Below are 60,948 nucleotides of genomic sequence, written 5' to 3'. Positions count from 1 at the left end.
CCATATTTAAAACAAGCAAGCTTCCCCAAACTGGAAGAGGGGAGATTTAGATTAGATATTAGGAAGAAATTCTTTGCTGTGAGGGTGGTGAGACCCTGACCCGGGTTGCCCAGAGAAGCTGTGGCTGCCCCATCCCTGGAGGTGTTCAAGACAAGGTTGGATGGGGCTTTGAGCAACCTGGTCTGGTGGGAGATGTCCCTGCCCATGGCAGGGGTGTTGGAACTGGATGGTCTTTAAGGTTCCTTCCAACCCAAATCATTCTATTATTCTATGATTCTGTGACAAGTCTGCTGGGTTTTGCATTTTCTGGTCTAGGTGATGGCTGATAGACAGCATGTTCCTGTTATGAACCCCATGGGCAATGGGGTCTGTATGCACGTGGAGAATCCCTGCTCCTCTTCTGTTCCTTGTTTCTCCGGCCAGCCCTTCCCAGTGCCTGTAAGAACCTGGCACAGCCTGGAAACGAAGAGTAGATATGGGGGGGAGGGGGGGACTTGCCTGAGAAACACAGGCCACGCTTGCCTTTATGTCAAACCGAGTGGCTTTTGCACCAAAAGCCATGGAAAAAAGACTACCCCCATTGCAACTGTTTTCTCTTGGAAGCGAAATAAAGAGACAGAGCCACCCAGCTCTGCTGGGAAGGTGCGGGCTGCTGTGGTCACTGCTGGCCAGTGGGAGAGAGAGCATCCCACCGGCGGCAGCCTTGCTGAGTGTCAGCAGGAGTCACAGACAGGTGGTTGCTGTTCTGCTAAATGTCAGGTTTATTGCTTTCAGATAAAGGGAGAAACAATTTCTCACCTGTACACGACAGGTAACAACCAGATGCCAAAAGGGGCAATAGATAATCATCTGGGTGGTCCCAATTTCTTCTTGTCACAGTGTTTCCTAGAAAGCCACAGCAAAAGCAAAAAGCAACACGTTCAGAAATCCACGAGTGAATCTACAGGTATGTTTTCCCAGAAGAGCAACAGTCAGAGAAAGGCACAACATCTGCTTCCCAACGGCAGCTCATTCCTTGTCAGTGGAGCCTGCAGCTCTCCATGAGCTGCATTTTGCTCCTTTGGAAATCTTCAGCTCTTTGTGGTAGCGGGTGACAAAGTTTTGCAACAGAGAATGATGGGTTCAAAGCAGTAGCTAGCCAGGTATTCACCAGAAATGCAGTTTCCAAGTCGGCACAAGCCCCCTTCATGTTTACAGCGGTCTGGTCCGTAAGCATCTCCTGTACAAAGAAGCAGCAAGTTGGTGGGTAAAGTGCATGGGGTGAGTAAAATCATAGAATCACAGAATGTTGCAGGTTGGAAGGGACCTTAAAGATCATCTAATTCCAACCCACCTGCCCAGGTATACCTCCCACTAGACCAGATTGCTCAAAGCTCCATCCAGCCTGGCCTTGAACACCTCCAGGAACGGGGCAGCCACAGCTTCTCTGGGCAACCTGGGTCAGGGTCTCACCACCCTCACAGCAAAGAATTTCTTTCTAATATCTAATCTAAATCTACCCTCTTCTAGTTTGAAGCCTTTCCCCCTCGTCCTATCACTTCATGCCCCTATAAAAAGTCCCTCTCCATCTTTTTTGTAGGCTCCCTTTAGGGACTGGAAGGCCACTATTTTTACCTGGAGCTTTCTCTTCTCCAGGCTGAACCCCCCCAACTCTCTCAGCCTGTCCTCACAGCAGAGGGGCTCCAGCCCTCCCAGCATCTCCGTGGCCTCCTCTGGCCCCGCTCCAACAGCTCCATGTCTCTCTTGTGCTGAGGCCCCAGAGCTGGAGGCAGCACTGGGGGGGGTCTCCCCAGAGCGGAGCAGAGGGGCAGAATCCCCCCCCTCTCCCTGCTGGCCACGCTGCTGGGGATGCAGCCCAAAATCCCTCCTGGCATCATGTGCCTGGCTAGCAGAGCTTGTGTGGAGCCTGGGCATGCACAGCTGCGAAGAGCACACACGGGATCCCTGCCCCAAAGGACAACTTCAGACATCCGTTAAAAAAATGAAGTTTCAGAGCCAGCCTCACTCAAGGAACATTTAATCATGCTGTTGTTTGTTCAGGATGTTGGCAAAGAGCGTGCACGGGAGGTCAGAGCGGTTGTTCTCGCCCAACCAAGGAGGCAGCTGCAGCCTGAGAAAAGGCAGAAACATTTTCCCAGCGCACAGGACATGTCCTCCAGGGCTTCTCCAACCAGTCTGCTCCTAGAAAGCCAGTGAGGTGCCCCATTTTCATAGCTTCTTCCTCGCTCATTTTTTGTATTACCCCAAGGGATTAAATCATGCATTTTGACAAAGTACCTCACCCACTATCTTATCTGGAAACCTGAGGGCACCTTTCCCCCTCAGTACCTGTAGTATTTAGATTTGATTACACAATGAAGAAAAATTATTCCTCTTCCCAGATACTTCTGTTTACCACCCTTGGCCTTCCTGGTCTTACCGTGACAGGTGAGGGAGACGAAGATTAAAATGAACCAAAGGATCCCCATTGCTTTGGTCCTGCTGGAAAGTCACAGGGCTCAGCGTGAGAATTTGCAGAAGCCTCTGCGTGCTGATGGCATTCTGGATGGCATCCGGGAAGCAGGAGGGAGTAGGCAGGAGTTAATTATATTCTAGTCTCAGGAGTAACATTTGCTGCTGAGAAACCCTCTGTGTCGTTCCGACCCAGCGCTGCGGCTCCAAACAATGTTGACTTGCTTCACGTTCACTGGTTATCGGCTCCCCCGATGCCTCTCCCTGGCAGTTGGCATTTTGGACTGGTAAATTGCCAGTTACAGGCTGGTCGGTGAAAAAAGAGGCTCAGGGGAACGCTCTGCCCTTCACCTGCAGCCACCAAAGTCCCCCAGGGAGCTGATGGGTGGGAAGGTGGCAACCTGAAAGGAAAGGCTCCTGAGGAGCTGCAAGGAGGAGAACGGTGCAGGCTAGGAGTGATTCATTTTTTCATCTGAGCTCCTGTGAATATTTTCTCCGGCTGAAACCTGGGTGTGATTTTTTTCTCCTGCCAAAAAGGCAATTCCAGCTTTGGCTTGCGAGGAATTTGGGAGGCTTCATTCCTGAGCATGATGAGCACGCAGCACTGGTGGAGGACGTAGCGGGTTAAGCTCAGCAACGCACCACTTGGTGGTAATTATGTGGTAGATATGCAGCTCTTGCAGTAAAATCAGCCTGAGATATTCCACTTATTCTCTCCTGGCTGCTGCTCCTGCCTGGTCCTGCTGTTTGCTGTCCGTTCGGCTGTGTTAATAAAACTGTGCGAATACATCCTGAACTGGATAGTCAAAAGATCAAGGGTGAAAATTCCCTTCTCCCTAAAAAAAATTTAGATCAGGTGCACTTGATAGAGTCAAAGTTGGCTCTCCTGGATCAGCAGGCAGGAAAAGCTTGATTTATGTCCCTTGAGATGGTTAGGTATTGGGGATTTCTGCAGACGAGACACTCTGGAAGCCTGGCACAGTACCCTGGGTCATCTCAAGGGACACCAATGTCCAACTGTGGGCAACTGAGTCTGGCCGTAAACCCAAGAAGGGAGAAAGACAGATTTTTTCTTTCTTTAGGCTCAGATGGGTTAAAATATCTTGTTCAAAGGCTGACCAGTCCTGATCTAGGGCAGTCAAGTGCTGGCCAACCCCTCATTTTCCTTCTCCACTTATTATTTTCATTACTCCATTACTCCATGGTCACCTGCTGGACAAGAAATAGGTCAAACCACCCTCTTGGAGTGGGAGCTAGTCCCTTAGGAGTAGGATTGTTCCTTTGGGTCTACAGCAAGGAGCCGGTCAGGGACCTTTACACAACTGTTTGCACATCGTAGTGTTTGGACTTGCCCCTCTGGGCTACGTGGTGGGCAAACCTGCAAGGCGGGTCTGGCAAAAGGGTTTGAAGCTGTGGACCATTCCGTGCTAGGGAGATACTGATCTCAGAGGAACAGCAGAGTCAGCAGACTGCCTGCTGCAGTCTGGTAATAATTTCTAGATGAACCTGCTCAGGTTTTGCAAAGGACAGAATTTTTCCACCTCCTCTCCCCGGGCCATTTTTGGTGATGTGTTGCTTTTTCAGTGCTTTTCCACTCCAACAGAGGGGTGTGGGTTTGATTTTTACTGATAGCCCCCTCCCAAGCACCATTGCTCCCCTCTCCTCATCCTCTTTGTGCCTTATAACTGATGATAAAACTTGGCTGGTCCCACGTGTCACTGTGTGTTTTATCCTCCTCTCCCTTTCGTGAGGGTGAGATGTACCTTCTCTTGAGCATGTAGTAGGACTTCTTGCTGCTCCTTGATATCTCTGAGACTGGAAGGTCCGTTGTAGGTCAGGACCCTTCACATGCTGCCCCACATCCTGGTCCACTCAGTAAGGATGAAGGGACACCCCCAGAGCTGAAAGAGCTTTCTTGTCTGTGGCCCATGAGTGTAATGATGTTGCCAGTGGATCTGTTCCTCTCTGTAGCCCAGTAGAGCAGCCTATGAAGACTAGGATGATAGTTAACACACTGATTTAGAGAATGACCTTTCTGAAGTATGTGGTGGGGACATGAACAAGCCATTTGCATTAGTTCAGTCCAGAGGAAAGGCTATCTCAGTTGTTGAGAAACAGGATGATGGAAGTTTTCTGCTTCAAGGGGCTTCTTGTCCTGTGTGGGAAGGGTTTGAAATCCTCCCATCCAAGGAAGGCGCACAGCTTCTTCTCCAAGGGTCATTTTTAGGTGGCTGGGAGATGAATGCCACCCCTTCTCATTTTCCTCTACAAAGAAGTCCAGCTACTCAGCCTTCAACTGGCGAAATCAGAAAGCCATCAGTCATGACTGGAAGCTGCTGAGCACATGGAGAGGATGCTCAGAAGCAAACCCTTTTTTGTCTACATTTTGAATGAAACTTCCGCAGTTAATAAATTCAAACTTACCACAAAGGGAAGCACGAACTGCATAAAATAGTTTTAAATAGATGGTTTTAGATCCATTTGCCCAGTCACACATAAAGGCTTCCCATAGATGGTACCTGTGCTCAAGTGGGTGCAGTTCATTGGTAGAAATAAGGAGGTGGGGAAGAGCAGTTGACTGGCATCCTGCTTTGGAGAATGGGAGCTGAATAGTGTAGACATGTCCTGACCATGATAGTTGGACAGCCCTTGTTTCCATCACCTTAGTAGAAGGAAAAGACATTGTCTTTCCTTCTATTAGGAAGGAAAGGTAGGAAGGAAGAAAGGAAGACAGAAAAGGGAGGGAGCTGTACTTTGGATTACAAGGGGATGTGGGTTCCAAGGATGTCACAGCAAAGTTCCTGTGGATTTCTGTGTATGAGCATAATGGAGAGACATTCTGCCCCTCTCCATTCATATACAATTATTAGACCTGTTTATTAAGTATTTATTGCCCTTGTTGTATAAAGAAACATGTCTTATATATCCTTCACATGTTGATAAAAGCAGACAACTTCACTATAACACAAGGAAGAGAACTTGTTTGTTTTCTTGTCCATATTTTTCTGTGGTTATCTGCAATTCTGTGAGGTCTTTATTACACTTCTGTGCAGCACTTCCACTTCCTGTGAGGGCAAAGTCCCACTTGTTGTTGCAGACATTTGATTTTTGGAGGTACACAGTGACCCCCCTCGTCTTGACAAGTATAGAAGTTTGATGTTGTGTCTGCAATGGAAAGGATTTTAAATCAAAACAGAAAACATTACACCACCATCTGAACAAACTCATACATGGAAAGTGTCATGAGGTTCTGGTTACTGTGTCTCCAAAAGCAAAAACACAAAGGACTATAGGACACTTCTGTAAGAAGACGAATTAGTGACACACCGACTTGGAAAAGAAACAATTGAAGGAGGGATATTGTAAAGGTATAAAGAAAGTGGATGCAGAATGTCTACATTTCATTTGCAGAACAGAAGGAGGTGGTTCTGAATAAAATTGAAGGAACAGTGCTTTTTTTTATTTAAAAAAAAAAAAATAAAATTCCAAACCTAAGGGGGGACAATCCAGTAAGGACCTTTAAGCACAAAGATGCCTAAATCTAAAAGTCCTGAGCTGCAAATTCATGAAAGCCAGGAGAATATATAATGAAAGTGTAATTATATGGTTGTGGTGTTCATTAATAGTCATTTTACACACACAGAGTAGCTGTATAGAAACATCCACTTCTGGCCACAGACAGATACAGGACGTTGGATCAGATGAACCTTAGGTCTGATTAACACGGTTGACTATGAAGCATGTATTGACTTAATGATACACGCTGACTATTGAGGAGCTCCAAAAATAAGGAAGTCCAGAACAGATTAGATCAATTTACAGGGAAGAAGTCATGTGGCACCTATTAAACACACCAATTAAACATGTATCTGTATTCTGTGGATACGGTCAGTAGTCCCCCAACAGATATATCAAGGAAGGAGAACTCTGTGTGGGCCACATTTTTATTTTATTTATTTTCATGGGCATCTGTTCTGTTGGAGATAGGACATTGGACTACGTGGTATTTGGCCAGCCCAAAATGGCAATTCTATTCCTCTGCTCCATGCGGACATCAGTGAAGGAACAGTGAGGTCCATCTTTGCAGGTGGGAGGAGACAGCTTGGACCATTTGGAGACAAAGGGAATGAGAATGTGTTTTGCTTCCTCTCCAAACATTGCCTGCCTGGGCAGGGTTTCCACACGTACCTATGCAGCAGGTTTTCTGACGCCGAGAACAAGTTCCAAATGCAACAAATGGCTCTGGGCAGGATTTTGAACGGAAGCAGTAACCATGGTATCCAACACAACGTAAGGTGTCTTTGGGCAAGCTGAGACCTACAGGGAGAATGGGATTCCCAGCTGTGCTGCAGGATCAGTCCATTTCTCATGGTCTTCCTCCTGCTGAAACCCCATAAACCCCAGTTAGGGGGCTTTACAAATACCCCCCAAACCCCAGGCAGGTTTTCCAAAAGTTTTGAGAAGCCTCATGGAACCTCACAGGCCTCCAAGGAAGGTCTTTGTATAACTAGAGAAAAAGTGCAGATCCTGATGGCAAGTTTATGGACATATCCTGGGCATACATGTTGTGCTTGTTAGGGCCAGACCAGCCTTTGGATGCTTCTAAATTATGGTACTGAAATGCTGCAGGCTGGTCATGCAAGGGACAGCATGGTGCTTGTAGACCCTGAAGTGTACCTGTGACTTAAAGATTAAAAGATGGGATCTGGCCCAGTTAACAGGGACAAGAGGTTTGCCCAGTTCCTTCCTGATCTGAAAGACTTACTCCAAGGTGGGACGTTTCATTAAGCATGAAGAAAAGCTGGGCTAAAAGCACAATCAGTAAATGAACCTGCAGCAGAAGGGCTGACGAAGAGGAACCAGCATATTCAGAGAACTTAAGCAAACTTCTCTGGTGTAATTCAATTTGAGTAATAGAAAGGAACATCTCTGCTGCTCTTCTACTGTACACAAAGGAGACTATTTATGATCCTGAGGTAAGGGGAGGCAGATGATTTCCATGGTACCGTCCTCCAGTAGTGCCACAAAGTGGCATAAAGAGACTTCAAAGAGTCATAAGGAGCCAGCACCTGGTGGTGACTTCTGTGGGAAGTTTCTGGTTTGACCCCAGTGTGGGTCTTGCCCCTTACCTGGAACAGCCTGGAGAAGGAAGAGAAGAAGAGCCATGAGGCAGGAGAAGAGCTTCATGGTGGAAGGTCTCAGTCGCAGTGTGGAGACAGGGCCACAACTCCAGAACCTTTGAGCAGGGGAGGACGGAGCGCTCTGGCATTTATAGGGCTGTGGGAACAGACATGGTTGTCCGGGGGGACCTTGGCAGTGGTGAGTGTGGTGGAATGAGTACAGCTTGACCGCTGCACACGGCTAAACCTGAACAATGACAGAGGGTCACAAAAGCAAGCTGAGAGGCAACTATATCTCCCTACCTGGCCACTGGGAAGGCTGCTTCTCAATACCAACCCACTCAGAGATCTTTATTACTTCTTAACTTCAAAGATGAAGGTGGTTGGTAATGGACCACCTGGAGAAAATTAGCGGGAAAAAAATTAGCGGGAGAAAAAGTGCCTGGGAACACCAGAAGACTGTTGATGGAGATAAGTATAGCAGAAGGTCCAAGGTGCTGTTGCAATGTTTGCAGTGTCTGTTTGTCAATGCAAATGGATGATTTTTTTGCATCATTTCCCTCTCTGAACCAACTAAACAACCAATTTTCTTTCTGAAAATATTAGCTGGTTGATATTATGCATTCCATTGAGTTGCCCAAATACATAGGTCTAATTCCTGTGAGCTGCCCTAGGGTATCCGAAGAATCTCATGGGACTGCCCAGTAAGACACGACCTCTGGGACAATGTGCATGTGACTAGAGGGGTAAATAGATGGCCGTGTGTATGGCCTAACTTATTTAAAATGGCACTGGGCACTCATGCGTGGCCAACCCATTGATGGTCAACGGTGATGGTCAGCACTAGACTCAGCTACTGAGATGTAAGCATCTACACTGGATGTGGCTGCATGGGAATGACATGTTTAATTAGTGGCTGTAGGACTCAAATCACCTTTTCAGCTACACTGAAACCTTAGGAGCCAACATACGTGCAGAAACCTACACTGTAGATACTTGTACTTACCTGGTGAAGTCCAGAGCTAAGGGTATCCTGGATGTTCCTGCATTTGTATCAGCAGGCAAATGAAAATCTCAGAATAGCTCCATATAGTCCATAGACCCATAAAACTTATTAAATCAAGTGACACGTTTATGACATGACAGCAAAGGACTCTTGATGAATCCTTGAAAACCTTGGCTATAGGATGTGATGTAGGTAGTGCAAGGGGAAGGAGAGGTCCTAAATCAAGGTAGGGTAGAAACATCTCTGGAAGTGCCTTTCCATGCCAATGGTGTGTATGTGTGAAAATTGTCTATTCTCATTTCCAGGGGAATAAAGATGTCTCTTACAGGAGAGACGGGGCAGCTTTGCAGCATCAGCTGTCTCTCTGTGGTGGTGGAAGAGGGGCAAGGAAAGCCCCTTCTTTCCCAGGAGGAGAGGTCTGTGCAGTGGATCAGCCTTGTCAAAATCCATCCACCTGCAGTGGAGGTCCACCTTACCATCCTATTGCTGTAGAGTCCCTGGTAATTGCCACTGAGGACCCTGCTAATAACCCTTCTGTCAGACCAGGGACTCTGGAAAACCACCTTCCCCTCTCAGCAGCAGATGATGAGGGACATATACAGGTACAGAGAGCTGTGTACATGATGGGCTGGCAGAGGCATCACAGAGATGTGACATCTTATAATGATGTACATGGATATTGAAGGAAACTGCATGCAGATCTTTGGATTTATGGGAGCAAGGGAAAAGGGGGTTCACCTCCTTACTGAGGTGAATCTCCCAATCTGCCTCGCACCCTGATCTCCAGGCTGCAGTTGAAAGTACAGATCTTGTCATTGACTAAGAACTAGGACTCCAGGATGTTGCACTTGATCATTTTGCTTTCAAACACCTTGGAAAATATCCAGATGGCTAGTTAACCCATTCAGGTCAAACCAGCACAGACCACAGGTCATTTCCCATCCCCACTCTTAAGTCACACAGAAAATCTGAAGAACGAAGGAGAACTTAGACCTCAGAGATAAAGTAGCAGGTTATTAAGGAAAGCTACGCAGATTAATTAAGGTTCTTCTCACATGGTTTCAGTTTGAATGGGTTGTTGTCTTACAGAAAACATATGTGTCAGTCTGAATGCATCAACCTGGACTTCTGCATAGAGCTCAGCTGGTCTCACAATGCATTTCAGTAAAAACACATGGAAATTCCCAGAAAGTCTCCCCAGGGCCAAGTCAGTATGTCCCACCTCAGTTCCTCAAATGCTAGGGCCCTACCCCAAGAACAAGGTGTTACAGCAGTCTGGAATTAACTAGGGTGGTTTGTGCTTGGGTTGTCAGGACTTCATTTCCACGGAACATACTGTATTATTGTATTATTATGCTATTTTTCTACTTAAAAAGTAAGATCATGCCATCTTAGAAGTGATCAGCACTGTGGGTTCCTGCACCTATTGCCTGAGGCCACTGTTCAACCCCCGAGTGCTCATGCTGTTCTCCTCAACAGGATCAAACGCTTTAGGGATGCCCATGAACTAGAAAGGAATATTTGTCCACTCTCTGCTCCAGGGAGTCCTGAGGAAATGATTTTTCACTCTTCTGGCTTTTCAAGGACAGTGTGACAAACAAAACAGACTTCCCCCCCCTCAAAGCACCTTTCACAGAACAAAACACATTTGTTTGCAATGTCTATGGATGAGATGCCTGTTACTCCTTAGTGCTTTCTCTTGGGAACCAGGACATCGCAGGATATAGAGCAGAGTCATACTTACAAGGAAAGGCTGAGGAACTCGGGTCTTTTTAGTCTGGAGAAAAGAAGACTGAGGGGGGATCTGATCAATGCTTATAAATACTTAAAGAGGGGGTGTCAAGAGGATGTGGCCAGTCTTTTTTCAGTGGTGTCCAGGGATAGGACAAGAGGAAATGGGCACAAACTTGAATGTGAGAAGTTCCACCCAAACATGAGGAGGAACTTCTTTCCTGTGAGGGTGGCAGAGCCCTGGAACAGGCTGCCCAGAGAGGTGGTGGAGTCTCCTTCTCTGGAGACATTCAAAACCCACCTGGACATGTTCCTGTGCAACCTGCTCTGGGTGGACCTGCTTTGGCAGGGGGGGTTGGACTAGGTGATCTCCAGAGGTCCCTTCCAAACCCATATCATTCTGTGATTCTGTGATGAGGTGCAGATTATCAGAGTTCGTAGATGTCACCAGCAGCACCCTCAGTTTTACAGGTGTACAAAGAGCAGAGGACAACTGGGATTCAAGATACAGTTTTCATATGGATCTGTCTCTTCAGTGTTTGAGTTGTGTTACAAAGAGTCATGCTGAAATGGGACCTGACAGCACAGGTTCTCCTTCAGAGCAGAAGAAACCAGTGCCGCTTACTGGAGCCTGTTTTTGTACATGATATTTATTGATGTTGTTCTGACCCAGTGGCCTCGATATCAACAATATAAACCTTCCCCTCAGTCCAAGCGCATTGTTCCCTGCCGTGCTGGTTTCTTTGTTAGTTTTTTACTTCAAATTCTCAGGCGCCATTGTGTCTCCTGGACAGCCCTGTGGCAGGAGAGCTGTTTATGTCCATTTTCAGGCACTCCGGGGAAACGGATGAAACAAAGACCTTGACAAGAAAATGTCAGCTGGCAGAGGTTCCCACTGAAGCCAAAGAGAATGTCTCAGCTCTCAGACAGGATCTGACATTGTACCTTGTCAGACTGGAGCAGAAATACAGCTTGCTAATTCTGCAAAGTTATTTTTTAAATTGCAAAAAGTAGACCTGTTCTGTTTAATGACGGATTGGAAATGTTTGCTTTTTTTTTTTTTTTTTGTCATGGGACAAATGCAGTGAAGGACAAGTGCAACACCTCAAGTGTGGTAATAACCTGGTAGAGGAGGAGTGCTTGTCCAATAGTCACACATTCAAAATCCTTCTCTATCCTTTCCAGCCATTGCACAGACAATGTTCTCACTGTCAGGCTATAAGAATTTACATGAACATGATTCCCTTTAAATTATCATAGAATCATAGAATGGTTTAGGATGGAAGGGACCTTCAAGATCATCGAGTTCCAACCCCCTGCCCTGGGCAGGGACACCTCCCACTAGATCAGGTGGCTCGAAGCCCCATCCAACCTGGCCTTGAACACTTCCAGGGATGGGGCATCCAAAACTTCTCTATTTTATCTCAGAAAAAATTATTTGGAATTGGAATGAAATTCACTTTGGTAAACGGTTTGCCTCCAGAGTCCCTGTTGCTTGGAGCAGGTCAGATCACCTCTTCTGACTCGGAGATGATCCTGTGATTGTTCAGGGAAAGTGATGCACAGAGGTGTTCACTCACAATTTTGGCCAAGGGTTGCACTATATACATTGAAGTAAAAACCATTTTTCCAGTTCTTCTTGCTCCCAGAAGCACTATAAACACTGGAACCCTTTTACCACCTAACAAAGAAGTGCTGCCTCATTCTGCCTTGATGCCTCCACATTTTATTTGCTCCTGTTTTCCCTCCTCCTCCTCTCTCAGGTTATTCCAGATAAGATACACATTTTATATGGATCACAGAAGAAATACTTACACATGGGGAAAGTTCTGCCTCCTGCCTAATGACCATCTGACCTACAGCTGGTGCTGGAGAATGTCACCAACCTTCCATATCTTTCTCATAGTCAATAGCTTCCTCATACGCAGTGTTGCAATGTTCACAGGAAAGGCCAGTTCCCAGTTCATCCAGTTTACCAGCAGACTAGTAAAGTCTGCTGGAGGCTTTTACATGCATTTCCAAGCTGGGTGTGAAAATGCAAACAACTGCAGAATTCCAGTCGGAGTTGCTTTAATCACTATTTTAGCCATTAGCATTATTAAGATGAATCACCCATGATTCAGGATCTTCTGTTTTGTGGCTTTTTGGGGAGTATGTCTCATATTAGATACATGCAAATTACAAGTGGCGTTCCCCTCACCCCACTTGAGATGTTTACAGGTTGGAGCCTGCATTGGAGCCAGTCATGTACCCAGTGTCCTTTCTGCAGTGTGATATTCTGGCAGAATCATCCAGTGCTGGCTTCTCCCTATTGACTATGAAGGGATTGCCTATCTAAGAAGATATTGACTATGAAGTGTTCACGGTGTTCAGTAGCTCTCTCCTTGTCTCCCTTCTTGAAAGATGTGAAATTTGCTTTCCAAATCCTAGTATGTGCATCTCAATTTCCTAATTCAGGAATGATCCAATGCAAAATATCCATATCTAAGCCCAAATAGTCTTCCTGCCTGGGAAGTATGTGCATTTGGGAATAACACACAGAGAAGAGACAACAGACTAGTTCAGATGGAAGGATCTCTACTGCCAACCTCCAAGAGAGGTGGGATGAAACCCATCCCAGTTGTCTAATCTAACATCATCTTCTAGTTCTTGGAGTTCTTCTCCTTGGAGTCAATGGAGACACAAAGACTTCCAGAGGAGACTTCAACCCTGTCCTGAGGTATGTGTCTAAGGCAGGTGGGATAGATGCTCTTTGGAAGATGGCTGTTGCTCTTTCAGCTGGGGAACAGAAATAAACTCTTTAGTGATCTTTCTGCTGTGTAGTAGGCCTTGCTAACCCAGCCTTCCATGCCAATATAGACTGGCCGTATATTAGCATTCCTACCCACCTCATCCAGTTGCATTAGCTAATTTAACAAAAGCCATAGCCTGAAAAATATATTGTATGGGTATCAATCCCACCAGCAGGGTCACCTCCTGTTACAGGAGCATGGGAAGCGATGAATAGGTATTTACAGGTATTTCCAGAAGATGCCTGCACCCCTGCTGCAATTGGTGGGGAATCATGAAGCAGTCATCAATATGGGATCAAAACCGGGTCAACCGATGGACTGACTTCTCCTAAAGCTGCAAAGTGTCTGGCCATAGCAGAGCCTTCCAGTGTTGCAGCAAGCTCCTCAGCCATGGGTCTGACAGCCATAGACATTTCCACTAGGCAGTTCTCACTTTGAAATCACCATGATGGCTCTTGAGAAATGTCTGCCAGGTGAAATTCTTGTAGCTCCATCCTGGAGCAGGGATATGTTGAAGAAGATATAGATCCATCTAAGTGGCAGACAGCAGTGAGGGAGAAGTTCCCACCATTGTGTGAACTGTCTGTTGTCTCCTTTCAGTAGATTCAGAAAACTATGAAACTTTCCCTGGGACTCACATCTGTTTGAGAGCGTGAGGAAGGGAGTATGCATGAGAAGGGAAGACTTCTCTTTAATCTTGAAGTTTTCAGTCAATGAGCCTGGACTAGTTCTGATTTAACCTGGGACATTAAAATTATGGGAAACAACTTCTTCTCCCAAGCATTTATACAGATTTGCATTATGGCAATGTAAATCAGCAGAATTTGACTGCCGTTGGGGTGCAGCACTCCTCGAACTAGCTGAAAACCTGACCTTATTTATAACATTGTGAAGGGTTGGAAAGGGGTATTGGGGGGAAAATGGGGTGTTCTGCTGAGAAACTTGAAAATTTCAATATTCTATCAAGCTGGTATAATACAGACATCAATATATTCTACTTTAAAATAAAAATGGATGCACAGCAAAGCCAAATGTCCAGAAATGTCTCCTGCATCTCTTCAAGACACTTCATGGCCCTAGTAGTATATCAGACATCTAACACACAAATACACCCTTGTGTGCAGACATCTACTTTAAGTGTCAAAATCTTTGAGCTGACGCCCACCCTCAGGCTGGATTCAGTTGTCTGAACATAATATCACGACAGATGTCCTGGAGCATCCAAGATATCCGCATGGGACAGAGGTCTGTGGGATTCTCAGATGCTTCTGAAGGGGTAAATAGAGCCGGGGCAGAACATTCCATATCACAACACTAAATACCTGAATTTAGGCAGCTGAATCTCTCATTATATCATGCAGTTGGAAATTAAGCAAGTAGCAGAGTGGGATAGATGAGGGGAGGTGCCACTGCGAGGACGTCAGTGAGGAGCAGGCAGCAAGTGAAGCTCCACCTGAGGCTGCACTTCTAGAAAACTGTGGGCTGATGAGGGGGAAAGTCTAACAGAGACCAGTGGGACTGAATAGAAAAAGGAAAATATAAGCTGTGGAGAAAGAACTGTATTTCCAGGAAGGAAACAAGCTGGATTTCCAGCCTCGCCCAGGGATGGAGGGTCCTTCACTGAGCAAAATGTATGGCCAGCCTGGCTTTGCAGCTTGTGGAGCCCATGAGCTGGTTCATGGCTCCCTCTTGCGGGAGGACATGCTGGCTGAGGAAAGGACAGCAAAGCCCTTCTTGCTGGCAGGGTTTGCTCAGATGGAAAGGTAGGAGCCTTTTTTCTCCATCTTCAGCACTGACAATTCACAAGGTAAATATATAACTATTATTAATATGTCTGGAGAGCAGGGATGGCTTTTTTGTTGCAGACACCAAATTTTAGGGGCTGGAGTGAGTTGCCCACACTCAGGATAAGTGTAGAACTATAACGTTAATCTTTTTCTAACTTCATATAATGTTATATAACTTTATAAAACTTTGTAACTGTGGTAATAATGGGAGCTCTATAACAAGCAGGCATCTTCCTTGTAGGCACATTCAGGTGTCTAAAGCTGCATCCCACCCCAGGAGACCTTCCCCTAGCGCTTCATGCCTTGCTAATCAATGCTACTTGTACAGTTGAAGATCAGTAACCACACGATGCCTGTTATTTCTTTTAAAAAATAAAAATCGTTTTCAAAAGCTTGAAAATGAAGGATTTCAGGAGTCTTTTCCTGAGATTTCTTTTTTTTTTTCAAGTGAAGAACGTTTCCATGTAGAAATGTATCCTACCACTATCCCAGGTGAGATTGCTGTGACTTTCTCCCTACCAATTATCCACAAATAGAAATCTAATGAATTTTCACTGAATTTTCACTGAATTTTTTTTAGAGTTGGAAGGGACCATATAGATCATCTAGTCCAACTCCCCTGCTGAAGCAGGATTGCTTAGAGAATGCTACTCAGGACTGCATCCAGGCGGGTCTTGAAAATCTCCAAAGAAGTTGGAGATTCAAGATTGAAGTTCAGTAGTGGTTTTTCTCTCCAAATGAATATTGTGTATCTCATGTGTTTGTATTCTGTACATAAATATGGGGGGAAAGTAGCTCATTGGCTGTGCAATTCAAGGAAAATCCCTTAATTGTAGCTAGATAACTGTAGCCACTGCAGAAGATAAATTCATTTATTAAATTATCAGTTATGCCATTACTCATTTGGGACCTGTAGTTTTTATTTACATTTACTAATCACTTTCTCATTTTTTATCCTCATTTCTCAAGGATTTTCTGAAATGGATTATTCTTAATAATGGTCCTTAACAAAGGATGTGGACAGGCTGCCGAGGCCACTGGGATGGCAAGGACCTGGGGCCAGTGGCGCAATGGACAACGCGCCTGACTACGGACCAGGAGATTGTAGGTTCGACTCCTGCCTGGCTCGACACTTTTAGCCTGCAAGCGGCATCTCCTGCTCCCTCTGCAAGGGAGGGCCTTCCTTCTCCTGGTTGACGTCTGTCCCACTGGGTCTTCCGCAGGATGAAAGTGCTCCGGCACTTTCAACCAAGACAACCAAGTGTCTTGCCCTGCAGGATGGAAAGAGTTCCTCCAGGCCTTATGGTGGAGTTGGACACCTTGTCTCATCACTCTCCTTTACTCCCATTGCTTACTCTTGCTTTACACTGGGAATACTGCATGCAGCTTTGAGGCCCCCAGCATAAGGATATTGGATCAATTGGAACAATTCCAGTGGATGGCCATCAAAATATTCTGGTGTTGGAGCACTCGCTGTATGAGGAGAAGTCATGGGAACTGGGTTTATTTGGCCTGGGGAAGAGGAGGTTTCAATGAGGACCTGATAGAAACCTTACAGTACCTATGAGGAGGTCATCAAGCCAGGCACTTGATAGCACTTCATGATGAGAGACAATAGGGTATAATTTAAAAGGGGAGGTTCTGGCCAAATATGAGGGAAGAGCATTGTCCTAAATGTTTTTGTCATTGATGAAAGTAAGAAGGAGAGAGGGATAAAGGGAAGGAGTGAAGAAGGGAGGGGCTGCAACCAAGGCATAGGAACAGGGCTCAGCAGGTAAGTTTTCAACTGGGGCCTGATTGGTGCCAGGGACGGTAACCGAGGCAAGAGAGACATCTCACTTGCCCCCCAGGAGACTGAGCTACAATGCCTGGCTTATAAGGGTTGGGATCAGGCCTGGGTCTCAGCCAGGAGAAGGAAGGCCCTCCCTTGCAGAGGGAGCAGGAGGTGCCTCACGCTTGCAGGCTAAAAGCGTCGAGCCAGGCAGGAGTCGAACCTACAATCTCCTGATCCGTAGTCAGGCGCGTTGTCCATTGCGCCACTGGCCCCAGGCTGTTGCTGTCCTTGTGGCCCTGGCAGCCTGCCTGCATCCTTTATTGTGTAAAACATCCTCTGCACCCATCACAAAGACACCAAAGAACATCTAATGCAACATGAAGCAGTGAGGAACATCAGCTGGACTGCCAACCGCTGACCGCAAGCTCCTTGGCCCCCTGGTCCAGCCACTTTGCTTTGTCTTGTGATTCAGCTTAGGTGCTCTGTCTCTGTGTCCTGCTACAGTGAGACGTCTGGGAGACCCCACCAGAGATCAAATCGTAGTCAAGATAAACAGTGTTCCTTGGTGTCCTCCTCACCACCGAGGAAGTAATCTCTTCAAAGAAACCTATCATGTTGGCCAAGAGTTATCTGCCCTTGGTAAATCCATGTTTCCAGTCATCATCACATCCTTCCTTCATTTGGGCATGGATTTCAGGAGTATTTATTCCCTAGTCTTCATCTGGACTCTAAGGTAAGCTGGCCATATTAGAGCTCCCCAGATCCTCCTTCTTACTCTTCTTGAAAAAATTCTCATGTTGTGCATCAGAAATATGTCTCTATTTCCATAATCCTAAACTGACTAATTGTCCTTGTTCCCCTCCCGACATCCCCTGGACTGACTGTACCCCGCCATGTTACCCTCCCAAGAAAATATTGCCTGAGGGTAAGTCCAGGTTCCTCAGGAGTGCCTGAGCATACAGTTATGGAGCTTCTCACACTGCCCTGGGGAAGACTTCACTTCCTTCACCTTCTTGATGAGGCAAACTGCTCTGGACACCTCCCATGTTATCCTCCACTCTGATCATGACCCATGAGCTCTCGACCTGGCTTAAAGGAAAGCTCTCGACATCATGTTTTCCCCCCACATCAGTTCCTGAGGTGCCCCCCTACAATGCCTTGCAGAGCCCAGACCAGCCCCCCAGAAAAGCAGGGGCAATACAGAAGGTGGCCACTGGTGCCCCAAGTCTGACCCCGGTGTGATTTGAACACACAACCTTCTGATCTGGAGTCAGACGCGCTGCCCTTGCGCCACGAGGTCAGGGTGGATGGATGTAGGTCTCTGACACAAACGCCGGCTTGGGTGGTGGGAATGTCCTCTCCACAAGGACCACACCAGGGGTGTCTCAGCCACCACAAGAGAAGGGCTATGAGAGGTGGAGAGGACAGGGCCACCCCTTGTGGAGAGGGCAGCCAAGTCTTGCCCACAGCATGGTGACCAGGCTGGAGGGTGAAAGCCCAGGATGGGATATGGCAGAGGAGCAGATGGAACAGGATGGGTCCAAGATATGTGGGGGCAGCTGAACTCAAAGCACACTCCATCCTCCTATAGGGAGGAAGGTGACCCCAGACAGGCCATATAAAATATGTGAGGGTCCCTCCTGCCACAGGGCTTGAGGTGGTGGTGATGCATCTGCCAGGCAAGTTGGGCCTCTCTCCACAGAGAGGTGGTGGGCCACCATCCCTCCTACTGCTCTAGAGACACCACACTCAGGAGCCTGTTTCTCCTGGGAGAGGCTCTGCAGGGCTGCTCTGGGCAATGGTCCTGTTTAGGTCTTCCTCTTCTGAAGTACTTTGTTTAGAGCCTTCCTTGTGGGCTTAGCAAGGCAGCTGTCAAAGATGCTCCCACTCCTCTGTCCAATGAATCAAAAGTCCCCTTCCCTCAAAGAACAGCCCATGGCCATAAAGTCCAGCATGACATTTAGGTAAGACACCCATAAGCCTTGACCTCGTGGCGCAATGGTAGCGCGTCTGACTCCAGATCAGAAGGCTGTGTGTTCAAATCACACCGGGGTCAGGATGTCCCATCCACTCTGGGGTCTCACTCTGAAATGGGCATCTCACCAGCAGCTTCTTTTTGCCCTCCCACCCGTACACCACAGCCCTGGTGAAGGGCAGTAAATGAGCCATGGCAAAGTGGTCTTTCCTTGCTGGACCAGCACTGGGAAGTATCTCAGTAGCTTCAGCCTTCTCTCATCTTACATCTATAAAGGAGACAAGATTAGCGGACATCCCAGCTGTGGCTCCGCATCTGGGTACCGCTTCTGGTCCCAATCCCCTTCCAGAGAGGCAAAGGCATCTGACTCCAGATAAGGACTTCTACAGAAAGCCCAGCCTACAATCTCCTGATCTATAGCGGGTCATGTTACCCATAGCAGCATCTTGCAAGCCTGGCACCCCATGGCAACATGTTCTTTTGTTGCTTCTTGTGGTTTTTTGCTTCCCATCTTAACACTGTGAGCTCTGAGAAACATCTAGGCCCATCTATTCCATATCCTTCTGTTAGGTAGTTGAAGGCTGGGATTACAGGCTGGAGAGGTGGGCCCAGATGAACCTCATGAAGGTTCAACAAAAGCAAGTGCAGGATTCTGCACCAGGGAAGAAACAATCCTCAGTATAAATACAGACTGGGGGATGAGGTATTAGAAAGCAGCCCTGAGGAAAGGGACTTGGGGGTGCTGATTGACGAGAAGCTGGACATGAGCAGGCAATGTGCTCTCGCAGCCCAAAAGGCCAATCACATCCTGGGCTGCATCAAAAGAAGTGTTGCCAGCAGATCCAGAGAGGTGATTCTGCCACTTTACTCTGCTCTGGTGAGACCTCACCTGGAGTACTGTGTGCAGGTCTGGAGCCCTCAATATAGAAAGGACATGGACCTGATGGAGCAGGTCCAGAGGAGGGCCACCAAAATGATCAGGGGGCTGGAGCACCTCTCCTATGAGGACAGACTGAGGGAGCTGGGGTTGTTTAGCTTGGAGAAAAGGAGGCTCCGGGGAGACCTCATAGCGGCCTTCCAGTACCTGAGGGGGGCTACAGGAAGGCTGGGGAGGGTCTGTTTACAAAGGCCTGAAGCGACAGGATGAGGGGTAATGGTTTTAAGTTGGAGAAGGGGAGATTTAGATTGGATATTAGGAAAAAGTTCTTTACCATGAGGGTGGTGGAACACTGGAACAGGTTGCCCAGGGAGGTGGTTGAGGCCCCTTCCCTTGAGATATTCAAGGTGAAGCTCGACGAGGCCCTGGGCAACCTGGTCTAGTTGGGGGTGTCCCTGCTGACTGCGGGGAGGTCGGACTAGATGACCTTTGGAGGTCCCTTCCGGCCTGGACCAATCTATGAATCTATGAATCTATGAATCTATAAGATACCATTGCATATTCTTCCTCAGGCTGAATAAAGCATATTCTTTCCACCTCACCTCACATCTCAAGTATCCAAGTCCCTCACCACCTTGGTGGCTGTCACTGGACTTGGTCCATTATGTTGGTGTCTTTTTTGTTGATTCTGTTGAAACACCTGGCTGTGGGGAACCTAAATCAAGCTGTCAGAACTAATCATCAGGATCTTTAACTCCCTACTTACTCTCTTCCTCATCCCCCATGCGTTTCTTGGTGAGATGGACAGAGGAGATGGAGAGGTGCAAAAAAAGGAGACTTGAAGCTATGGGAATGACTTTGTATGAGTTATAGCTCATTAGAAAATGAAGGGCATCAGACCATCACAAAGCTGAGCGTCACAGCTCTAGAGAACCCTGGGGATGCCCTAAACCTGACACTGCCTGGGAATCACAGCCACAGACAGAAGGCAGAAGAATCTGATGAACCAAGGAGGGCAAGGCCCTTCAGGATGCTTCCTCTGTCCCCAACCCTGTGCCAAAACACTAAGTGTAGGTCCTTCCATGACTCCCATTCTCATTTATCTGATGAAGATAGACCTACGGGCCCCTCTCCCATGCACCAAAAACTCCTGGTGTGTCAATGATGGGTTGAGTGAGCAGAGGATTCCATTGGAGGTTGTCCTCCAGATGTCGCTACCTCACTGTTGTTTTACAACCTTAACTCCCAAACCCCAAATAAGCAGGAGAAACACCCAAAAGGCTCCTGACTGTAGGTCAAATGCATGTGGCTGTGACATGGGGAAAGCGTTGCAGCTGGAATCTCTGCGTGCCAAACCCTGAACGTGCCGAGTGCATTCACTGAGCCATGATCACTGCTGAACCAGGAGAAGGTCCATGACACCACTCCTGTCTCTGTAATGTCATTTTCTGTCCCTTTGACTTGTCTGAATGGAAAGAAACTCAGATATTTCCTTTTGCAGATCTTCCACAGCTGAAAAAAAACCATATAGGACATGTTGCTAGATGCTTTTGCTGGGAGTGCTAGCACACTCTTGAAGGAATGGTATCTGGTAAGAAGTATTATTCTGGTATACTTCTGGTTAGAAGTATTATTTTCACTGCAGCCAATGGAAACAGTTTTCACATTTCATAAAAAATGCTGAGATTTACAATAATTCTCACTCTTCAACTTTTGAGACTTTTAAAAGCCCTTTTTGGTTTTATAATGCAGGAGTGACTTAAGTCACAACATAGGCAAGAGCTGGCTAATGATGAGTTTTAATCAAAGGGACAATTTACCAACCAGTAGAACTTAATGTCTCCCATGCAAGGAAAGTTGTCATAGGTCACTTAATAAACAAATTATTTAATAACCTTGAGGCTCCTTGACTTTTTCTGTTTAAAACACTCTATCTTGCATAAGCAAGGACATTTTTGAGGCCGTATCAGACAGGGAAGTGTGAGGGACAAAGGCTTAAAAATATTCCAAAGGACTGTAAATCCTTGTAACAAATGTTGTTTCAGATATATCTTTATTTTCCAATGCAAATCCACTTCTCAGAAAAAGTTGACCAGTCTTGTTGAGGTCCATTATACAAAGCAGTTTACTTTAAATATTGACATACAATGAGTTTGACCGGAGGAGGACATGAAGCCTGTGAGCACAAGCCCAACTTTCTTAAGTTGGGAGCCCTGCTCACGGCACGAGGTTGAGTCCAGCTCTGGATTTTGTGTGTCCGGTGAAAATGATTACAGAAACTTGAAATATATTTCCAGGCAATGAGGATTTTTTTCTGGCTGTGCTCACTTCTAGCATGATTCCCTGACTGCACTGGAAGCTGAAGTTTCATTTTCATTTCTCTGCACCTTGTTGACGCAAGGCTCAGTGTCTAAGTTGAGGACAAGGTCACATCCCCTCGTTAGCGATCAAGGTAAGGTCATTTTTATTCTGCTGGACCTTTTTTAAAGACAAAGATCCTCCTGTTTGTGGGGGGAGGCTAAGTCCTAGGCACTGGTACCAATAACAAGGTTTTTAGCCTCTTTTTCCCTCAGTATCTGAATCACCGATGAAGGAGCTGCTGGAGAAGTGATGGAGGAGCCTGTTAAGATCTAAATCCCAAGGTTTGTGTATCTTGTTTTCACTGATCAGGCCTGTCCCTGGTGGGTCTCATCCCTACCCCTGTTTACAACTAAGGGTCATCCCTGCCTTAGCACAGAGCAGAACGGAGGTGCCAGGGCAGTGACTGTCAGTCACCCATAGGGTGCCCCAATCTTCAACGTAGAGACAAAGCTCTGTCAGTATCTTCAACAATGGTGTGGTAAAAAGAATAAAGAGTGAAATCTCCAGGTTTGCAATTTTATTTCAGGTATTTAAAAGCTGTGCCAATTGCAAGGAACTTCATAAAATGGAGGCAGCGGGAAAATAGATGACAAAAGCAGATGAGGGAAATGCATCTAAGGAAAAATAAACCAGACCATGACACTGGACTGGCAGCTACAACTCAGAAAAGACATCTTGGCATTTGCAGACAGCAAACTTCTCAACCCTGCTGCTACAGGAGGCTGTGAAAGCAGAAGGTACCAGCAAGGTCAAAAAGATCTGGACATAGATGGCCCAACAAGGCATTGCTCTGTTGTTATGCTATAACATGAGGTCAAGACAGCCCCAGCAAGTTGCTGGGGATTATTTCTTTCCCAATGTATATTTTGGTGATAGCATGTGGCTGACATTTGTCTTTCTCTACAATCAGGAGACAGAAGTTCACTGATATCTTTAAAATCAGACCGTAAACCAGATGTGGTATGAGAGGGATTATCAGCCAAGAATCCACAAGAGAGGAATATTTTTTTTCGAATTATTTCAGGGAAAAACAACAATAAAGAGGGCTCAAAGTAATTTCTTATATCTACCTCTGCTGCAATACCCAAACCTTCAAAAAATCTTCAAATCTCTTTGTGATGCCAGCTTCAAGACCTGCCTTATAACGATTTTTTTGTAACTCTCTTTGCTATTTTTCACTTGTTTTTCCAGGTGCAGACCCAGGATATACTTCTGAGTGAATGTCAGCTTGTGTCCTTAGGAACTGGATGAATGTCAGAACAAAGTCCAAGAAGACCTAGTCAAAGCATAAGGACCACCCTTGTGAGCAGACACCAATGCTGATAGTGAGATGAAATCAAGAGTAATTTTTTTAAAATGGATCCTAATTGCCTGTCATGTTTAGCTGCATCGTTGACACAACTCTCCTTCCTGCCCTTCCTCTGGCAACCTCCATTTGACCCACTGTCACCCATCACAAGACTCCATCAGCACACAGGAAAGCATACCAAAACATCCCTGTTCGTCTTCTATCCTTCTGCCCCAACCCAATGGAAGGAGTTTGACAGGCTGAGAGAGTTGTTGTTCAGCCTGAAGAAGAGAAGGTACAGGGGAGACCTTATAGCAGCCTTCCAGTACCTAAAGGGGCCCTATAAGGGAGATGGGGAGGGACTTTTGATCAGGGAGAGGAGCCATAGGACGAGGGGGAACAGATTTAAACTGAAAGAGGGGAGATTGAGATGAGATATTAGGAAGAAATTCTTTGCTGTGGGGGTGGTGAGACCCTGGCCCAGGTTGCCCAGAGAAGCTGTGGCTGCCCCATGCCTGGAGGTGTTCAAGACAAGGTTGGATGGGGCTTTGAGCAACCTGGTCTGGTGGGAGGTGTCCCTGCCCATGGCAGGGGGTTGGAACTGGGTGATCTTTAAGGTTCCTTCCAACCCGAACCATTCTATGATTCTATGATTCCCTGATTCTAGGAGTTAGACAGAAAATAAAATCCAGATTTTAAATCCAAATATGCACCTATTCACAATCAGCTTCAGATGATCTGACTAGGCAGCTCAGAGGACTCTGCCTTGTAGGTCCTACCTAAAGAGCAGTGGTCTGTGGGGCTTGCAGGTAAAAAGGTGACGCGTTTTTGCATTGACAAGGAGTTTTCACTATATTTTTCTAATTCCTTACCAAGGCCAAACCTTTGAGCGTGCTCTTTGTACCAACACCCACAAAACCATACACAGTGCCCCTCTGAAGGGCTGGAGAAAAAGGTGAAGGGTGGGTGGAACTGTGTTTTGCAGCCCCAGCAAAGACGTGGGCGTGAAAACTGTACAGAGGACTCTTGAGAAATGCAGCCCCTAATGCTGCTAGAAAATCTTGGCCTTTCCAAAGGTCATTTGCCTGGCAGTGTCTGGCTCATTACCCAGGAGGAATCCCATCCTAGGAGGGGGAGGTTGAGGTGCTGCCATTAAGGGCATGATTTCCCAGCAAAGTCATGCACAGGGGAGCGGGAGCTATGAGCCGTGGGTGGCTCTGTGGAGACCTTTATGCAGAAGGCTGGCAGTGACCCCCTTAGCTGCTATGGGGCTGGGTCCAGAGAGATAGCAGAGGCCAGAACTGCCAGGGCTGTTCTAATAATTTAATATTCTGGATGACTAAGTTTCAGTGATTATGGCCTGGCACTTTTAAATCTGTTTGTACAGACACGGAGAAGTCAGCTGAAGGACTCTTCAGACTCTACTAACTGTATTAACTCCAGCTTTATAAGTTATAACTAGATCTTGGATGTAGCAGACACAACGGACTTGTCTATTACACATGAAAACAAGCACGTATATGCAGGTGAAGGTCAATGCCTCGCTGAACTGTCTGATATACGTGATTACAGAATCACAGAATCACAGAATCACAGAATGCTATGGGGTTGGAAGGGACCTCTGGAGATCATCTAGTCCAAACCCCTGCCAAAACAGGTCTTCCTAGAGCAGGTTACACAGGAAAGTGTCCAGGCGGGTTTTGAACATCTCCAGAGATGGAGACTCCACCACCTCTCTGGGCAGCCTCTTCCAGGGCTCTGCCACCCTCAAAGTGGAAAAGTTGCTCCTCATTTTGGCTGCAGCATTGGCAGCTTCCTACTTAACAGGAGCCAATGGAGCTCCAGTGATTTTATTTTTGATGGTGACGGTGCCAAAATCAACAGAAATCCACCCAATAGACCATAGGAGTAGACATTTTGGTGATGCACAGAGGGACGCATTTAGACCCTGCTCACTGTCTAATGAAAACACTTGTGGTGGTTTAGTTTGTCATCAAATGCACAATAATTCTTAAAAATTAAAGCTTCTGTGCTATTTTATCTGATACCACCCACACAAAAGCCTCAGCCCCTTCCAGGAAAAGCATCATCCCAGCAACATTAGTGCCGTATGACAGATCAGGAAGCTGATCATGCAGAACCAGAGAAGTACGAGTCCTTTCTCCATAACTTAGAGGAGATCGTGCCTCCCACTCTCCTTCTCAAACACTGATTATTATTCCTTCTTGCCCTTGTCTCTGCAGAGGAATCTTCCTTTTGCGCAGACTTCAGAGGCGCAGAGGACATTACATTCTCTACGCTGATTTTCAGCGTTGTCATGTAAAAGGTCTATTTAATGTTGACTCACTGTACGGATTGCAACATGAGGACACACGCAACTGACATCAAAGCAACCGAGGGTGGGTAATAATTGACTAGGTTCCCAGACCTCAGCATTGCAGCATCCCTCAACCCTATGTGCACAGAGATCCCGCAGCCTCCTCTTCTGCCCACCTCAGGTTTGTGCCTTTTCAGTGATGCTAGGAAATCTCTCATACATAAAGATTATTTAACTGCTGTACTTTTCTTCCTTTAAAAAGTGTAAGAATTTTATCTAATAGAGGACCATTCTATCTATCACAAGCATAGTGAGTCCTGATGGAAGAACAGACATAAAACGTGCCTGCCTTTGCTTTGAGCCGTGTGCACCCATTTAGCCCACGTGACGTGCCATAAAGCACTCTACTGACAAGTCCCATGTGGGAATATTTTGCACAAGTGTGTCTATTAGCGTGTCCAGAGAAGGGCAACGGAGCTGGTGAGGGGTCTGGAGCACAAGTCTTGTGAGGAGTGGCTGAAGAAGCTGGGGGTGTTCAGCCTGGAGAAAAGGAGGCTGAGGGGAGACCTTCTCGCTCCCTACAACTCCCTGAAAGGAGGGTGTAGCCAGGGGGGGTCAGTCTCTTCTCCCAAGGAACAGGCCATGGGACAAGAGGAAACAGCCTCAAGTTGCGCCAGGGGAGGTTTAGGATGGATATTAGGAATAACTTTTACACTGAAAGGGTTGTCAAGCCTTGGAAGAGGCTGCCCAGAGAAGTGGTGGAGTCACCATCCCTGGAGGTATTCAGAAGATGGATAGACATGGTGCTGAGGGACATGGGTTAGTGGTGGTTTTTGTCATTGTTAGGTTGATGGTTGTACCTGATGATCTGAGATGTCCCTCCCAACCCAGAAAATTCTATGATTCTGTGATTCTATTAGAGGATTTGTACTCATGAACGAAGCAACACCAGCCCTGATGTTCCCATTCTCATTGTGCCCTTAGCAAGACTATCCCAAAGGATACCCTGTGAGTTGGCAAGCTAGTAAACGGATGTCGCAGTGGTTGTGACACATGGATTTGCAGATTGATTGGTCTGAGCTGCTCCTTCCCTGAACTGTGAGTGATATGCCTGGGTGTCGAGAGATGTAAGATGCAATGGAGAAGCAGGTTGGATGCCACCTTCACCTGTAGCTATCCAGGCAGAGGGGCAAAGAGTCCACATCTCTTACCACCAGTCATCTGCAGTCAGCTGTGGGAGAGAAACACCCCATTTCTTACACTGCAAAGGAAAGAGCTGTAAATTTGACATTGATTTCTTACATAGAAAACCGTAAAAGAAGACTAGACAGCTACAAAAGCAGGAAAACCCAACTGTTCTTGTTCAAATTTCCCTGTGTGTGCATGGTGATGATGATAAAATGAATATAAGATCAGTCTATGTTCTTTTATCTTGTTTGCAAAGTCTTGGAAGCATCAGGGCACCACTGAAGAACATATTATCATAATTAATTAACTTATTGATGACTAATGGAAGACGAAGAACTGCAAACATAAATCACTGCATGTATTGTAAGGATTTGTGCCATAATTAGGAAAGCCAGGAGAATACTGAAGTATGTGCTAACACGAACTGGGTTTAATGAGATGTAAGCATATGCTTTCCTAAATAACTATGTGCCTATGCATTTTTAAAGGCATACTTATAGTTAAAATGGCAAAATCAAGTCCTACCAGTGCCCAAATACATGCACCCCATTAAAAATAAATTTTTCAAAAGTATAATAGTCCTTAGACTCTAAAAAATTACTCTATTAGCCATTAGCTGTTAAGTTGTGCTTAAAAGAATATCTTTGAGAAAATGTTGAGGCAAAAAATAATCAACACCATACATGGTGCTCGTTATGAACTATAATGGGAGGTAGTTTGTCATCAAGAAGGGAAGAAGAGAAGATAAACACTTGCCTTTCAGAAGACTGAGAAATCTACTTGGTCACTGGGTGCTCCTTTATCAGGATGAGGTGATGTTTGCAAAGGCTGGCCCCACTCAACAGTTCATATTTTGCTTGGATTTTTTTCCAAAAAAAAGCTTTGCTTTTGGAAAGATGTGCTGCTAGGGTGAAATTCAGCAAAATTGCATTGCAAACATCAAAACATAAATATCTATTCATACCTTACAGATTTACAAAATTGCCTGTTTGTAAATGGGGAGAAATAAAGGGAGCACCTTTCTGAGATGTTGTGTCCTTCACGATCATCTGCTGATGTACCAGGTCCTTCTTCTGCCCTCAGCTGTCGGAACACAGGTAAGGGACCTTCTAGTGTTATAAGATCCCCATGTCTTCCTGATCTCAAAGGCAAAATTAAAAGTCTTTTGAGTGTCATGTGTGTCTTCCCTTTCTCTCCTTTGCTACTAATAATCTCAGGGAATCTTTTTGTTATTTGCACTGCAGTATTTTTGTGTAAGGTTTTAAGTAAAGTCCCCCCAACACCTATTTTCTTAGAAAACCTGATTTCTCTGGAGTAGGTACCTACGACTTTGAATTCCCAGCTCATTTCTGGAAGTTAACGTTCAAAGGAGATCTCCAGGACTACTTCCTGGCCCTGACTACCACGGGCACACAGCCTCACGCCCACGTTGTCGTGTTCCAGCCCCAGGTCACTGCTGTGCTGCACAAATTGCTCTGTTCCCCGGGTGTTTTATACAAGTTTGGCCTGGTTTTGAGCAACCAGCTCGTTCCTGTCTTTGTTGTTACTGGGAGTCAAAGTCATGGAATTTTCCTGTTGCTCTGATTGACATTTTCAGGCCTGTGCTAGAAGGGATTAAAATGTTGCTCACTTTCCTAGAGGGCTGCTTTTTTGTTTTTTTTTTTTTTTCTGCAAGAAATAAGGTTGTTGAGCAAAATCTCTGGCAATTTACATCACTGAGATTTAAACAATTTGACTCTGATAGTAAATTTATTTTGTTCCACAGGTCAAAAACAGTACCATCCTAAAAGCGAGTGGAGCTTGTTCGAATACTGCATGTGATAGAAAGAGAGTAGTCACCACCTTCCCCAGTGCCACATTCTGATTTTATTTGGAGAAAATATGACTCCTCCTTGACATGAACTTCTTTAGGGAGCAATGAGTGCACAAAAACACACTTCCATTTGCAAAACATCACAAAACAATGGTCCTATCTGAATGAAAGACAGATGGAGGAAACTCACACTTCAATGGCACTTCTTCCATAAAAATAAAAGGGATTTGTTTTCTGATTTCTTCGCGTTCATGTTAAAGTCAGGTGTCTGTCTTTGTGTCAGGGTGTCCCACTGACAATTCACCCATCTTCTGAATATCTCCAGGGATGGTGACTCCACCACTGCCCTGGGCAATCTCTTCCAAGGCTTGATAACCCTTTCAGCGTAAAATTTTTTCCTAATATCCAATCTAAACCTCCCCTGATGCAACTTGAGGCTGTTTCCTCTTGTCCCATGGCCTGTTCCTTGGGAGAAGAGACCGACCCCCCTGGCTACACCCTCCTTTCAGGGAGTTGCAGAGAGCGAGAAGGTCTCCCCTCAGCCTCTTTTTCTCCAGGCTGAACACCCCCAGCTCCCTCAGCCGCTCCTCACAAGACTTGTGCTCCAGACCCCTCATCAGCTCTGTTGCCCTTCTCTGGAAACGCTCCAGCCCCTCAATGTCTTTCCTGTCGTGAGGGGCCCAAAACTGGACACAGCACTCGAGGTGGGGTCTGACCAGTGCCCAGTACAGGGGGACCATCCCTGCCCCAGTCCTGCTGGCCATGCTGTTCTTGACAGGCCAGGATGAGAGGAGTGACAAATCAGCTCTCCTCTCTATTAGAAATGGGGCAAGTTGGAGAGTTGCTGGCAAATTAAAAAAAAAAAAAAAAAAAAAAGAGGTAATTTCCAAGGCAAGGGTACAAAAAAGGACATTCTAAAGTGCTGAAAGTTTCCTGGTTAATTAGATTTTACAGGTGGAAGAGGGAAATCAGTGTTTATCTTACTGTGATTTGCTGCATACACACTTTAACTCACCTTGTTGCTACTTTTTCAGCTGCTTAAGCTTGCCTGTTAGTATGTAGATTAAACATAAACATCGGTAATGTTTTCATCCTACGAATAATTCTTAGAACAAAAATGCCATTAACTCGGAGTTAAATATAATAAAGATGGTAATAAGGAAGCAAATCACTGAGCCAGAATGCCAGAGCTAGGAACTGCAGAAACACCTGGATTTTGAGAGGGATTAACCTGTTTATTACGTGTGATGGTATCTGGGCAAAGGGAGGATTCCCTTGGGTGCAAAACTGTTGCTGCCGTTTGACATCTACAAGCCCAGGATGTCGTGAAGAAGAACCTTCAGTGCTTTTATCCACTAACGAATGCTTCTCAGAGAACTTAGAGCCATAAGCATCATGCTCTGAAGTGAAACCCTACACGATGCTGTACTTCAAGGCATTACCTCTGATGACATGGAATCAGCCTGTTCTTCCCAACCTTTTGGAGCAATATGAGGGGAAATGTCAAAAGCTGGTAAAAACGAGAGGAAGCACTCAAGGTGGGATGTAAGTGAGAATTAAAGGAGGGGGAGAGCTTTGTTGTCAGCCCTCTGCAGTGGGTGAGGATGTCCCGAAACCTGTTGAAAAAGTGACAAAGCAAAGTTACACCGTCTCAAATGTTTCCCGATGCTTTCCTCTGCCTTTGACATCATCCGCCTGGTGACAGGGATGGGGAAACAGAGACAAAATGTTATGTGCCTTGTCAGCGGGGGTGGGATCCAGGGTCACCCCTGGGACCAGGCTCCAGAGGTGGCTGACTCCCAAGCCCTCTCCCTGACCCTTCCCAGCACCCGTGTTGGAAATCAGTCTGCAAGAGCCACAGGGCTCGGTGGGGCTTGGCGGATGATGGTTGCATTATACAACTGTCTGGACACGGTCAGTGGAAAGTCACCCCTGGGGATTGCAACACGTTGGCTGCGGGTTTCATCGCGACCTGCAATAAGGGGGATAACGAGCCTGCTTTCCAGAAGGTTGGTTGCAGTTACTCATTGACAAAGCACTCAGCCGTCAAACTTGCACAATCCCGTGGGCCCTATAAGTACCAGGTGCCTTTCCCAGCCTCTTCCTCAGGCAAATTGCATCCTCTGTCGATCTTCCAGGCGATTTTCAGGGGCACACAGTCCGCAACTGCCTGGCAACCATGAGGATCCTGTACCTGCTCTTCGCTGTTGTCTTCCTCCTCTTCCAGGCTGCTCCAGGTGAGAAGCAGAGTAAATCCTACAAAGAAGGAAAGGGCTTGTAAGCAGAAGTGTGTGCAGAGGAGGAAAAAAAGCACCTGCCAACTGACAGGCAGGATATGATGCTGTTGGGATGGTGCCGTGCAGTGGATGGGTCCAAGAACATCTGTGCTCAGGGTGGCTGCCTTCCTAAAAACGCGACACATGATTTAATGCATATTTCTCAGCCAAAATTTTAGACTGGAAACTGATATTTTAATGTCTTCCCACAGGTACAGCAGATCCCCTTTTTGCTGACACTGCAGAGTGCAGGAGCCAGGGAAACTTCTGCCGTGGTGGGACGTGCCCACCCACCTTCGCTGTCTCAGGGTCCTGTCACGGGGGGCTGCTGAAATGCTGCTCAAAGTAAGTGCCGCAGGACTGAAGGGCCTGAGAGGACACTTTTTTCCTGCCATTTTATCTGCTGTTTCTTTGAATAACATGCACAACTCCATGGGGCTTGCAGGGCAGCCATTTGTGAGAAAGCCTAGATGGAGAATGAACATATATATATTTATATTTAGCACCGATGTGTGTTTAAGGAGGCAATTCGATTTGGTGGAAGTTATGTATGAGAGTGTAAGTTCAGGTGGGTCTAAATTTCCCAGAATTCAGTATTTTTCACTTTATTTTAAATTTTGATCAGGGGAAAAAAAAAGTTTTTCAAGAAATTATTAGTAAACTATTTCACAGTATTTTTACCCATCAGGTGAAACAATGTGCCTTCCCTTCCTCTCTTCTTTTAATTTCCAATGTGACCTAGAAAATTGAATTTTAAAGGGGAAAAATATTCACAGAACTCTATTTATCATTCTCTTCCCATCTCTCCTTCTTCCTGCTACTGTGCAGCTCTTAGAAAGGTGAAGAAGGGTGAAATTTTTAGTAACTGGAGACAGTTGGTTGCACATTTCACTTTTGACTTTGGAGACCACTTTCTAATAATGTCTGGAGTTTCCCTGATAGCAAGATTAATTTTTTCCTTAAGGTTTTGAAGATGCTTTCAGGAAATGCACTTCAGCTTAGTGCATTCTCCTCAGGCATTTAATTGTTATAGTAGTTTTGTTCAACTGATTACCATGTGAAGATCATTGCCATCTGCAGTAATCTTTTATCACATACACTAAATTTAGTGGTAAATTAGGAGAGATTCCTGTGTCTTTTGAGGAAAAGGATGGGTGTGATGACATAACTCATCCCAACAAGGGATGTTCAAGCAGATCCTCAGCCATTGATGAGACTGGACAGAGCCTGGTTCAAAATAAAAGGACACCTCAGATCCATATTTTCTGAATTTTCCAGAACGACTCATCCTGTTATTTATAGAAAGGCCAGGGCGTAAAGCTTTCCAGAAACTGAAGAAAGTGTGATGAGATGGCTGTAGGGAAGAGGTTTCATAGCATTTGTTCAGCACATGGGGATTCTCAGTCAGATAGTGGCTTCAGGAAACCCCAGTTATAGCAATATTAGGACATGTTTGCTGTCAGGAGATGAAGGTGCTGAGGAAGCATCCACTTAGGAACTCAGGAAAGTAAATGGTACAGAAGCAACCTACTATTGGATGATTTTCCAAAGGAACGATGTGATCCCTCAGTCCCTGGGAATGATCATTCTCTTTCGGAAGCAATTTCTACTGTTAGCAAACAGACTAGTAGGAAGAGATGGCAGATCTCCAACACCAAATTTCTGTAAGAACATCTGTTAGGCCTGGTCAAAGGAGAATTGGGGCTGGGAAAGGAACCAGACCTCTTGAGTTTGGTTCTAGGTGTAATTTTTCTACAGAAACAGTCTTTCTCAGAAGAATGTACCTGTATGTGATCTTGATGGATGTTAATGTTCAGGATTAAAACTCTTCCTATTGAGCTGTTAGTTAGATTTTCAGCTGGGTTGATCAATACAGCAGTAGAAGTTGAAACCAACAGGGTATTCTGAGGTACTTCCAGCTGAGGATTCAACCTACTGAGTTGCTTGAAAAGAAATCTTTGAAATAATTAGACACAAAGGGTTTGATTCAGTAAGTTAAATTGAGATGTTTAGTGGCATTTGAGATGCCTTGGAGTATTTAAACCATATATACATGTCTGGCTGAGATAGCTCATGACCTGTGGGGAAACATTTTTTTTCAGAAAAGGTGACTGGTGACCAAGCAGATACTCCAGAGTTCTTCAAATGTCACTAGACATGTGTGATTCAGTAACTAAATCAAATCCCCTATCTTTATTTTGGGGTGAGCTGAATCAAAATTTTATTACTATTGGCAATATAAAAAGTTTGACAGTGACCATGGTTCTTGTGGGCTGGACGTCTGCAGACCTAGACACCCAGCACACATGGGGACCCTTCCACGGAGGCAACTAAACGTAGGTTTTTAAACCTACAGGCTGAACCCACCCTGTACTTTTACTCTGAAAGTAATTAGCAGGTATTGAGGCTTTTAGAAAATGAGTTTAGATTACACTTCAGCAAAATAACAAGACCCTTTGTATCCTTACAGGATTTTGGCAAAGTAAGAAGATAAGGCTTTCCTGGATCAGTGTCCTTGTACCAGCAACATTTCCACCGCCTTGAGGAAGTGATTTTGATGGATTCCTCCTCTATCTAAACCCTCCTGCAAATAAGCATTAAAAGAAGCTTCCAGAGGGCACGTCCTGTTAGCACACTGCTTCTGGAGATCCAGGTTTTTCCTCGCTGAAGTCACTCCCTTTTTTGCTTTTAATACTCAAGCCACTTGGGCACTTTGGCCACCTATTCCAGCCTACCTCACGGAGATGTTTGGATGTTCAATCAGTTCAAGTTCATGCAGCTCTTGGAGGATGTGAAGCAATATAAATATTATTATTTTACTCACACACAAAAATAAATGTCTTCTTAAACCAATAAGTGTGATCTTTTATTGTTACTAACAGTAATTTTCTCTGTGGTTTTGACTCGAGGCTCATCGAGTCATGCAACCTTTTTAAACAAGTAAATCTGTGCAGTCTTACGTGTTCCCAAGTGATATGGAAAAGGGAATGGTTAAAACAGCAACAAGTTTTGATGATGACACTAAAGTATTTAGGATGACAAGACTGAAGGTTGAGTGTGAAGAGCTGTATAATCAACTCTTGATAGTGAGTAACTGAATGACAAAATGGCAATCAGCAAACACCTCCAGTATTGCAAACTTTATATACATATGTACACATAATTATATATATACTCCTGACTTCATAAACATAGTGATGGGGTCTGAACTATCTCTACCCAGAAAAAAAATTTGGGGTGATACATAGACTGTTTTTGAAAACATCAGACCTGTGTTCAATAGGTGACATCACAGTAAATTAAAAGCCCTGTTTTATTCAGTAGTACAGATATAGCCCTTAGGTCTATAGTACTAACAATGCAAAACCAAGGTGTTTTCCATTGTTTCCTCCAATAGTTACAGATACACAAACAATTTCTTTTCTCCCATCACAATTAGTCATGGAGGCAAGAAGCCCATATTTTTGGAGTCATTTTCCTACATCTATCTTGAAAAGATGTCAGGGCAACACAGGGCTGATTTCATCCAGGTGCATTAGAAAAAAACCTAGGAGTTTCCCCATGGTAACTGGAGCATATTTTAAAACAATTTAATTGATCCCCATGTGTTTGAATTTGGAGCTGCATCAAGGCAAAAAAAAGAGATGCTCCTTCCTCACAACTGTAACCTTGTGGTTTGTTGGGTTTTTTATCTAAACAGTCTAAAAAGAACCAAAATCAAAACCACAAAGGAAATGCAGAAATCAAAAGGGTCAAATTAACACAGAGGTTGTACAGCATTTTATTTCCTTTTTCTGGTCTTAACTTCCCCATTAAAAGCCTGACAATGCTCATGTTTTTTTAGTCTGAAGAGAACAATGTGTCCAGATTTTCCCTGGTTTTTTTTGTTTTGTTTTGGTTTTGTTTTTGTTTTGTTTTGTTTTTTTAAATATCCTGCACAAGCTTTCTATAAGCTGTATATGTTCAAGAAAAAAATAAAATCTCTTAACTTCTTCAGCTTTGGATCTGTCAAATGAGGCTAGATCACATTCTTCTAAATCAACATCTACAATAGGACCATACTCTGTAAGAGTTAAATGACACTGAAGGGCCACATATTCCACCTACTTCTGTGGCTTCTTAGACAGAAAAGGCCTGAAGATATAGCAGTAACCCATGTTTGAAGCTGCCTCAAATAACCTGCCTGACTGGAGTATTCTTACATTTATATCAGCAATATGTCAGAATTTTCACCCCAGCAGCCACCCTCACTGCCACACATGGGTAACTTTGAGCTCATTCTCCCATTTTTGCCCCATTTCTGTGGAGCCCCTTGAGTCTCTGTCTCACCTTTGTACCCCCATGGCTCCTGAGTGGACCCTGGGGTTGGTTTCATGCGGGACGACTCACACAGCTCTCCTGTGTTGACGGCCCTAAAGGGCCTGCTTCTTTCATACTGGTTTCCTGGCTTCTCCCATGCACTCACCAGTAAGAGTTCTTCCCAAAAAGTTCCTTATCCCATGTCTGTTGAGAACTTCCCTCCTACCATTGGGTTTTTTCCCTTGGAGGGTCAGCAGGAAGGCAGCTGGAACCAAACCCCTTGATGGTGCAACTCAAGCTATGGGAGAAAAGAAACCTCTTGATTGATGTACACCTTCCAAAGCTAATGCAGGACCTCAGAAAACCTCCTCCTTGGTCACCTGAAGAATGGATCAGTTTTCAAAACTGTGATTGAGATATGGGCTTTCCAAAAACTTGCTGATCAGTGACTTCTTACCTTCACAGCTCTCATCCATGGCAGGGAGCCAGATTGGAGATGGTCCCATGGCTGACCTTGGACAGGCACTTCAATCACTAGGACTGGATTTTCCCCACTGAAACTTAGTTTCATGCATGAGCAGCCTCTATCCAGTGTTCCATCAAGGGCAACCAACATTGTGTACCTTCCACCCACTGTCATCTTCACTCTGTCTGTAAACCTCTGTGCCTCTCACTGTCATTTTTTTCCTTGCACTTAACATTGGGATAGAGGAACCCAACACCACTTCTTGCTGCCACCCTTTTATTTACTCCTAGACCATAGGACACTTTCACTAAATTAATTCTTCCCTTTTGTTCTGGAAAATTAGTTGCCCATTAGTTGTAATTAAAAGCAGGGACTCTCCTTCAGGTCCAAAAACATTTGTGCTCCTTGCCCCACAGCCCAGAAAACAAGTGATGATTTTCCAAGCTGAAAAGGCAAATAACAAACCAACAAGCCCCCTCAAGGAACAGTGAGCCAAAGAGATGAATTTGCTCTTTTGGTTTCTTCGTAAGAACAGGTCCCATACAAAATCCCCACCCACTCCTTTGCCACCAGATCAAATATTAACTCTAACAGACACCTCAAGACCAACAGCTTCCATCAAACAGCCCTACTGCTTTCTCTGCATGCTGGTAACTGTTCACCAGCATCTTCTCCTGGTGCTCAAGGAGAAGGAAGTAGTGGGGCACCTTGTCCAGGCTCCCTTTCCCCAGTGCCAAACAGACTTGCAGGGGGACTGTTATCACCCCAGATGTCTTTATCTTTCCATAGAGGGAGCCTGGACCGGGGACAAGCATTTCTGCTGCTCTTCAGCTGGAGCTGGGGGAGGGAGGTGAGGAGGATGGGGCTGTTCCCCCTTCCTTCCCTCTCCCCTGTGCTGTTTGGTTCCAAAGACCATTGAACAACGTGTGATGCCATGGGCCGACCCCAGCAGGGTTTGCTCACCAGCTTCACTCCCCAAAACAAACACTCCTTTCCCTCATGCTGCCTGGGATAGGCAGGAGGAGAATTATGCAAGGAGTAGACAAGCACATTTTCCTTCTCCTTTGAATACTGTTATTTTTGCAAGCAGCTTCACCTTAACGGCTAACGTAATGCTGGCCATGTTCTATGATCATGAAGTGCCCCTTTCTTTCCCTCTTTTTGGCCATTCTCTCTGTTCAGAATTGAAGCTGAGGGTGCATGTGGATGGGACGCCTGTCCGAGACCTTCAGTAGGTGTTTTGGGTTGTGGGGTTGCGTATATGTCCTTGCTCACAGGTCAGAAATCAGACAGGTGGTCAATGTTCCTGATGGCTTGCTTAAAAAAAAAAAATCCAGCACACACACAGATGGTGTTTTATCATAAAAGATGGACTCCTCCAACCTTCTTTTCCCACATTCAGGAGGAAAAGGGGGCCTACAGGAGCAATGGGGAGGGACTCTTTATGAGGGAGTGTAGCAATAGAATGAGGGGTAATGATTTTAAACGAAAAGAGGGGAGATTTAGATGAGATCTCAGGAGGAAATTCTTCACTGTGAGGGTGGTGAGATGCTGGCCCAGTTGCCCAGAAAAGCTGTGGATGCCCCATCCCTAGAAGTGTTCAAGACCAAGTTGGATGGTGCTTTGAGCAACCTGGTCTAGTGGGAGGTGTCCCTGCCCATGGCAGGGGGGTTGGAACTAAATGACCTTTAAGGTCCCTTCCAACCCAAACCATTCTATGATTCTATGATTCTATCTGCAGATTTCAAAGCCAGGAGGGACAATGTCCACAGCCCTTTCACCCCTACCCTGCCTCCTTCAACTGCAACCCTGCAGCTCTGATCCAAGCAAGGACTGAAGCTCTGATCCGTTCCTTCACCCAAGGAGGATGGCCTCTTGCCTCCTTGTTTCATGCAGCCTTGCAGGCCGGCTTCCCTGCCTTTGCTATGCTCACTGTGCCTGGTGGCTGCGGGGGAGGACAACCTGTCACAAGACCATGGCCAAGAGCCACGGAGCATCAGCAGATCTGCATGGTTTACAGTATTGCAGATGACAGAAACCCACCTCCCTTCTCCTCCAATCCTGTGTCCTCTTCTGGGTGCAACCCACCAGCTGGCACGGGGCATGCGAACACAGAGTTATTTGGCTGCTCAGGTCAGCTAGTGTGGTTTGGTCATTGCTCAGGTCAGGCATCTTCAAATGTCCTAGGTTGCAACATCTTCATACATCACCAGTCTCTATAGTAACAGGGCAATGAACTTGCTGTTCTTCAGACAACTGTTCCTCCGCCCCCCTAGTCATCTACACTGCTCCATCCCAGAGCCTTTATAAGTACAGGGACTGACTGTCTTCTGCCTCGATCATCAGCTTCTTGCCATCTTCAAGTATTCTCAGACCTGCAAAGGCTATCCTACTACCAGCTGGCAGCCATGAGAATCCTTTTCTTCCTCGTTGCTGTTCTTTTCTTCCTCTTCCAGGCTGCTCCAGGTAAGATAGAAAATAGATGAGACAGAAGCTAAAAAAAGGTGGATGTGCAGAGAAGTCCTTTAGAGCCCAGTGCTGAGGTTCAGGTTACCTTCGTGCTCTTGGACTCCGTGACTTTTGTATTAGAAGTCCCCTTCCCTAGTCACAGTCCTGATCTTTAAGCTATTGAATTGAAGTCCTTGATAGTCTTACTGATGGTCTCTTTCTAGCCCTATGCATCTTGTGTTCCTGTTGCATGATGACGTGATGGAAAAAAAAGATGGTGTTGTGTACTGAGTCAATTCTTAGGCTGATGCTTAAGACACAGCCCTACAATATGAGAGCTTTCTCTTCTCACATTTGCACGCACACTCCCTGACTGTATATTCTTGATTAGTAGACCTCCTATATTTTGGGAAAAAAAAAGTAGTTGTGACTGTGGGTCGTTGCCTGGACTCTATGTTGTCCACGTGCATTAGGTGGGTTTAGAGCACATGCACCATTCCAGGCTGTTTCGGAGACTTCAGAGAAGTTTTAGCTATCTCCATCCTTGCTTTTGTAGACACAAATTTATGCCTACTTCCTTAGACCAGCAAATGTCTGCCTACTCAAAGAAGAAATGTAGAACCACTTTGGCCAAAAGCAGGCACTTGTAAGAGCTTTAGCCAAAGCCTGTACTACGTTGGATTGCTTTCTTGGACTTCCCTTTTTCTGTATCACAAAGAATACTCTCTATTTAAAACAAACTGTGACCCCTGAGATGGCTGCAGGGCTGGTGTTATTCTAGTAGAGTTTCTGGGAAAAGGCAACAAGTTATTTTATATCTCTTCATAAAGACTTAGACATAGAAAAGACCCATAACACTACTGGGCTTTTTAATTCAGGGGACAAAGGAAACCAAGGTCTAATGATGTCTTTAGCATCAACTGGGTCAAACTAACGATGCAAATCCTCAAATATGTGATTTAGAGGAAAGACTTGAGAACCACTAGGGAAAATTTGTTGAAATGTGGTAGATCTAATTTAGAATAAAGCTTGCATGCCTTTAAAATCAAGGATAGAATCCAATTTGATGATGAGCGTTGATTGATCTAGGCACAGAAAGTACTAGGTGAGACAATGGCGTTTGTGCTTAGCAAGAAGTTGGGGCAGCTGATAAGGTCCTCTTCTGCCTTTTAGTGCACAGATATACGAGGGTCCAGATGATATATGAGATCCATTGTAATCATACAAAAATAACAAAATTTGAATCTCAACCTGAACTTCCCAGTGTATAAAACATTTCAGTTGGGCAAATGTTAGTCCCATTGGTTTGGCTGTGATTAAAATTTACCTTTTCTGAAGTTTTATTCCATCTGTGTTAGCCATTCCATACTTCACCTGGTAACACAGCGCACAGGTTTCCTGTGAGCATTCCGCTCCTACTCACAGTGCTCAATGCTCCCTGTGAGGAAGCTATTCAAAGTAGGAGATAGAGATTATGAGTCATAAATACGCTTTACCTCTGCTGAAACTTGAACTGAAAGTTTGAAGAAGCTCAATTAGGACATTTTCATTTGAATATCATCACTTTTGTTTCTGAGGGTAATGCAAGATCAATGTTAAAAATATATTTTTCTGTGTTTCCTTTGGCTTTTTCATATAATGTAGCATTTCTGTCTGTAACTGGATGACAAGAACATGTCTCCAGGAGGGATGCTAAGAAAGCAGACAATTTTCTTTGGGTCACTATTAATCAGGGTTTAATGGAGAGATGCTAGCATTACAGCCCACTCTTCTGGTTAGTTTGCATTTCATATGGATGTAATGACCTTAAGAAGGTCTTTAATGTGGATGTAAAGACCTTAAGAAGGTGTGGTCAGGTTACCTCAATCACAAACCAGGCACCGTGGCAGGAAACCACATACCACGTTAGGTAAATCCAATGCCTCAACTTTCCAATCCTCTGCTTTGAGAAATGAACATGAATTTTTCCCTTGGTTGTTTTTTTTTCTTTTTTTTGCAGCTTACAGCCAAGAAGCTGCTGACACCGTCGCATGCCGGCAAGGCCGGGGCTTCTGCTCATTCGTTGCATGCTCTGCTCCTATGGTTGAGACTGGGACTTGCCGCGATGGGAAGCTGAAATGCTGCAAATGGTAAGACCAATTCCTCCAGAGAAATGCTGCTGCACCAAGAGCAAACACATTTACTGGGCTTTTTCCCTCTTTGGCATGAAAGATTCCGCCTTTCCCAGCCTCCTACACCCTCCAAAACCAAAACCCAACTTTAATCATTGGGGTTTGTGTCTGGTAACAAAAAGGCAGAGCTTTGTGGTGTCAAAAATGCCAGGCTGCTTTTTGTGAAAAACCACAGGGAGATGAGCAGGAGGGACCTGGAGTTTGCGGATGAAGGAGACGTTTTCTCCATCAGGTCACTGAGACTATACCTCAGATGTGACACTAATGCAGGTGTGAGCTCACACTCAAGCCTACACCCTTCTAATATTGCTAATAGCATATCATGTATCACTAATAACTTCTTCCAGCATGAGTCTGGCACCAGGACAGAACCAGCCCGTGCTCAAACTCTGCCTCTACTAAGCAGGGTGGACACCCCTGACTTGGGATACATCTGAGGACTCCCCCTGAGTTCACACAGGCAGTACCATGGAGCTTTGCATCACCAAAAAACATGGTTACCAGCAGACAATAACCAAGCCAGGATTCATACCAGTGACACAGTTCTCCATCTGGGCTACTTTATCTGGTGCAAAGTGCCAGATATTAGACCAAAATTACCCACCCTCCAGGAATAAAACATTTTTTCTTCAGCATCAGTGAGAAAGTGTCTGCATTTTTTCTTCAGCATCAGTGAGAAAGTGTCTGCATCTATAGGAGATATCCCATCTGGGCTGATGCTGTAATATGCCATGGTCCAGCTATGCAGTTGGTGGCATTTCATACCAAGGTGCTGTAACAAATGTACCATGTTTTGGACCCCATACATCTTTCTTTTCTTTTTTTTTCTTTTTTTTTTTTTTTTAATTATTTGCATTTATCCTTAATTTAATTGAGTTTCTGTGAAACATCATGCTGAAGGATGCAAAAAAAAGTGAGAAGCCTTGTCACCTTTTTTCATAGAAAAAAAAAGGCATGGAGGCCATGGATTCCAGTGAGAAGATCAGCCACTTTGTCTTTATTCCTACAAATAATTTTTTATTTTTAAACTATACCCTGGGCAGGTATTCTGGGTTATTAGCAGCTGCAGCCAAGTAGCTGCAGTATGTGCTGAGTGATAACATCCACACTCTCCATTTCATCTGGGTCATCTTATGGCCAGAAACCCAGGCAAGCAGTCCAAATCACGAGGATCTCTGGTGGTCTTTAACTCTATGTGTTACTTTATGTCTACAGTAGTCTGAGATGGCAAGGTAGAATTGACTTTTTGGATGGAGATAGGTGGAGTAGCTAAGCACCTGTTTTTTCTTTGCAGGACACCCAGTTCCTAAAACTGAGGCCTCACTGACCACAGAGACAAGAGCTCTGGGCATCTGAGACACCTCCCATCTTTTGACATCAATGGATCCCAGCCTCGGTGCAAACCTGGGGAGTCTTTCTCACAGGGGTGAAGACCCTCAGGAGCACAAGAAGATCTGAGGAGGAGTTCTTGTACCCCGATAAAGAGATTTGCAGCTTCAATTCTAATAAAAGCAAGTCACTGTGAAACCACATTGCTGACATTTGCTTATGTATGTCAGGGTGGTTTTTGCTGTTTCTATTGTCTATAAAAATCAACCTGTAAATGAAGTTTATTTAACTAAATTAAGTTAATTTAAGTGCATGTGTCATTGAGTCCTGTTAAATCGTCCTGGGTTGCCACCATTTGGGTGGCAATGTATTTATTAATAAATCAAGAAACACTAGAGCCCATTCCTTCTGCCATCCCAGCCCGGGACACTAGGATCCTTAAACTGGTTGGAATATTTATCACTGCACTGTGCTGTCTGGAGGCAGTGGGTTGTGTGTCCATCAGCCTGGAGTCCGTGTTACCAGCTGTAGATGCATCCCCAACTTCCCTTCCCCATCCCTAACATCCCAGGGTGCTAATGCAAAGGCCAAAAGGATTTGAGACAAGGGGTGATGAAAAGCATCCATGCTCTCCATGTCACAAGCTGCTGTGGATGGTTTTAGGACCGCCATGGGCACTAGACACGGACACAGGTGCCAGGTTTCTACTTGCCTAATCACAATGGGTTTGAAGGAGTTATTCTTGACTGTTACTGATCAACTTAATAATGAACAGGACTAGGGCATTTTCCTGTCCTTACGTGGCTTGAGTTTCGTCTCCTCTTCTTGGAGAAGTTTACCACAAGGCACATGTCACGCTGACGCCCAGTGAGATGAAAGCCAGATCTTCCAGCAAAAACACGCACCGAGACAAATCCTCACAGGTACAAGGATCAGACACAAGGTTTTCTGGAGCAAGTTTATTAAATTTTATGGAGATTTATGTAGACTATGAAATACGAACATCCCAGTTGAGCATTCAGTATCTCCGGGAGACTTTGTTTTCTAGTGCTAATCACATTATTGCTAACTCTAAAATGAAAAGAAAATATTGAGTATCTGTTTTGAGGGACAGAGGAAGAACGTGCTCTGCATCCTCTCGTGAGGACAGACTTCTGCACGTTGGTGATCTGCTATCTGTGGTGGGTGTTGGTGGCTGCAATACGGTTTCAACAGAAAAGCGTTTTAGAAAAATGAGAAGTATTGGTCTTTTCTGGATGGTTCAAGAATGGCTTTGGATTTTCTTCACTAAGTTTATTTGTGGAGAAGTTTGTTTTCTTTCAGGTGTTGTTAGTGTTTTGTTGTGTGTGTCTGTGTGTGTGTGTTAAATGCATATTTTCAGGTCAAAATTCCAGATTTTCCAATGGGAAGATGCACATCCTAAATTCCAAGCTCTGCTTAACCCGTCTGAGATGACAATGTCACTAATTATACTGTAAAGAAAAAGGAAAGAAACTTTCAGATTTTGCACTTATAACCAGGAAAAGATTTTAATAAGAAGCACAGAAAGGACTGAATGAGCACTAAGAGCTGATATTCCCAGACAACTCATTAATTCTCAGCAGGATATTCATAGTCCCGCTGATGATTATTTTTAAACATTAATTGTCTTTTAATTTTATTTAATAATGAAGCCAAGTCTAAGTACCTGAAGCTTCCCTCTCTTCTTAAAATCTCTGGTGTGGAGAGGAATTTCTCTATGTACATCTGATGCTCATGCTTTGTTTTTAACATTTCTGCTATTAATATCGAACAAAGTTTAAGCAAGAGCCTCCAAAAATAAGACTAGCTACAGCATCTTACAGAAAAAAAAAAAAAAGGAACATAATATGGAATATTAGAATAATTGGGGATATTTGTTTCTGCAGTTTCAGTTACAGGCTGAACTTTAAGATTCTAGTAAGGAATTCAAGAAAAATTAAGACTTCATGGGTCTTTTTTTTCTCTAAAAGGGGAGAATTCTGGAACTGGAGAAAACATCTAACAGAACAACATGACTTTCAGGTTGTTCTTCTTCTTAGTGTGAGACCTGGCAGACTTTGCAATGCAGAACATGCAGGTTTCCTATGAACCTGACCCTGATGTCCCAGGACTCCAGAGAGTGTGCACGTTGGAAGACGTGTCCTTTGAAGCCAGCATTACTCATCATGAGCAGCTTGAACCAGCTAATGGGAACAGCAGAGAAAAGAGTTAATTTCTAGCTAATTACTTATCTCTGCCAAAGAGATTTGACTGTGATCTTTCCCATGAGGCACTCGAGCTACATCATTAATGGTACAGAGGGACCTAGTGAGGAAATCCTCAGGAAATCCTATATCTGAATGTACAGAGTCTCTGCTCCCTTCTAGGCTTGCACTAGAGGAGTTTCCCGGCTAAAGGTCAGACTGGATGTGCGAAAGTGAACAATAAACCCATTCTCCCGAGGAAACACCTGATCTTCATCCCATCCATGACTCACCACAGTCCGACAGCAAGGGACCCCTTGCTGGCAACGTCCGAAGGACCTCGTGTTGGGTAGAGGACAGTGGTCAGGGGAACAGGTTCCCCCAGCCTGTTTGCACTGCACATCGTTACTGGGTGCACGCATGAAACCTGCACACACACACAAAAAGCCAGGGTCTTGATTTTCTTTCCCAAAGACTAAGAACAAGTTAGTGTTATAGCGTGACAGCAATATTCTAGTCTGCCTGTGGGCTGGCCCCATCCGTACCATGAAATTCCTTTATTTTCCAAAGTGGGAGGGTTCAGTCCACCCAATGGACCCAGCTTTTCACTGCTAAAGTCTGCCCAACACGCTGGCAGTGCTAGCTGGCTGGGGACAAAAGGGACTAAACCCCATTTTATTTCCATTCTTATTTTAGGTTCTCCATATTCACAGTCTTCCCTCTGCTTTTCCTTTGGTTTTATGTAGCTCTTACCTGAAGAGCCTTGGAGCAGCAGGAGGAGAACAGCAACAAAAAGGGAAAAGATCTTCATGTCTGAATTCAGTGCCACTAAATAAAGCAGCCACTAAGAAAAAAAAAAAAACCCAAAACCAGAAAAAGGTAATGCATGTAATTACTCAATCCAAACACTATTTATGACTTATTTATTTATAAGCTGCAATTTGTTGATAAAAATTGCCATTTATTTGATAGTGTAAATCTTCTAGAATAAATCTAGTGAAACACCACTTTTTGAGGAAGGTTATCTTTGAAAGCACATTGCATAAGATCAAGAAAATGCATTTATGCCTACAAAATATAAAAGAATTAGATTAATATTGTGATTTTCTTTCCATCAGCTGCAACGATGAACTAGCAACGATGAACAGCTCCAGTGAAGACTCCTATATTTGAATCTCACTCACTCTGGATGTTAGAACTTTAAAAAAAAGCAAGAAATGTAATTAATTTCCTCCAACTTTTATCCAAGTTTTATAAAATAAGCAAGATTTTCTTAAGTTCCTTTTGTAACTTCCAGAAAACAAATATTTTTTGAATAATTAAAGTTTCAGGGAGGCACTCACTTCCACACACCCCCTTTCTCAGTGACCAAAACAACCACCACAAAATAAATTTTGGTCCAAGATGAGCCCCCAGAGGATTTGGACAGGAGAGACTGATGGCAGCAATGGTATCTCCTTGGCACCCAGGTGAGCCCAGGGAAAGATGTTGTGTTTTAATTGTCATACTACAAAGAGTCTAGGAAAAAAAGAAAAACGAAAACAAAATCATTGTACTCCAACCAGCCATCCAAACAATGTCCATCTACCCAGGTCACCTGCCTGCCAGAAGAGGGCAATGAAGAGCTAATACTGAAATTTCTCTCTAACAGCCTTCTTCAGTCAATAGCAGGTCAATTATTCTGACAGCAAGGTTTTACGGATTTTCTTCTTAATTATACTGATGTCTTCTGATTCTCAGCGTTGATATGTTACTGAATTATGTATTCTGACAGCCCAACCTCAAAGCCTTCAGTGTTTTGCCATTTGCTGTGGACTCCTGCAATGGACAAGAGGACAGTCCTTGCTCTGAAAATCAATCTGACCCTAACAGGTCACAGAGGCAGGTCCAGGGAGAAGGACTGTGGGTGTCTTTTGCCTTGGCAGCTGGAGGCGGCCAACGATGAGCGCCTGGGGAGGTGGGACACATTTGCTTGCAAATTGCAATCATAGAATCATAGAATGGTTTGGGTTGGAAGGGACCATAAAGATCATTTAGTTCCATCACCCCTGCCACGGGCAGGGACACCTCCCGCTAGACCAGGTTGCTCAAAGCCCCGTCCAACCTGGTCATCTGTCTCTGAGTAACAGGAGCCCAAAATCCTGTTAACTTAGGCCCAAGTTATATGACAAGAAAAATCCAAACAGGTGCTTTAACTGCCCAGAAAGAGACAGTTATTTTAAATCCCATTCCTATATAATTAAATAGATGGAACACGTAAATGTGCTTTCAAGTAGTTGGGAGCATTTGTTTTTATTGTTTGGGTTTGGGTTTTTTTCTTAAATAAAATAATTACCTAATCAAATGATGAAATATAAAAAGGCAGAAATAAACACTGTATTAAATCCATAAATATCTTCTTAGAGGCACAGAGCTCTGAACTGAGTTTTTGGGGTCTATCAATCAGTCACCTCCTGAAAAGGACCTTGAAATAGGATAAAATGACTCTTTCATAAAATGACTCTTTACCCTTTTGTGCCTGTGCCACCTGGAGCAAAGCTCCAATATGAATCAAGACTGGAATAAGATCTTCAATTAATTAATTATATCTGTTGTTATACTTGATGGTAAACTTGCTTTAAATTTCATAAATATGGTAATTATCTGTTATTTTAGTTACAGTACATTATTATTGACTCTAAATATTGTTTTGGCTACTCACGCTCACAAAAAGGATACATTTCCCTAACCTGTTTCTTGGCAATTAGACACATATAATAAATGAATGAATATTGCATATCAATTAATATCATATACTGGAAGTATTTTGACAGCTGTATGTCTTCTTCAGTTTCCTTTCTCTGCAGTACTGCAAAGGATACTGTGTGGGGCCCTGAAAATCATGTTCTTCTCTTATATAGAGAACATATGCAAGCATACATATATATATGTGTATATATATATGTATGCCTGTGTATATGTATGCATATGTTCATAATAAAAATTCTAAGAGAAATAAAGGCTGAATGTTCTAAACAGCTTTATATTTTATTTTAGGTGAAGAACACAGGAATAGAAAAGAATAATGCAGAAATTCTAATCTGTGATTTACTCAGGAATAGTCAAGATATTAACTTAAGTAATTTTTTATTTAGTTACACATATTCTATAATGATGGCATTTTTTACTCTCCCATTTCTCTACAGTCCTCCTAGTAAATCCACACTGACATATATATATTAATATATAAATTGTTGTTAATGTGAATACATGTAAGGTCTCTTCCAGCTTTTTATCTCTCAACATGCCACTGACTCCTGCCCTCTGTGAATATCCACGTCTTAGTTCTTCTGCTCACCCTTAGACAAGTGCCACCTGAGGTTCCCCTGTGTCCCACCTGGCCTCCTTGGCTGCTCCAGCAAGGTTTGGTCTCCTCTCTCCTGACCCTTGTCCACCAGCTTCAGGTGGAGGTCTCAGACAGTCCAGAGCACCACAAGTTGCTCTGGATGCTGGTGTGAAGGCAACTGGGTTAAGCCCCGTGTGTCTGTATATCACCTCCATCATGCCACAGCTTACCTCTGATGATGGGATGTCCTCAGCCAACTTGACGCCACAGGATCCTTTACCTTCCCTTTGCCATCCTCTTCCTCCAGTGTCCTCTGTGCAAATGACAGGAAGGGACGACAGACCTTTGGTACAATTGCCCAACCTTTGTCCTCACAGCACGTCCACAACTTGCGAAAAAAAAGGATGAAATCCAGCCAGGGAACAGCCCTGCTGCCCATTCAGTGGCCTTGGTGAGCCCCATGGAAACCTGCCCAGACCTGACTTGGCCAAAACCTGCCTGGAAATCATAGCTTCTTCCCAGTGTTGGGTGCAATGGTGCAGAGTGAGCTGCCTCCTGTTCCCTCCAGGCACAGCGCTGGACTCCACCTCTCCCATCAGGGAGACCTCCAAGCTCAGAGAAGACAAACACAGGGCTTGCAAGTTACTTCCAAAGCCCTTGAAATATGAGGGCAAGTGCGATGCTTGTGGAACCAGAGAGCAGAAATTCAGCTTTACGTCTACCAAGCAGCACTAATATTTGTCTGTGCTTCACTGACTGTAATGCAAAGCCATGCTTTGTGCCAAATGGAGAGTTTACCCAGCTGGACAAAAACATGGATTTAGATAACCTGAAGGTGGACATCTCAGATGCCTTCCTGATCAGGGCAACTCAAGCAACTATGAAGCTGATAGCTGGTCTTGAGGAAGATATTCACAAAATCATAGAATGGTTTGGGTTGGAAGGGACCTTAAAGATCATCAAACTCCAACTCCACTGCCCTGGGCAGGGACACCTCCCACTAGACCAGGTTGCTCAAAGCCCCATCCAGCCTGGCCTTGAACACCTCCAGGGATGGGGCAGCCACAGCTTCTCTGGGCAACCTGGGCCAGGGTCTCACCACCCTCACAGGAAAGAATTTCTTCCAAATATCTAATCTAAATCTACTGTCTTCCCGTTTGAAGCCTTTACCCCTCATCCTATGAAATGGGTTGGTATCAGTAAGGACAATAAGGTGAAAAGTAAGAAACGTTTATTCTTTTACTGACATGGAGGAAAGACAACCAGAAGGTTGGATGTAAAGGACAAAATGTTACAAAGGGAAAAAATGACCACTCTATGGCTGCAAATTAAGCAGTGAAGCTGCGTACCAAAGGCAGAATTAGGAGCCTCCAGGACCACAAGGAGCAGTCATTGCATGTTCCCAGGTATTTTACGTAACCCTGTGGCCTAACGTATCTTACACAAACGTGGATGGTCCAAGATGGGTTGCACAAAGACCAGAGGTTTTGCGGTGAAAGCAGTGTCAAAGCAGACCCTCCTTTCTCATTGGAAGCCACCAAAGTACAGGATAAATTTGGCTGGAAAAGTCTTTTTTTCATTGGCCCGTGACTGCACTGGCAACATCCCCAAACCTGTACATAAAGAGACGTGTTTGGGTCTGGGGCAGCCGCTGGAGAAGACAGACGAACAGCAGTGGTGACCCTCCACCTCCCCAACTGGTAACTCCCTGCCTGGTCCTGGCCAGGCATCCTCACCTCTTCTCCTTTATACACTTCTTTTCCTTTCATTAATCTCAAGTCTAATGAGTATTCTGCTTTCATTAACCCCTTCCTTCTCATTACTCCGGTGTGTCCGGTCTATATGTGTCCTGCAGAACTGTGGGTTGCTTGCAGAGCTTGCAGGAGGAAACCGTGTTTGCTGGCCTCCAAGAGGAGTGAACCCAGAAACCTTCCATCGAGGCATGAGAGACAGAGGGCTAGTCGGTTAGGAAATGTCTAGCTGCCTACAGAAGCAGGCATCGAGCCAGCTCAGCACTTCAGACTTGCATTTTGAGCTATCTATCTTGCCTGAATTCCAGTAATATTTTGAGGGAGTTTTCACCTTAACTGATGTTCAAGAGATACAGATGTCTTATTTTTAGACTTTCCTAAGAGCGACGGTTGGCTCAGTCTCTGAACATTTTGTGAACTACACTAAAGTGAAGGCAAATAATTCGTGGGTCTGTGTTGGTTCCAGAGTAACCTGTCTGGTGTTGAAAAGACCTGGAACAGCATTTTTTCAACACAAGAAGACCAATATTAAAAAATAAACCCACAATAGGATCTCAAAATAATTTCAGTTGGAAGGGAGTCCAGGAGTTCCAAGTCTGAACCCATGCTTAAAGCCAGGCTAATTAGGTCAGGTTGCTTAGAGTTATATTCATTGAAATTTTGACTACCTCCAAGGATGCAGCTTTCACTCTGTTCTTCATTCAAGTCCATTGTATTTTATAACATGTTGGCTTTGGTCTATTAGGGCATGTTTTAAGCAGTTTCTCATCTACCAGTCAGGAGGGGACCCTCCACTCAGTGTCTTTTCGTCTTGTGCTCTCTGCTCATTACAGGTAAGGTATTCACATCCCAGCTGTGGCCATGAGGATCCTCTACCAGCTCCTGGTTGTCCTCTTCGTGATGCTCCAAGGGGCTGCAGGTAAGGTGTGAGGCAGGTAGAGAGAGGAATTAGAGATGGGAGAAAGAGAGAGCATCCACTTTAGCTCACTTTCATGATAAATGACTATTCTCTTTCCACTCTGCAGGTCAGCCCTTCTTTCCTAGGCCAATTAATTCTTGTAGAGCCCAAAATGGGCTTTGTTTCCCAGGGATATGTCGGCGGCCATATTACTGGATTGGAACATGTGATAATGGACTCTCTTGCTGCAGAAGGTATGTAGAAGTGCAGGGATCACTGTCACAGTGGCTGATGTCCAGAGCAACATCTTAGAGGCACAGCTCCTGACACCATCCAGTCTTACTGCTCCAATGCCGTAGAGGGTCCTCAGGGGGCATTCGCTCTGGTACCATGAAATAAAGAGAACCTCACTGCATAAAACCTACTGGTGGGTAACCTGGGACTCTCTCTTCTTCACCCTGCAGGGGGTGGAGCTCCTGAAGGCTCCTTGGATTCTCCTTGGAGATCCTTTCTGCTTCTACCAAACGGCCTCTGAATCACCCTGATCCCATCACTCCTGGTGGCACCAGTTCCTGCTGCAATGAAAAGCTCTCAAAATCTTCCTTTGCAGTGAAGCAAACATCAGTATCTGCAAAAACATGAATATAAAGCAGGCAACACCATGGAAATTATTTCTTTCCCCCCCTTTAATAAAATCAGTTACAATGGCATTGATATAGTTGAACCTTGCGTGTTTTTTGTAGGGAAGGAGGGGATATTTGTTACACCTGCTCTCACCACAGACAGTAGCACACAGGTGGGCTTGTGGCTTTTACAGCTAGACATTTCTCCACTTGCACCCCACTGCACCCCCAGGGAAAAGGGAGGTCATTTCATCCACCGCTTCCCAATGACTATATTCCTGGAACACTCCTGCAGTGACCATGGTGCCTGTGTCAGGGATGATACCTAGCTTCTCGCTGGGATGATTTCATGGGTGCTTATGTCCAGCAGGTACATATTCTGGCAGTTTCCAGGCTGCTTTTTGAAGACATTATAGTATTTTTAGACTGACATGTCAGAGACAGAATTCAGGCTTTCTGTCTTTTTCCCTCTGCCATCATGACCTAGCAGGATAGAGAATACAGAGATATCTCTGGATGCTTCCTTCAGAGGGCCTGGAGGCATCTGAGAAATTTCACTTGTGAGGGGGGCCTCACGCAAAGGAAAACCAGGAACATTTTGGATAACACCAGACCCTCGTCAGTGACACAAATCTGAAAAAAGGGAATGAAGAGGGAAAGAGAAAGAGACTAGCAAACACATTTCCAAAAGTTACGGATGTGCAACGTAGTGATTTGGCCATTACCTTCTCAAAAGCAGTTGCTGCACGTGCACACAGCAGCTCCAAGCCCACATTACCAAGCCGAGACAGTTTTGTCTCCTAATGGCTTTCTGGGTGGGTTTGGAGAGGTGCCCACGTATGTGAAAAACCCTCTGAAGGGGAAATGCTGTCTTTGTTATAGAGACACAGCTCCCATTGATACTGTTCTGTGGAAATTTGCAGAAGACGCTGTAGCACATCCCCTAATGCAATGTTTTGGAGTTTCTTGTATTTCCTTACTGTTACTTTCGTGTTGATTCTAGCACCCTTATTGTAAATGTTTGTATTTCAATTAAAAATCTTGACAATTTCTCTCCATAAACTATAAAGGAGGAGCAGTGAAAATAGCTTGGATTTTGACGTTTACCTTTAGGTACATGTTTACCTTTAGGACATGTAAAGTTTGATGAGATCACTCCTGCCATTTGTCTCTAGAAAATATGAGTTAATTTACAGATATTCTTTGGTTTTTAGAAGCTTTAGGCTGCATGTCCTGCGCCAGGGAGCTTTGAACACACTACATGCATGTCAGTCATAGTGTGGTCCTTACACCAAGAGGATGGACTCTGCGCTGGTACCCTGATACCTTGAATTAGCTACCAAGTTGGAAATAAGATGGAGAGAGGATTTGTTCATACAGGTGTTAATCTCATCATTTCTCCTTAATTACTCAGGATAACTACACGATCATTAAAGTCTTCAGCTTGATTAAATACCTTTTTATGCATTGTTAGAAGTTTATGACTGTGCATCCATTCGTTATTGACTCAGCTCATCTATACTTAGGTCAAAACTCTATCTACTAACTATAATTTAGTCCATGGCTTACAAATTCAATTAGGACTACAGAACAACATCTAAATACAGGTTATCCTCCCTTTGGTGGATCTACCTTGGCAACGCAACTGCTGCTAACAGATTTTGCAACTAACCTAGAAGAGTCTGAATTTCTGTACTATGCACTCCACAGTGGCATCAAAACACCTCGATCTCCTGTGCATTGATTATGCCTTATGGCTAGAATTCAGTTCAACAGACATGAAGGAGGCCAAGGGACAACATTACCACATGACTGAGGAGCAGGCTGTGGTTAGCTAGGCCACCAACCATCACTTCTGTTCAACCAAGCTCCTCTTTGGAGCACACTAAAACATGTGCTCTTTGGAGCACACTAAAACATCTGCTCTTTGGCAAGCTGCTAGGGCTCGGCCTTTTGTTGGTCTCAATGTTCTCGTTATGTCTGCATACAGTGACTTCCAGGTGCTTGGAGCCTTCTTTGCCATGAACAAACCGTCCCCTGGAGGCGAGGAATGGAATAGCAGACAGGTATTTTGTGTAGTAGGATTTTAAACAGGGGCGACACTGCTGGAAGACCTTCCTAATATTTGCAGCTTTTTTTTTTTTCACCAGAAAACTTGTAGGAGCAGAGTTTGAGATTCTTCCTTTTCCTCCTAATTGCCTCATCTGCTGTGCTAGATACAGACTCCTAACATGGAGGTAAATCCTCCTTCCTCTCTGGGAAGTGATCTTCTCATAATTACCCAAACATCTTGATTTGAAAAGGGTGAAAACCATCTCTCCTCACAACGCTTCGCAGCCTCATTGTGAAGACAATTCCCTTAGTAGTGTATTCCACCTGCATAAGGTAGAGCAGCGCTTCAGGCTCCATCTGTCAGTTCTTGTGCCAGGGTTCTAAGCACTGTAGTATTATATAGAATACTGACTCTGACATAATGTTTCTCCTCCTCCAAAGAGGATTGGGTGATCTGGACCTGAAATAGGTGGGGGAGTAGGGCATGGTTCGTGAACCCCAACTTGAAGAATCTGAAGACTTGACACGGACTTAGAGGGAAACATAGCTGGATCATCTTCTGAACTCCAATGAAACAAGAAGGCAAAAAAACCCATCTTATTTAAGCAGAAGGAAACTCTCCATGAAGACTCCCTTTCCCCCTGCACTGAGAATAGTGAGAAAGTAGATGCTTTTTTCAGTAGAGAGGATTACTTACCTAATGTCAAGACCTAAATGATAGTGAGGTGCTGCCCAGTTTAGCTGGGCTGGATCCCATACACTTTTCTGCCCAGGTACCTTGGGTGAAGGAACGTGTAGTTGGTGCTACTGTGGTCCTGGTGTAAGTCAGGTCTATCAGCTAAAGGAGCTGGAGAAAAATGTTGAGATCATGAAGGTCAAAATACTGACATGTCCCTCCTGATGTACAAAAGTGACTGACTGTCTCCTGCTCATAAGAACAGGAGCTGCAGGCAGGGATAGAAAGGTTTTCCACCCTGAGATCCACAAACCAAAATCTCAGTAAGAGCTGCCTCACCGCTATCAGCTTTGGACAATCAAAGGTGCTCCATCGCTCCTTTGCTTCTCCCTTACCCATCTTCAGGCAGAGATATTTTGATTGCAATGATGGGAGTAACCATGTAGAATTTATAATTAACAGTGCCGAGAATGCTCAGCGTCAAAGCCAAATCCTTGACACTTCTTGCACATAGGACCTTGGACATGTTAACGATGCATCTTTGGTTCCTTGAGGAATCAGGTTGAGTAACAATAACAGTTGGTGGGCAAGCTAACTGCAAACTCTTGGCAAGTTGTGAAGTAACTGCAACTTTTGTAATTTGTATTCCCTCCATTTTTCTGTTTTGCGGCCAGAAGTTCATAGACACACCAGAAATTCAGCTATCATTTTTTTCCTACTGCAAAAACAGTTCACTTAACAAAAATACATAGAAAATAAAAAGCTATCTCAATTATAAGAGTACGTATTTAAGGGAAATAGTTTGTAGGCATGTTTTCACGTGCATATATATCTGTGTGTGTCTGTGCATGTATGCACATGTGTACACTTCTGTATACTTAAGAAATTAATATCAAAGTATTGAAAAAATAACATCATTAATAACTAAACTGAGGAGCAATAAGCAATTGAAATATTTCAGTTTAGTTTTGATATTAAATGATCTATAGGACATGGTGTCATTTGCAGAGATCTTGGTCAATTAGAAATTCTGGTCATTCAAAATAACAAACCTGTTATGATGTATTCCAGGTGTCGTTAAAATGTTGTATGAACAATATTTGTTGACATAAATGAGGTGTAAAGTAAAATATGGTCTGAAAAAGTATTCAATATTGATGGTTTTGGATAGCTCTTGGATATGTCAGCAAGTGACTTGGTGCAATGGAAGATCAATAGATAGAAAAAGATCATTAGATCTTACAGATTGTGCTGAGGCTCCTCAGTTCTTCATTATATGGATTTATGAGTTCAGTTTGACTTGGATTTTGCTATTGAATAAACCACAAAACCAATATAAGTTGGAATGGGTGATTTGGTCCATCCATCCCTCCAGACAGAGCCAGTTTTGAAGACAGACCAGTTTGCCTAGAGCTTTTTCCAGCTGAATTCAAATATCTATATGGGAATGGAGATTCTATAAATTCTCTGGGCCCTCATGCCAGTGTTTGACAACCCTCATTGTGAGAAGGTTTTTTATTTCCTTATATCTAATTGGAATTTCTCTCATTGTAATTTGTGTCTGTTACCTCTCATCCTTCCACTGGGCACTGCTGAGAAAAGTGTGGCTCCTCCTTCTCTATAGCTACTGTTAGGTAGTTGTGAACAGCAGTTAGATGACCCTGAGCCATGTCTTCTCTGAGCTGAGCTAAGATGGGCCCTTCAACCTCTCCTCAAATGGCTGATCCTCTGGTCCAAACTCTCCAGGTTTCTAAAAGAAATAAATGTTTTATACACTCTACAGAACCTTGAGGTTGTGTAGCCCACATGTTGGTTCATGCCCCACTAGGCACTGGAGTGCCTTCAGAGTACCTTTGAAGTACCTTCAAAGCAAAACTTCTAGTTCACTTTCCTCCCAAGGAATCTAGTTTGCACAGATGGAAACCCCTCTGCCAACAGAACCACCATGAAGTCCCAGGGGACCATCAGGGTGTTACTTCAAAACTGCACTAATGCAATTGTAGACTTCACTGTGGATACCACTCTAGAAATGTCAGTATTCACCTGCAGACAAAAACGCAAGGGAAATGTTAGGAACTGAGGGGGGGAAAAAAGGAGCTGAAAACAAAAAAATTAGTATGATTAAGCACTATACAAATCCAAGATGCATTTTGGACATTGCATGAAATTCTAACCAGGCCATTCCCAAAAGGGTGTAATAGAACTGGAAAAATAAGATAAATGTACACAGGAATGACCCACTGAAATAGCTGGATCCATTTGAAGATTTACCTGACAGATGTGGTTGACAGAATCCCCTTTTTCAGTGTGGGAAAATCAACAGACAAGCAGGAGTGTGAGGAAAGACCACAGCATCAGTAATGATACAGAGGTGAAAATGGAGTATTTATTTGCTACTTCCCATGGCAGAAAAAGCTGAGATGACCAACTGGCAGACTGAGAGCAGAAAAGCAAAAAATGAATGCTCACCAAAGGCACAATAAATACGTTTGTTGAATTATCAGCTGAAGGTCCTGTGGAGTCCAGAAGCACAAGAAGATCAGCCAGAGTCAAAGAAAAATGCTCAACCAGGAGCTCTGCAGCCTAAGGGTCCAGACACAGCCCCTGGCACTGGATTTCCCGAAACATGTGTTTTCCCTCAGCTGGAAGGGTGTACAGGGACATAACCATAATGCATTCACCCTATTTCTGTACATTTTATGCTCTTTACTTAGACATCCTCAGTGGCCACTGACCACTAAGTCAGTGGACATTTGTTTTAGTTTCTTATGGAACAGAAAATAAACTAACTGGGAGTGCAGAGAAGCCCGCGGATGTCTTGTATTGCAATGCATGTTGCTCCTAAGCAGGACCAGTTCACCGTATGTCCCAAGATCTTTGACACATACCACAGTGGGTTAACGTATCTTACACAAACTGGAGTGTCACAAGAGGTATTGCATGAATAACCCGGGATTTTCCAGAAGAAAAGCTTCAATGGGTACAGAGGGAAACCCAGCTTTTTCACCAAGAAATGAAAAGCAACTTGATTCTGGTTGGATTAAAAGTCACCCCAGAAAAAGGGTAATTTTTTGATTGGCTGAACATGTTCTTGCTGAAAAGAGAAAGAAGTTGTCACCCCCCCTTAGGGAACACGGTATAAAAGAGGGTCTCAGCCTCACAGCCAAAACCCTTTGGAGGGAAGGGACCAAGAGCAGCTCTTGTTTGGCGTCTGGGCTCACCTGATACCTGGTAACTTTTCAATTCTTTTCAGTCTCTCTTTCAATGTCTGCTATTGCCTTTTCCTCAGAAAAAAAAAAGGAAACCCAACCAACCAACCAAACAACAATTACCAAAACCCAAAACCTCTACATTATTAACCTAAATTTGTAGGTTACTAAAAAAGCTGAATCTAAGTTTTCCAGAAATTGCACAGGTTGAATGAGTTCAAATATATGTTAATACCTAGAATACTTTGATAAAAATACTCTGCTTACTAACTCCCAGGGAAAAATCTGACTGGGTCAGGTTACTTTAGAGAGGTCCAGAGAAACTGGGTGTTTCTTCAGTGGAAATCAGTATATATTTTTTTTATCTGTGTCTTTTTGTTAATAACTCCATTTCATTTTCAGAATTGCTAACTTCAGGTATTTGTTGCCCCTGATATTTTCAAGTATATAGAAATTTGTGTAATCTTCTAATACTATTTCAAAGCTGGTTTGGGCCACCCTCTACCACTCTCTTTGCAGAAATACAACTTTTCAGCACAATATAATTTCCCTTCCTTACTTAAAAGAACATAATTTGTGACAGATCAGAAGATTCTCCAGTGTCAGGATATATGACATTAACTACCTCTTCTTTATCCATAAGCTGCCTTCTAGGCTATATTATCCCAGTTTTATGATATTATTTCAATTATTAGCCCTTTCAATGAAGGCATTACATGTTTAGCTTTCAAATTTCATTTGTCAAATTTCAATTTGGGAACCGATTTGGTTGTACATTTCCATTCCAGAACTGCTGCCTGTAGACTAAGACTGAAGATTTTGAGCAAGTTGGTTTTAGCTGTTATTTCTTAATAAATTTTAACATCATAAAATGAACATTTTTTTTTTTTTTCTGAAGTTTGTAAGTTTGACTGTATATTCGCCTCATTGTGCTTGGTGTTGTTTATTTATTAGATAAAACATGTAACTAAAAATAAAGTTATGATTGCATTTTTGCTAAGGACTATTTGCAAAATGTGAAAGAAAAAAGAGGAAACAAACTATTAAAATAACTTAATGATCACATAAAAAAAAGCGCAAGTTGCCCCATATACATTTACTTTTCCCAGAAATGTTCACTCAGCAGTTATATCATATGGGTCTTACTGGTTATTTTTGAAAGATTGAAGAAAAAGGCAATATAAATGCCATAGCACAGCATTTGCACAGTTCAGAAGACTGTAGATCCTGATGATTGTCTGCCATACATCTTTCTCGGTCCTTTTTCCCACAGTGATACAGAAAATCCACAGCCATGAAGATCCTTTACCTGCTCTTTTCTCTCCTCTTCTTGGCACTCCAGGTTTCTCCAGGTAAGATGGAAAAGAGATGCTAGAAGGGATGTTTTGTGCACCTGAAATAAACTTTCCACTCAATTTTAACCACTGTTGGTTAAAATTGCTAGAAACCGAGCAGGACTTGGTCATATAGCATTTTGTCTGTGCTCCTTTATGAAAACTCTTTCAAAAGTGGAGAAATTGTAACTTCTGAAGAAAAGTGATTTTTCGCTTCTGACGTCTTCCTAAAAACACTGTGCTAAACAATTTGGTGTTAGACACCTGAGATGGTGTGTGCTGGCCATGACCTTTAGATAACAGCACACTCAGCAGTGCAAATGCAGGAGAAAATGAAGCCTGGCCAACTGTTTTCAGATAGGAGCCAATATTAAAGCCTCTGGACCCATGACCCTTTTCTGTAAGGTAAAGGACAATGAGTCAGGAGGTCTGCATCATTCTCCACCTGGGCTTTAAGGCCATCCATTTAGATGCACTGTGAGCTAAGAATCCCACCTCTGCAAGGTGGTCATCTGCAAGGCGGTCACCTGCTTTGTCATTTCAACTCTTACACGGCCTTTCAACATGGCCAAATCCAGGCAACCGTCCTGAAGGTAAGTTGGTGGTGAAGGCAGCTCAACGAATGGGAAACCTGTTGGCATTGGGACTGCATTGCCCTGCCCTGCAGAATGAGAGGGAAGGAAATTTTGTGTTGTTGTTGTTGTTGCAGGTTTGTCTTCGCCCCAGCGGGACATGTTTTTCTGTAGAAAAGGGTCCTGTCACTATGGAAGGTGTCCCATCCATCTGATTAAAGTTGGAAGTTGCTTTGGGTTTCGCTCCTGCTGCAAAGCGTAAGTTTGACCTTCACCAAGGTGTAGCTGCAGTATGAGCAGGCAAATCTATTCTTCCTGTGTCTTTAACCCCAAGGTGCTGTTGAATGTTCAGATTGGATATAAGGAAAAAAACCCTAGTACTCCCTAAGGACAGTCAAGCGTTGAAGTAGGTTGAGCTCCATGGTGCTCTTTCTCCTGAGATGGGCACTGATCTGCCCCAGCAAGAAGGCTAAAATACAGCTGGAGATGTCTTGTGCTGTCCCAGCTCTGTTGGACACCTTTGCAACTCCTACACCAGAGGGAAATACCAGGGTTTGGCATTTGGAGAACCTGGCTGCTGTGCTGTGTGGGGAACAGACAGGAATTCAGTTACGCTGAGGGTGGACACAGATCTCTGAGTGCCATCAAATGTGGGCAAAAAGTGATGCAGCATTGTAAAAATAAATTATCATATGAAAGGTAGCCTTCTGTTTTCACTCAGGAATTAATGCATTCACCCCAACATCAAGGGATATCACTTTATTTCCCTGCTTTCCCTGAAGGAACAGGAAAACACTCCTCTTACTCACAGGTGTGAGTGCATGGGGCTGTCCCAGCACAACTACGCATGACATTAGGTATTTCGGAAGGTCCTTATACCCAAGAGGAAAATAAGGATGGATTGGAAGTAAGTAGAGAGGGAATACAAGCAGAGGGATAATCTGAATCTTATATTTTTTTCTTTGTGCAGGCCATGGGATGTATGAAAACTTCACAGATTGTCCATTCGACAGCGATGAACATTTCTTCTAAACTTAGGAATCTGCTTTGAATCCCCTTACTGCTAAAACCACTAGATCCTGCTACAAAGTCTCATTCACCTTTCGTTTTTAATGCAAAAAGCTTGATGATGTAGAGTAAATCCAAATGTATTCTACACTGCTTTCCCTCTTTTTGAATAAATTGTTGCTTTGCATTCACATCACTGAAACATGGGTGTCTGTTGCATGGGTGGAGGGCGATGATCCCACCTGGGTTTTGATGCACAAACATAAACAGTGCAACGATTATCTAAATAGAGCAACAGTTTATGCCAGTTCTTTTCTCTCCACAAGTTGCTTGTCCTGTAATTTCACAGCAATGCATGTAAGTTTTGGGGTTTTTTCCCCACCTGTCTCTTTGAGAAGATGCATAAAAGATAATAGATGGAGAACAGCTTATATTGGTCTCACTTCATTAGCTCCTCTCCCACTCCTTCCACCACATGGCACAATCCCCTCAGTTTTCCGTTGGGATATCCACATTTCTGAAATGTTGTTCAGGAAGGGGTTTTGTTTCCTTGCCAAAATTGAAGCATTTATATGTCCTATGACTATCTCCTTGCACTTCTTAGCAGGGAACAAACTCATCCTCAGGAGTCCCATCCAACTTCTGGTGGCTTGATTTCCTTTACTCAAGTCATGGCAATGGTTAACGTAACTCGAAGTCGTTAGGAAATGGGTGTTTGGAGGAACACATGCCTGGACAAGCTGTAGACCCTCTGCCTGGTGCAAGCTGACAGTCTGGCCCTGCCATGCAGAGAGACAGCGGGCAGTGCTTGCTCAAACATCCAAGAGGGCTGAGCGGCTACTGTTGTCTCCCAAAGAAAACGTATCTAGAGGAAGAACCCAACATGGTCATGTGTTAAGGCAAAATCTCATGCTCCAGGCCTCTTCCCAGTGTATTCGCAGCAGCTATATTATGTCCATCCCCAAAAGGCAGTTCCAAACTGACTGGGCAGATTTTAGAAAAAATGCCTTTGAGTGTTTCTTTCTTCTTTTTTTTTTTTTTTTTTTTCTGTCTTTGGTACAGTTTGTAGACTTACTCTCTATCTGACACTGCTAAAAGAAAAGCAAAGAGAATGCATAGGAGCCTTACACTGAAAGCAAGTCCAGCATTCTGTATATAGAGGACAAACAAGACACCAGAACAGAGTCAAAGCAGTGAAAATCTGTGCTTAGAAAACATCAGGGTGTTTTTTAGTTGTCATCATGACAGAAGTTGTAAGTTTTGCTGAGAAATGGAAGTGTACAAAGAAATTAGCTTAAAAAGAACAAACATGCTGTTGACTATTCCTTAACTGGTAGATAAGCAGGATAATTATAACATCATAGAATGGTTTAGGTGGGAAAGGACCTTAAAGTTCCAACCCCCTGCCGTGGGCAGGGACACCTCCCACCAGACCAGGTTGCTCAAAGCCCCATCCAGACTGGCCTTGAACCCCTCCAGGGATGGGGCAGCCACAACTTCTCTGGGAAACGTGGGCCAGGGTCTCACAACCCTCACAGTGAAATATTTCTCCCCGATATCTAATCTAAATTACCCTCTTCCAGTCTGAAGCCATTACCCCTCATCCTACCACTACATGCCCTTGTAAAAAGTCCCTCTCCAGCTTTCTTGTTAGGCCCCCTTCAGATATTGGAAGACAGTTATAAGGTGTCCCTGGAGCCTTCTCTTCCCCAGGCTGAACAACCCTAACTCTCTCAGCTTGTCTTCATAGGAGAGGTGCTCCAGCCTTCTGAACATGATATGTAAAATTACAGATTTTAATTTTTACAGTCCTGTAATAGACAGGAC

At 44.3% G+C, this 60,948-nt stretch overlaps 4 protein-coding genes and 4 non-coding genes across 8 annotated transcripts; 5 read left to right on the top strand and 3 right to left on the bottom strand.

Annotated features, from left to right (window-relative positions):
- Window positions 1-1,070: 1,070 nt before the first annotated feature.
- Window positions 1,071-2,552, bottom strand: LOC141468751 (gallinacin-12-like). Its single transcript, XM_074153917.1, is given in 2 exon segments — window positions 1,071-1,219; window positions 2,420-2,552. Coding segments are annotated over 2 exon segments (282 nt in total).
- Window positions 2,553-15,943: 13,391 nt separating this feature from the next.
- TRNAR-ACG (transfer RNA arginine (anticodon ACG)) lies at window positions 15,944-16,016 on the top strand. Its single transcript has one exon. It is a non-coding gene; the product is annotated as a tRNA-Arg (tRNA).
- An 844-nt stretch (window positions 16,017-16,860) lies between these two features.
- Window positions 16,861-16,933, bottom strand: TRNAR-ACG (transfer RNA arginine (anticodon ACG)). Its single transcript has one exon. It is a non-coding gene; the product is annotated as a tRNA-Arg (tRNA).
- A 956-nt stretch (window positions 16,934-17,889) lies between these two features.
- Window positions 17,890-17,961, bottom strand: TRNAW-CCA (transfer RNA tryptophan (anticodon CCA)). The gene has a single exon. It is a non-coding gene; the product is annotated as a tRNA-Trp (tRNA).
- A 684-nt stretch (window positions 17,962-18,645) lies between these two features.
- Window positions 18,646-18,717, top strand: TRNAW-CCA (transfer RNA tryptophan (anticodon CCA)). Its single transcript has one exon. It is a non-coding gene; the product is annotated as a tRNA-Trp (tRNA).
- Window positions 18,718-30,659: 11,942 nt separating this feature from the next.
- LOC141468644 (gallinacin-10-like) lies at window positions 30,660-31,105 on the top strand. The gene is made up of 2 exons (XM_074153782.1): window positions 30,660-30,717; window positions 30,969-31,105. The coding sequence occupies exons 1-2, from the start codon at window positions 30,660-30,662 to the stop codon at window positions 31,103-31,105; spliced, it is 195 nt and encodes a 64-aa protein (XP_074009883.1).
- Window positions 31,106-37,859: 6,754 nt separating this feature from the next.
- LOC141468656 (gallinacin-9-like) lies at window positions 37,860-41,775 on the top strand. The gene is made up of 3 exons (XM_074153796.1): window positions 37,860-37,987; window positions 39,969-40,098; window positions 41,435-41,775. Exons 1-3 carry the CDS (start codon window positions 37,930-37,932, stop codon window positions 41,448-41,450), a joined length of 204 nt encoding a protein of 67 aa, XP_074009897.1. The 5' UTR covers window positions 37,860-37,929; the 3' UTR covers window positions 41,451-41,775.
- A 15,726-nt stretch (window positions 41,776-57,501) lies between these two features.
- On the top strand, window positions 57,502-59,099 carry LOC141468630 (antimicrobial peptide THP2). The gene is made up of 3 exons (XM_074153767.1): window positions 57,502-57,559; window positions 58,251-58,371; window positions 59,084-59,099. Exons 1-3 carry the CDS (start codon window positions 57,502-57,504, stop codon window positions 59,097-59,099), a joined length of 195 nt encoding a protein of 64 aa, XP_074009868.1.
- Window positions 59,100-60,948: the final 1,849 nt, after the last annotated feature.

Source organism: Numenius arquata, chromosome 9 (genome assembly GCF_964106895.1).
Source record: "Numenius arquata chromosome 9, bNumArq3.hap1.1, whole genome shotgun sequence".
Classification (NCBI taxonomy): Eukaryota; Metazoa; Chordata; class Aves; order Charadriiformes; family Scolopacidae; genus Numenius; species Numenius arquata.
This window is presented reverse-complemented; position numbering and strand designations above follow the sequence as displayed.

Excerpts from the sequence above, each read along its gene's own strand:
- LOC141468644 (XM_074153782.1), top strand. The coding sequence starts at position 30,660 with ATGAGGATCCTGTACCTGCTCTTCGCTGTTGTCTTCCTCCTCTTCCAG. Across the intron at positions 30,718-30,968 it reads CCTCTTCCAGGCTGCTCCAG|GTACAGCAGATCCCCTTTTT; the intron begins GTGAGAAGCAGA and ends GTCTTCCCACAG.
- LOC141468630 (XM_074153767.1), top strand. The coding sequence starts at position 57,502 with ATGAAGATCCTTTACCTGCTCTTTTCTCTCCTCTTCTTGGCACTCCAG. Across the intron at positions 57,560-58,250 it reads GGCACTCCAGGTTTCTCCAG|GTTTGTCTTCGCCCCAGCGG; the intron begins GTAAGATGGAAA and ends TTGTTGTTGCAG.
- LOC141468656 (XM_074153796.1), top strand. The coding sequence starts at position 37,930 with ATGAGAATCCTTTTCTTCCTCGTTGCTGTTCTTTTCTTCCTCTTCCAG. Across the intron at positions 37,988-39,968 it reads CCTCTTCCAGGCTGCTCCAG|CTTACAGCCAAGAAGCTGCT; the intron begins GTAAGATAGAAA and ends TTTTTTTTGCAG.